We start from the raw sequence: 72,089 nt of genomic DNA on the forward strand, positions 1-72,089 counted from the left end.
CAAAAAATGAAAAGTCTTGTATAAACCTTAGAATGAAGACAACACATGCTGCATGTTTCTATATTAGTTATAACTGGGGGGAGACTTTTTTTTTCCATTATGCACTTCGAGAAAAAAGTCGAAATGTCGAGAAAAAAGTTGAAATGTCAAGAAAAAAGTCGAAATGTCAAGAAAAAAGTTGAAATGTCGAGAAAAAAAGTTGAATTGTCAAGAAAAAAGTCGAAATTTGGAAAAAAAAGTCAAAAATTCGAGATTAATGTTGAAGTACAATCTCGAGAAAAAAGTCAAAATGTCGAGAAAAACTTTGAAATGTCAAGAAAAAAGTCGAAATGTTGAGAAAAAAGTCGAAATGTCAAGAAAAAAGTCAAAATTTTGAGAAAAAAGTCGAAATGTCGAGATCAAAAAGGAAAGGAAAAAGGAAGAAAAAAAAGAAAAAAAGAAGAAAAAGGAAAAAAGAAGAAAAGAAGAAAAAAAAGAAGAAAAAAAGGAAAAAAAAAGGTCAAACATTTTTGAAAAAGCTCCAGGAGCCACTAGGGCGGCGCTAAAGAGCCGCATGCGGCTCTAGAACCGCGGGTTGCTGATCCCTGGTATATACAAACATCACAGCGCACGGCTCAAAATGACTGGTGCAGGAACAAAAGAGGATGAGAATTAGGAGAAATATAAGTATTGGCCCAGAGAAATTGGGAGATGAAAGACATGTGGTAGCAGACATAAACTTTGAAATTAGCTTTTAGTGTATACTTTCGCCTCCTGCATCTGTCTTCCCTTTGCTCTTGTACCCCCGTGTCCCGGCGTCCTGCTGGATGGAGTTACCTGCTATCAAAGGAGAGAAACACAACACTTTTCTAGTCTTGTTGAACACTAAAAGCACTTTACGAGCCACATTTACGCATTCTCACACACTCGTACTTTTTCTCTGACATGAACACACCTGAGGATCACTTCAGAGGCGGTTTTGGGTCTGGGGTCTTGCCCCCAAAGACAGTGTCTTAATCATGGACATGTGGACTGGAGCAGCCCTTCCAGCGGCAGACAGCTGCTGTACCTTCGTAGCCACGGCCGGTAACTAAGCTTCGGTCTCACGTGATTCTGGGTTCACATCCCAGCTGAAATTCCTCCCAGTCTTGAGGTACAGTACATCATCTTCGTGTCTGATATCAGCACCAAACATCACGGTGGTGTACCTGTAACAAGGACCAGTGGCGGTCCTTGTTACAGGTACACCAGCGTGTGTCGCATGTTCATCCCCACAAATGTACCAAGACGGGGAGCTTTTTTACATTTTTTTTTATGACAAATTCCCAAGATTGGTATTAAAGAAGAAAAAAGACGGATGGAAATGGGAATAAAATAAACCTCTTCAGGTTTTTTAATCAATCACATTTGATGTGTATTTCAAAAATAGGTCTATTTGAGAAAACAAATCAATTCTTTTCAGACCAGGTTCTGACATACAGTGGGCAGAACAAGTATTTGATACACTGCCCATTTTGCAGGTTTTCCCACTTGAAAAGCATGTAGAAGTCTGTAATTTTTATCATAGGTACTCTTCAACTGTGAGTGATGGAATCTAAAAAAAAAATCCAGAAAATCACATTGTATGATTTTTAAGTAATTAATTTGCATGACATAAGTATTTGATCACCTGTCAACCAGTAAGACTTCCGGCTCTCAGAGACCTGTTAGTTCTTCTTTAAGAGGCCCTCCTGTTCTCCACTCATTACCTGTATTAACTGCACCTGTTTGAACTCGTTACCTGTATAAAAGACACCTGTCCACACACTCAATCAAACAAACTCCAACCTCTCCACAATGGCCAAGACCAGAGAGCTGTGTAAGGACATCAGGGATAAAATTGTAGACCTGCACAAGGCTGGGATGGGCTACAGGACAATAGGCAAGCAGCTTGGTGAGAAGGCAACAACTGTTGGTGCAATTATTAGAAAATGGAAGAAGTTCAAGATGACGGTCAATCTCCCTCGGTCTGGGGCTCCATGCAAAATCTCACCTGGTGGGGCATCAATGATCATGAGGAAGGTGAGGGATCAGCCCAGAACTACACGGCAGGACCTGGTCAATGACCTGAAGAGAGCTGGGACCACAGTCTCAAAGAAAACCATTAGTAACACACTACGCCGTCATGGATTAAAATCCTGCCGCGCACGCAAGGTCCCCCTGCTCAAGCCAGTGCATGTCAAGGCCCGTCTGAAGTTTGCCAATGACCATCTGGATGATCCAGAGGAGGAATGGGAGAAGGTCATGTGGTCTGATGAGACTAAAATAGAGCTTTTTGGTCTAAACTCCATTCGCCGTGTTTGGAGGAAGAAGAAGGATGAGTACAACCCCAAGAACACCATCCCAACCGTGAAGCATGGAGGTGGAAACATCATTCTTTGGGGATGCTTTTCTGCAAAGGGGACAGGACGACTGCACCGTATTGAGGGGAGGATGGATGGGGCCATGTATCGCGAGATCTTGGCCAACAACCTCCTTCCCTCAGTAAGAGCATTGAAGATGGGTCGTGGCTGGGTCTTCCAGCATGACAACGACCCGAAACACACAGCCAGGGCAACTAAGGAGTGGCTCCGTAAGAAGCATTTCAAGGTCCTGGAGTGGCCTAGCCAGTCTCCAGACCTGAACCCAATAGAAAATCTTTGGAGGGAGCTGAAAGTCCGTATTGCCCAGCGACAGCCCCGAAACCTGAAGGATCTGGAGAAGATCTGTATGGAGGAGTGGGCCAAAATCCCTGCTGCAGTGTGTGCAAACCTGGTCAAGAACTACAGGAAACGTCTGATCTCTGTAATTGCAAACAAAGGTTTCTGTACCAAATATTAAGTTCTGTTTTTCTGATGTATCAAATACTTATGTCATGCAATAAAATGCAAATTCATTACTTAAAAATCATACAATGTGATTTTCTGGATTTTTTTTTTTTTAGATTCCATCACTCACAGTTGAAGAGTACCTATGATAAAAATTACAGACTTCTACATGCTTTTCAAGTGGGAAAACCTGCAAAATCGGCAGTGTATCAAATACTTGTTCTCCCCACTGTAAATTAAAGGTTCAACATGGCAACAGAAAGTGTAAAGTGTTAACATTTTTTACGTCTTATTGGAAATAGAAATGTGAACATGACTGAGGAGAGACATGCTGCATTTTTGACATAAACTGCTCATTCTAAAGTCATGAAACCAACAGTTCTTATTCATATTATTCTACACAAGTTAAATCACTCAGAAGACTACTGACATGGGTGTTATAAGAGCGAGTAGTATAATAGTAGCGGAAATCATGTGAATATAAAGGCATGCATGTTTCATACTGGGACTTTAAAGGATACTCAAGTGACCCAGAAAATACATAGTAATCCAGATGGACACAACAGGAAGCAAATGGATGAAAATGTTTATGGTTTGGAGGGGGAGGGGGGGGACTTCAGTCCTTGAGGGCCACTGTCCTGCATATTTTAGATGTTTCCCTGCTTTAACACATCTGATGGTGACCATTGGCATATCATCAAGGTCTGCACATTTCTGTTAATGACACAGTCGCTTGTATCAGAGTGTGATGAAACAGGATAACATCTACAACATGCAGGACGGCAGCCCTCGAGGCCCGGAGCTTCCCCACCCCTGGGGGATATCATTTCACTGTGACAGTAACATTTACAAACTAAAACGGGGTCTGCAGCGGATCAACATTGATGCTTTGTGAAGGTTGAATTTGCCATACTACTGTTGATGCTGGGCATGACCATAACAAATGTTTTCTGCCTGGAAATGAAAATATATCCATGTGGATGAATCCCGAGTGCACGCGCTTCGAACCAGGTATGACAAAAACACACCGTCTTCACGTTTCCACAACTGCAAGTGTGCTGAAGATTTGCATAACAATTATGTGGAGACATGGTCATGGCGCCTTTTGAACAGGCCAAATAAACGCCAAGCAAACGGGTTCACTGACGCGCCAAGATAAAGTCGTTACATGTTTGTTGGGCTGCATGCAATTGGCCTATACATTTGAAGAAAACTCTTTCATGCTTGCTCAACTACACGTTAAGAAGTTCTGAGGTAAATATTCATGGTATGATGGTGGTACTAAACACCAAAGCTATCAAGCGTCATCATTAGTTAAGGGAAAACCCCCCACAGGAAGGCATGGGTGTGACATAAACTAATTCAAACTGGACTTTACCAGATTGTGCTTCAGATCAACGAATAGACAAATTGATGGGTTTAAAATGAGACTATTTCCAAAAATAATATCATTGTTAATTAACAGCGTATTTTTAAACACTGGTGCATTAACAGATCTCTTTAACCTAATGTTTTCATGCATGGCTCCATAATAGCCCGGCAGCTTAACCAGAGCAGTAACAGCGAGCAGTCATCTGCTGTCCAGATCCCTCAGTGTGTGTCCGGTAGCCGGCTCTTCACTACACACTTACAACACAGAACAAGGCCCAAACAAAGCTGCACATCTGGGGCCCGAGCTGGCCACCAGCCACAAGGTCTCCCTTCTCCTTTTCCCCTTGTGTACATTACAGCTCTCTTTAAAGGCCCGTTTTGGTTCCAGCAGCCTGAAACACTCGTCCAGCAGACATTCCTCCTCTAGCACGTTAAACGACATCGTTACTCAGTGCAGCTTTGGATTCTTTTGAAAGAGAACAGCGCTAATATCCTGCACATATTGATTATCAGATCATTAACAGGGGCACATCCGTCACAGAGACTCAACCCATGCTGTCGGCAGGTTAATGATTACATAAGAGGAACTAGTAAATTTCACAAATGCAGCTCAGACTTTTAAAGCTCCAGAGCAAATGTCCACCCTCTCAGTGACTTGGTGTTGGCCTTTACAGCTGTGGGAAGAGTGCATATCAGGTCTTAAATCAGCATGATCATCTTTGTTGACTTCAACGTCACAGTCGTGATCGTAAACAGAAGAATGAAAGTGCTGTGGTATGTCACAAGACCTGAGGGCATTACAATTTTTTCTTTTTTTTTCCTGTGTAAGAACATTCTTTTGAAGATGTTTTCAAGATAATTCCTAACATTTATGGTGAAGGCTTTCTTTGTCACCCTTAACTCTAAAGTTTAATCAACACTGAACAGATTATGTAACACAATCCTCCTGTTATACTTCCACCAAGTAATCGCTTCCTAAATAAATTGGATGAATCAATTATCATCAATTATGAGTGTGATTTATGTAAATGTACAAAATTGTTTATAAACTCGTGGAAAATCACTTCTTTGTTGCTTCAGGGTCTGCACAAATCACGTGTAAACTGACGAAGACAAACACACTGATTCTCCTCACCACGTCTCCTGAGGGATTTCTGTGTTTTAGGGTGTGTGTCCCAGTTGGACGACCTGAAATACCTCCCCTGGTGGACATCTAGGGGCGTCCTCTTCAGAAATACCTCCCCCGGTGGACATCTAGGGGCGTCCTCTTCAGAAATACCTCCCCTGGTGGACATCTAGGGGCGTCCTCTTCAGAAATACCTCCCCCGGTGGACATCTAGGGGCGTCCTCTTCAGAAATACCTCCCCCGGTGGACATCTAGGGGCGTCCTCTTCAGAAATACCTCCCCTGGTGGACATCTAGGGGCGTCCTCTTCAGATCCCCGAGCCATCTTGAAGGCGAGGAGCAGCGACTCCACTCCGAGTCCCTGTCAGATGACCTTCTTCTCTCTAAGGCCCAGCCACCCTGCAGGAACTCATTTCAGTCACTCGTATCTGTGATCTCATTCATTTGGGTCACTACCTACAGTTTTTAACCACAGGTTAGGGTAAGAACATACCGGTAGATGAACCGCTACACCGAAGCGTTGTTGGAGTCAAGCAGATGGGAGGTACCAGGTACTGCAGATACCACACAGATCTGCCTGTCTGTTCCATTCTTCCCTCATTCATGAACAAGACCTGAGGATACTTCAACTCCTCCGCTTGAAGTAGAACCTTAATCCCCACCAGGCATTCCACCCTTTTTGTGACTGAGAAGGATGGTGTGAGATTTGGAGGTGCGGGGTCAACCCAACAGAACCACATCACCTGAGTCCTGCGACCATCAAACCTGGAGCCCTGCTCCCGGGGAGTGTTTGTTTTTGTAATAGAAGCATTTATTCAGGTGGTTAAAATTTACATTTTTGCAACACGGCAGAAGAAATTCAGACAGCCCTCTGAATGCCACGAAAATAATAAGGCCAGTCCACGTCCAGAGCCATTTGCACTAAACAGGATACTTCAGAACCCGAAGCCTCCTCTTGTTCACACTCAGCCGGTGGTCTGATCCCGTCACCTGTGTCTTACATTCCAGATTCTCTATCCAAACCACTGCTTCGGGGGTGACGATTATTGACTTCATTCATTTTTCTCGAAGCATCTATCACCAGGTCTCCCTGCATGCGTTAGATGGGTTGCCAGTCCACTGCATGGCTGCGTTAAAAAAAGAACCGATCAAACTGTTCATCACTTGAACAGGGATGCAATCGTTGATTTAGAAATGGTGGCAAAAAAGTTACGATGATGAAAGTATCCAAAAGAAAAGTAGGATATTTGCTCAAGTAAAGGCTCAAAATAAAATCTACGTACAGAAAAGAGCAAATTGTATAGCCATATTTTCTTTTCTTTGGTTATTGTCACAGCAGTCTTTCCTTTCTTGCACAGACAGGCACACAGACGCACTGTGTCCCTATTATACGTAATGACATTAAATATATGGGGAATCTGAAAAATGAATAGTGTTTTCATATCTACTGTATGTCTGCTCCTTAATATGCTGCAATTAAGTTATTCAGTTTCATACCCGCTGCCAGACACCTAAATAATCTCTTTTGTTCGCCGTAGAGGAGCCAATTCTGTCCCAACCCTTTCCCCCTCTCTTCATCTTCCCCTCCAACTGAACAAGGGTTGACAAGTTCTTGTCGTTCCTCGCCGGTCGGAGAGCGCCCCAACAAAAGAGCCCTTGTTTGAGACTTACCCCTGTCAGACTGCGCACTTTGATATTAAAAACTCTGCTGAGAGGGGCGGGTGGGGGTGTGGGGGGTGAGAGCAGGGAGGGAGCATGGGAGCCGAGAGGAAAAGATGAAAAGGATGAAAACAAACTCCTACTGTCTCCTAAGCCATGTTTGTAGGTGTAACCTCATAATGGACTTACAAATATTTACCCAATAAAAAGAAATAAAATAAAACAGCTCTTTGACTCTGCGTGTTGTACAGTAGGTCTGATCGGCCTCTGATATAACGGCCACCTGCCCATTCTCTCGTATTCCCACGCAGCGCACACACCGACACAGGGAGCCTCTCTTTATAGATGTGAGCAGGGCTCCGAGACCGGGCCGGAGCCGTCGCCAGAGGGAAGAAATCCCCTGATACTGTACCTCTCCGACTGAAGCCCTGCCAACGAAACACTAACAGATGCCTGCTTGTGCCCAAAAAGTGTGCGCATGCCAGCAAAAATAAACCGACACCGAGGACCAAATTTACCTTGCCCTCAGTTTAAACCTACACCCGAGCACCAGAGCTTTGGCACGTGGGCTCAGAACTGCAGCCTGGTTTCCTGGAGAACTCGGCTTTCACACACCGGCGGCGACGAAATGACACACAATGTTTCATAAAGAAAATATGCATTTCATCGCGTCCTCTTCTAGCACACAACACAGAACAAACCCCGGCCTTTGATTTAAAGCCCATCCAGGCAACAACAGCGGTGAGTTTGTGCACTTTGCAGGCAGAGGTGACAAGACGCGGCACGTCGGCCATTCAGGAAGAATGCCGAAGCAAGTGTAATGAGGATTTTCTCTTTCTCTGTGTTTGCACAGCGCCTGCTTTTATCACAACCTTGAGCAGCCCCGAAGCCAGTTATTAAAGCATTTATATTAATTCCTCTGGATTGCTTCATTTCGTTCGTACAGGACAAAGAAAAAAAAAACATTCAAGCAATTATAGGAATACCAATGTAGAGTGGAGACGGCAGAGACCGCAGTAATCAGTGTGGTGTTTTACTCTAAACTTATTTCTATCGAGCGTCCCTGGTCCGGGGTCAGAGGTCCCACCGCAGCGAAGCTGACCCTCCTATAGCTGGAGGCCCATTCCTATTAGTGATTACTCACCGTGTTAATGGCTGTATTAACATCAACAATCCCCGAGGCTTTGACAGGCCGCCACCACTCGTACCTGCCGCCACAGGCGAGGGGATGGGCGTTCACATAAATCTGCGGAGGAATCTGTGAGAGCCATACACTCATGCACAACACGAAGCTGCCAAAAGCAGCCCAGATGACAACGTAATTGGACCTGGCTTGCCAAAACTCTTCCCTGTTTCACTTTAAAAAGGTGCAAGGCAAAGAGATGATGCTGTTGAAGGAAGAGTTATTAGGAAACGAGCGCATGTCATACACTTCAGGTATTTCATCAGTGTGATGAATTGCAACAAGAGTTAAACAAGAATATGAACACGTTCTCAAGGAGGAAGGCCAGACAGGAGGACAAGTTGTTGCTTTCAAGTTGCTTTTAAGTAGCGCACGTACATCACCAGAGTAAATGTGAAGTACAAGTAGTTCAACTATGTGTGTTTGCTGCGTACCGGTACATTTACTTCATCTCATTGTAGATAGAAATGTGCCACTTTTGGAGATTTTTTAAGGTTCAAGGCAGGTAGGCAGGAACAGACCACAACCTGAGAACAAGTCACAGAGCGGAGCCTTCAAAGACAAGAACAATCACCATAAACTGTGACATTGTTTAGTTTATTTGGGAGCAACAGATGTGACTTCAGGTGCACCGAAGCAAGGAGAGTATAAACCACATTTGGATTAGTCTGAAGTGAACCCAACCAGGAATGTTCATTTGTGTGGAAGCTCTGGGCAGCAAATGTCACTAAAGTCTCTTTTGGTTATTAATAAAATATCATTGAACTGAACTGAATTAAAATGACTGAAAACGCATCTCCGTTGAAGGGGACGTGCAGCGTTGTCCATGACACGTCGGCAGTCATCTCGTCTGTTGTCCAGGTGAAGACTTGGGAATCTGTCCTCCTCCACCTCCACCTCTCCTCCCAGCATGGAAACGGCGCTGAGCTTACGCCTTATATGGGCCGCGCGCTGGTGTGGCGTTGGCCCTGGCGCCTCGCAGCAAGCAGGTTCCTGGTTTGAATCATGGCTCCTTTCTGTCTACAGTTTGCATTTTCTCCCTGTGGTTGTGGGTTTTCTCCAGGTACTCTGGCCGTCGCCCACAGAGCCGTTTGTGTTCAGTTCACAGGCGCTGTAGCAGAGCTCGGCCGGATCTAACATTTTTGTCCTCCAAGCTTAATGGCCCAATTTTTCTTTTAAATCTTTCTTCTAGTTTAAATGTTCTTGTTATCATTGTACGTTTGAAGACATTTTTATTCCTCTAACATATTTTCTTGTGAGCAAGTGAACATAAAAAAGTGAAAGTGGAAAAAAAGTGAAATACTAATTCCTCTACTTATTTTGTAATTTTGTGCAAATTAGCATGTTTAATTAGATAACGAGTCTTGTTTAAAGATTACGTTTAATAATAAAGCTTTAATTTAATATTAATTCTAGTTGCATGATAATACATGAAAAATATTAATTTTGATTAAAGCAATTCAATCAAGTTTTACCCTGTTCATATATGCATGTTTATCTCATCACTACTTGACTGTCAACACCAACTTAAACGATCAAAAACGCTGACATTTCCTCTGAAGACATGTTTACAGAACAGTTTCTGAAGCGATTAGATCACTAATGTCATTAAAACTACACAGATACAAAGGTTTGTTATAAAGTTGAAAGAACGTATATCAGCTGGATGAGGTGGATGATTGGGGGGAAAAAAAATCACGTCTATCTTCATAAATATAATGAATTCAGAAAATTTAGACTCTTGAATTTGACTTTAAAATGTTAGTTTTAACCGATCCTGTATAAAGGTGACTGTAATTTCACCATGACTCAAATATTTGGGATGAGCTCCATTTGTAATGATTAGTGTGATTTGATCATAAACAGTTTATCTCGTCTTATTGCTCTATCAAAGTGGTCTACACAACAAAAAAGTAACCTATCTGTGTTTTTACCTGAGTACTTTTCTGTTTCATACACGAGCCAATCAGAGTTAATCGTGGAGGACTTTAGCTAAGATCAAGAAAAAGGGAGTCATAGCAATTACAAGACCTGCTCTTTTTCTGGAGCCACAGCCGCCCCGAAACATTCGTCTCCAGACATCTTTACAGGCAGCTTGTGAGTTACCTAAACTGGTTAAAACAAGTGAAATATAACTTTGGTGTTACTCATCAGTTCATGAAATTAATTTCATCAGGACTGTGGTTTGAAGAACGGATGTTTTCACTTTCATAATGTGTCCACTTCAGCATAAATATCAAGTTAAGGTAGGCGAGAATGTGTGTGATTCGTATGTGAATACTTCTCCCAGCAAAGAGCGGAGGTGCTCAAGGCTCCACCCCGCTCCTCCGGGTGTTCAGCCCCCCCCCCGTCCGCTCCGACTCCCCCACCTTTTCCCGCTCACTTACAGCGAGGTGCTGACAGAAGTTAGCATTCACAATCTTCCTGTTGAGGCTCTCACAGAGGCCAGATGAAAGACAGCAGCAGATTAAGATGTTAAACAGCCTCATATGGGATGGCACGGGACGAGCGAGGCAGTCGGAGCAGGAGAGCGGTCCATATGCAGACGAACAAAAGCCCAGGAATGTCAGATGGAGATCATGTTGCACAGCCCTCAAGGATTAAGACAGGTTATTAACGCTGGCCTCTCTCATTTGGTTGAGAAGCCCCCAGGGGACACTTATGTTCTCAGGGGACCCCGTAAAGCACAAAGCCTGGGGACCCTTTTATCTTTTGATCATTTCTAAAAAAAAAAACTAAAAAAAAACCTTAATGATTATAAAAAATCTATTTTTTATGCTCATTAGCAAAGAACTTATCAATGACTGCGGGGAGGTTTTGTGTTTTTGATCCCTAATGCTGAGCAGATGAGGCAGCGATTCCTGTCCGGGGGCCACCTCTTCTGCTGCAGCTGTACCGGCACAGAGGTGCTTATTGAATGTGATGTTACGCTGTTCTCGAGCTGCCAAGTCTCTCATAAATTTTAGGCAGTATGGTCATCATGAAAACTATTTTGGAGATCCAAGACAACATCAAGGCCCATAAAACTTTCAGATAGGGTAGGGAGGTAAGCTTCAAGGCGTTTTAGTAGTTTTCACTGTTGGAAAAAAACAAAACTCCGTCGACCCGTCTAAAAAAAAATGTAAAGAGGATAAAACAAAACTTGCAGCTCTGAACTTTATGCTGATTTTGTCTCGCTTGCAACAAAGAAGGCATGAGTTAAATCTAATTAGTGATCGACTTCCCCCTCATGTTACTCATATAGTCCCAGTTCAAAGACAGTGAAATAAACACTATTGTTAAAATAATGAAAACCATTGTGTGCGGCTGGACTGGTATTCATATCCCTCCTCCCACGAAAATCACAACAAAATGACTGAACAATTACAAAGACGAGTCAGTTTTGTTTAGTGAAAGCTTTAACGTTGAGGTGAAATGCTGCTGCAGAGCAGGCCGGTGAGCACCGAGAGCAGCTAGGAGCTGGAGCGGTTTCCTCAGATTCAAGAGCACCATCTCGGCTTAAATGAGGCTGGAGGGAGCTCTGGAGTGAGCTCTGCTTTTTCTTTCCCTCTCTCTCTTTTGGACACCCAAGCTGACTGTGAACGCCGTGCGTGCATGAAACTCCTTTCTACATCTGTGCAAGTTTTCCCTCCTTTTGTCGCGTATGAGAGAGAACAGCTCGGCGCCCTCGCTGCTTTGATGAGTTTCTGTGTGCACGGTGGACGATATGCAGAGCATTTTGATTTTTGACAGATTAGCATGAATGGACACACATACGCTCAAGCAGTCACACACACATTCCTGGCCCCTTGCTGGCACTCACACACTCAGCAGGTATGTCAGTGTGGAGACAGGCGCTGGTGTGTGCCCCAGGAATGCGAAACCTGACCTCTGGGCTGGAATTTGAGCCTCCTCACTCATCTTCACTCCTCTTGGAGATATATGCTCTGGGATCTGGCCTCACGCTGCCTCGCAGACTCCAACAAGTCAAACAATAGAGGGGTTGGTTTAAGCTCTGGCACCAGATCTCACGCAGCTCTGAAAACAACTGAACGGCGAGATGAAGTGTGGTCTTCGTTACAGATTAGCTGCTGTACAAATTAGACAGTGAAAACATAACATTTTAATTAAGGTGCTTTAGAAGCACAGAGAGGCGCGCCAGCTATGTCTTTGTTTTCTCATGCTAAGCTAACCCCTACAAGTCTTTGGCAGTACATTTACATGATTCTCCCCGAGAGTGACATCAATTTACTTTGCCACAAGTTTTACAGTATTCCTTTGGGCAGCTCTTTGAGACAGTGCCACGAATGCTCAGTCTACATGGCATGTGGCTCCTCTGCATGCAGAGAAACATAAAGCAACAGAATCAGCGATGTGGACATCTCGGCTCCCGAGGAGAGGAGGAGGAAAGCCCACATGGCCGGGCCTAACCGCCTCGGCAGCTCCAGCCGCCCAATCAGCCCCCGGTCCACACAACCACCATCTCTGCAAGCCAAACCTCAGGCTGGAAGCTTGGAAGGTAAAGCAATGTGACTGCATTTCCTGAGTCCACCCCATTTAAACTCACAATATGGAACAAATTAGGAGGCCTGCAGAGAAAAAAAAGGGGCCCACGTTCCTAGATCTTCTCTTTTACAGCCACTTGGAAAAAAAGAGGAAAAAAAAAATCCTCAGTCAAACTTCTGAAAGGACAAACTGGGACTGTGGAAAGAAGTTGTTGAGCCCTGGGGGAGATCAATGAGCATGACATACTTTAATATATAGGATTACTTCTCTAGACATGTGAAACTCGGTGTTAAGTGAGTGTATTTTGCATTACTTAGCACAAAGTTTAAAGCGATTCATGATTGGCTCTTTAAAGAGTCACATTTCCAAAATCCCACAGGCAGGCACAACCACAACGATGTCGGCATAAAAGTATGTTTCTGAGTACTGCTGCTGCACACTGCATTCATGTCTTATTGCCTCACAGCTAAGGTGGAGGGGTCTGGAGGATTTGATTACAGCCCATAAAGCAACTCTATCAAGGCCTAAATGATAGATTTCTGAGATTATATCACACAGAACACAGCAATCACATTTTTTTCATCAGTGAGGCTCCTCGTGTGAAGACTTCACAAAGATAGATGAAACGTTAAAGAATGTGATTCAGGCCGTTTCTTGAGTGAAAGCTTTGTCCCGTGTTAGGGATATAAATGAAAGAGGAATTTCGATTTAAAGAGGAAAAGAAAAACAACTGAGTTTTGCACAGAGAAGCAGAATAATGTCATGCCTGCAGCATGCATTTCAGAGGGAAGTACGTGCATTTGGTCTTTATGGACGCAGAATGCAAACGAAAGATGACTGAAGTTAGAATCAGCGGCTGATGAGTTCAGATCATTTAGCGTTGAACTGGTTCAACGATGAGCACGGCGCTCCAGTGATTGGAGTTAGAGGTGCAGCAGCAGGCGGGTGATAAATGCTGTCAGAACTGGGCCTAGGGGTATGTGTTAAGAGCGTGCATGTGCTCACACTGTGGCATTCTTTTAACCTCTGTGGAAACTCACTAAAATAAATCCTTTTCGTACGTCAGAGAGGCCTCTGTGCACCCTGTAATTACTGAAGGGAGGGTGGGATCTGCAGAAAGGCACCAGGACCGGGCTGATTTTGGCTTCTGAAAAACCACCTTAATGTTTTCTCATTTGCCTCTTCCAGAGTTTGTCGTTCAGGAGGTACAAACAATGCAACAGTGATGCACATTGTAAGCAGTATCTAGTAACACGGGGTATGACTTCTTAAAAACTCACTTTCATGACTTCGGACGCCACACAGCACCGTGAACCTGCGCAGCACCAGAACTCAGACTCATCATTTGCACCGTTTCTCATCCACTGTTTTAAATTCAGCTTATTAAAAGTGGAAAAGTACCCAGAGTGAAAAATGCTTCCCTTTTCCCATCTTGCACCGTGCATCTTTAGCCCATAATCCCCTCTGAAAGCGTGGATCCCCTGTACGCCTGCATGCGCCAGCACGCCCAGTAAGTGGCGAGCACGCCAGCTGCGAGGAGCCGTAATTAACACCCTCAGCCGAGGTGAGAGGACTTCCGTGGGCCGCCGCTCATGAGAGACAGAGAGCAGGAAGGGTTTCGGGCACTCTGTGTAATCTCTCTTTATTTCGAGAGGCGCTATTACTTCGCTGTGCTTTTGGGAGCCAGATGTTGCAGGATGAGGTGTTCAGTAGTAGCTGGAAGCTGCACCGTCTCCACATCTGCCTGGCCCAGGTGACCTACTAACTCACTTCACATCAAAAACAACAAGACAAGGGTTCATATTTTGGACTTTTTTCTCACATTTAACCAGGTGATGTTTCCTCAGATTACTTATGGGTTGATTGTACTGATCACACCGCCCTTATTTCAGACTGTGACCATGGAGAACTGGAGCTGACAGAAAAGAGTCCACAGTCTAAAGAATGTACCAAGGCTTTGGCAGGACAGAAGCCGTAATAACAGGGTTTCAAAATTCAGTGCTTTAAAAAGCAGTTGTTTGCACACTCGGTGAGCAGCTTAACCCAAACGCACAGAGACCCGCTTGAGTGTTTGTTGAGAGAGCTGGCTCTCAGGGTGCCCCTTTCTCAACGTCGGTTTACAAGCCGAACCTACGGCTACGTGTATCGTTAGCAGTGCAATAAAATGGCGGCTTGTTTTTTGGGGCTCAACAGACTTCTCCAGAAAAAAAAAAAAAAAAAAAACTGCTAATCAATACCATTCCCAAGCTCACGCAGCAGACGAAGCTGCTTACGAAGCCTTTTCTCTTCACTCCACTTTGACCAGAGTTGCACTCGTCCCTGCCACAACTATTCCAGCTCAGGAGCACGAGCAGAGCACGACGCGGCCGTGGTGGACGGCTCATGGTCACTTGGCCATTTTCTTTCCAGCGCTGTTTATTTAGACCCGGCTCTCACGCGCTCGGTGGCGGCCTGTGTAATCTGCTCAGTCTTGAGTCGCAGCTCCTCACCACCCCACATAATTGTGTGTCAGTTCCTCTTGAGCGGTGATGCGGGCCGTTTTCCCATAACAGACACAAAGGAGCAGGATAATGGCCCCCAGTTGTAAGGAAGAGAGCGGAGGCAGAAACAGCCACTCCTCTCTGCTGTTTGAACTCTTCATAGTCTTGGCTCCAGACAGGCAGCGGGCTTGAAGGAGGCTGTCTGAGCCTTTGTGGCGGAGGTGAAGGACGGAGACGCTGCACTCAGCAGCACACGCAAAAAAAATCTGAGAGGCTGTCAAAAAAAAAAAGAGCCTCTTCCCCCCACGTCTCTGCTCACAAACTGTTATTTACTAATTCCATGCATCCATTATCAATGCCCACTTCTTCCTATTTAGAGTTACTTGGTATTTAGAAACATTAAAAATTAAAATCCTAACTTGATGTATGAAAGAACCCACTTAAAGCACACGCTAACGTAAACACGTACAGATAGTCACCCTTGCAATTACACACTTCCGAATCAGAGCGTCACTGAATGCCTCCATTGGTAAATGCTGGCAGAGATCTCGGCGCCCCTCCTCTCGCTAACATCACCGCCAACCTGACAACCCAACACTAGCAATTATGAAGGAAGCCAGCTAAACCACATCCAGTTTGGCTGCAGTTTTTAAGATTCCAGCAGGCTTGTAAAACTTCCTGGTTTCTCTGCACACATTCCAGTATCACTGTGGTAGTTTGAAGGTGCTGCATCTTTGCTCATTCATGACAAAGTCCATGTGAAATGAGCTGGTCGGCGATGACGTGCTGAAGTGAGACCCGAATTTGGTTGGCGTAACTACGGAAACTGAGTACTTTCATCATTTTCTCCAACGCTGTCATGTACTACCCCGTTTGCACACAATTGCCAAAACTGGGGCACCTTAGGACCTCAAGGACTTCTGGATCAGTGTCATTAGTTGTCCGTACATATCCCATCTGGTGCACGCATCCGACTGCTCTTTCCAATAATCATTTCCTACTCGGATGAGCACAAGGATGACACGACATCTTCAACTCAGCCCTTGAACAAGATGGCAAATGCTGTATAATCCCATGTGGTAACCAGTCATTGTACAGTAGCATGCTATGATTGTTAATGAGGGAGCACCGAGTATTCTGGGGTCCAGATTGTGGCAGTAGGTGAGGTAGGAAACACTGAAAACACAGATGTATAGTGAGTGTGATGTACAGAGCTAATGATGCAGACCAAACAGAATCGTTATGCATTATACGAATACTTTATTATCAATGTGTGAATGGTGTTAGCTTTTTGTCTGGATATTAATAGTATATGAAAACTATACACCAAATCCAGGCTCATCCTAATTTTGCTGTATAATTTCTCAAATTGGTATTGAAAGATTCTCACATATATATATATATATATATATATATATATATATATATATATATATATATATATATATATATATATATATACACATATATATATATGTATGTACATATACATATATATGTATATATATGTAGCCAAAGTGCATTTTCCGTTTTTTTTCCTCTTGTCAATATACACATTGCACCATACATAAATAGTTACATTGTAAAAATGACTCAGTATTTACAAGTATAATATATTTTTCATATAATATATAAAACTTTATATTAAATCTAGGTAGATGATATTTGGGATAGTTTGTTGGGTCCGTTTGTGTTATCTATGGTTGTTGAGAAGAATCTCCAGCCAGCAGGGGCAGGATGTGATGAACTGTCTTGAGTAGCAGGGGCCCCAGCCCTTTGCAAAGCTGATGCGCACACTGTTCGGGTCATAAGGTCCATCCAGGAAGTCGGCGTCTGTGGTGTGCCTGAGGAGGCAGGAGCGCTCATAGTCAAACACCTTGATGGAGTAGCCTGGCATCACTTTTCGCACAACCAGAGTTCTGCTGTTAGGCACATCCAGAGTGGGGGAGTTTACAAATATGGGGTGGTCACTGCGGTTATATGCCCAAACGCCGTCCGGCTCTTTGCTGAGGAGGATACCGTAGCCGATTTTACCTCGAGTGCGTTGAACGGTGCTGCTGCGGTGATCCAGGTTGAGCTGGCCCAGGCAGAAGCCTGTGCCCTGAGGTAGATCATAGAAGATGCTGACGGAGTGCTCGTACACCGTGTAGAGGCGGCCCACGCGAGTGCGGTGCTCCCAGTATGCCACGTTACACCAGTGGCTCTGCTTAGGGGCATCAGGTGACATGCTGGCATCTAGAAGGGATGGAGAAACAGTCATTAACAAAACATAAACAAAAATAAAAAGGGCTATTAAAAAGGAAGGGTTGAGTTTTAAAGGATTAACTATCTTTTTTATTGTTAAGAGCAGATGGCCACACTATAAATACTAAACTAGGCGCTGTATTGAAATGTAAGCCTTGTAAAAATATCACTGCGTGTCCAATACACTCACACACACACACACACACACACACACACACACACAAACACACACACACACACACACACACACACACACACACACACACACACACACACACACACACACACACACACACACACACACACACACCCTGAGGGGGTATTGAGGTCAGTCTAGTGGAAGACCTGCAGTTCCTCAGTCTGTCTTAAGAGGGCGCTGTAGTAATTAAACACTGACCACCCCACAGAGCTGCTGACTGCTGCTCACCCATGCACTTTCAAAACAGATCATGTTTACAAAAATTAAATGAGGATTACACTCTGTCCAGGTTTATCGTGTAGGGTCTGGGTAAAAAAAACTGGCTTACAATTATTTAAAAAAAAAATAAAAAAAAAGTCATCTTGCAGCCCATGGTCATTTTCAGAAACGATTTTCTTATTAAAGTGGAACAATGCTGGCATGTTGTTCCTAAACATCTTTGCCCAGTAAATCAGCTTCTTAATTCAATTTTCATGGCTGCAGTCTGTGAACTCTTTTCAGTGACAGCCCTCAGCACTCCAAAGTGAGTTACTGCTCCCTAGGTAGACTTCGATCTTCACCATACTGAAAAGACACACGTGCACGCACGCACACACAATCACCGCTGACTGCTCTCAGGAGCAGCTTCAGTCCGCACAGCTCATAACTGTCCCACTGCTCATAAAATCTGTGGTATGAGAAGACGGAGGCCTGTGGATGAGGAAGGTAAAGAATGAAGCGCACCTCTATGATCCTCTATCTGTCTCTTCATCATATACTCCTGGAGAGCGAGGGAGCCCCTTTCTCCTCTTTCCTCATCTTGAGGTCTCCCTCCCCCCTCCACCCAACTCGTCCCCCTGCTGTGGGCCCAGGGATGGCATTCAGCTCCCTGACAACTTAGCACAAGCCCATGACCCGCTGACCCCCCAGCCTTCATGCTATCAGCTCCCATTAACTCACACACAGAGTGATGCCATTATTTTGCTTCAGAGAGTCTATTGGCACAGAAGATTTAAAGCCTGGGCCTGTGGCCCCATTCTTTTCAGTCTCTCTGCTCTCAGGGCTTAATGACCGCCCGCCCCATTAACAAACGCCTTTAAGGTGGAGCGTCGTGGATCCACACAGCAACAAAATGCCTCGCTCACCTCCCACCCAACCAAACCTTTCTGCTGGATGACCCACACTAGTAAAGTTTATACAAAGATTAGCAAAAACGTTGACCAGACTTGCACATACAAAGCGCCTGCTGGTTTGAGGCACTCCGTCATGGAGGGGGGAGAAACAGAGTGACTGAGTGAGTGGAGGGTGGTGTGGCGGTGGGGGGAAGCTGCAGACAGGCTCTCTGTGTGTTTGCGCACACACTGATGGCTGAAATGACCCCCTCTCCTCAGGGGCCCCAACATGCATGTGCCATTAGTGAATTCCACACTCCAGCTCCTCCACTCTGAGCTTTTACTGCAGCACGGCTCGGCCGCACAAAGGACCCAGCCTCAGCTCGTTTATGGTCCTCTATTGTATCAAATCAAATGGACCCCACACATCAAGGTAGACTCGCTTTGAAACTGCACAGAAACTCAAAAGACCAAACAGCCGACATCTCCCTCTTTGTGAATGAAAAAAATGCGCACAACTCCGTTTTGTCAATTGCATCTCATTTTCAACGATATCCAGAAGATGAATAACCAAGAAAAGGGTTAGAAATGTATTTCACACATGTTTGCATGTGTAGAAAATCTTTTAACACTGTTAAAACAGGCCTTTTCCTGTTGCTCTGCTGTCTCTCGTGTCTACGTGTGCCTTTGACCACATGTGTCTGTCTGGACAAGGATTAAAAGAAGAAAAAAAAAATGTGTTGTTTGGTCCGGACTTGTGATGTGTTTGTGCTTTCGGTCAAACATGCATCGTCAGCTGGTGTTTTAGCTTATTTTATTCAATCGCTTGTCCTTCTGCCGCCATCAGGTTTGCTATCTGCAAATGTTTAAGTGTGTTTTCCAAACTGAATTGAAAAAGCTTTAATTGGTAGTATTGGACCTGAAAGTGATACAAGCCAGGGTAAATGTTAAAATTGAGATACGAAGCAGAGAAGTGAGGGTGTGTCTACTTCTCCTCTGACCACAGCACAGACGCCCAACTCTGGAAGACTCCATGTCGAGCTTACAGAGGGTCTGCTCTGGGCGGAGCAATGGAGGCTGGGAGCAATTACTGGTGCTCTGCATCCATTTAACCCTGCCACCTTTTAACAGCTCAGTTTACCCATTAGAAAAGAAGTGCATGTTATTATTGTTATTTTATTCTCAAAAGGCTCTCCTCTTAGTGTCAGTCTTCGAGGCAGTGGACTCTGCCACTGCATGGACGATGCACTTCCTGTTCCTGCAGCCAGAGGCGATGATCTGAACACGTGAAGTTGTTAATTAAGGCTCATGCCGCATGTCACCGCACTTCCAATGCCGTTGCCGAACAAATGTGGATGTATAAAACTGTGGCAAGTGTTTGGTACATAAATGTTTACATGGCCAACAAGAAAAAGCATTAAGCAACTGGTAGTTTGGCTTTCCTTCAATGAGCAATAATAAATGCAACAGATGAAAAACAAACAAACAAGCACATTCATTCATTTCTAATACAATCAAAACATAGTGGAAGCATGCACTTGCACTTCCCATAATTAAGGTAAGGCGGCAAACAAGCAATATTTAACAAAGAATACAACAACATCGAGTGTTGCCGTGCAAATTTTGATTCATATAACCGGATGCAAGCTGAAAATCCTCCACCACAGATAATATTGTGAACCTCATCATGATACATAGGCTATCTTCCATGTACATACTGCATATTTGTGAATGTGTGTGTGTCTGCTTTGAGTTACTAGTGCTTGAGGGCAAGTGAGAGTAAATACTGTTAAATACACAAAATGAGCACTTGAAAGCTTCAATTGCAGCCCTTGATGAGCATCCAGTGATGCTTTTAAAGACAGCATGAAAACCAAGAGTGTCGGGAGAGAAAAGGGCAGCGGGAGAAGAAGAAAAGAGCTGCCCCGGTGTAAACACGGTTCTGCAGCCTCGCAGTGGGATGAATGAGAGGCCGAGTGTCAGGGACAGCCAGACAAACAACAGCTTCCCCTCTGTGCTAACATCTCCCCACCAAGCTTTCGGGTCACCACCGAAACATTGCATCCCTTTCTGAGCACAGACTGGAGATGAACCCATACCTTTAAAAACGTTGCTAAAGTGCAAAAGGAAAAAGAAAAAGAAACAAAACAAAGCACTCTTGCTACACTATTGATGTGGCCCAGTGAAGAGGGCGGCGATCTCTCATCCTGTGCCAGCTATTAGACTCTCATCCAACTATTAGACTCTATCAACAAACTAATAGGCCCGGCTTGGGAAGCTGGTACTGAGGTTGAGAGTTCAAAAGCTGTACACCTGTGAGTGGGAGTGTGTGCGTTCTTGTTTTTGTTACGCCATTAGAACCATCTTCTGGCATAAACACCGCCCTTGATGGGACTAGTAGTCCCTGTGGGGACTAAAGTTCAGTCCTAATGAGACAGAGTGTCATTTCTGGGACCATAGTTGAAGTTAGAGCTGGAGGGTGAGATTAGGTTAAATGTTAGGGTTAAGATGGACACAATGAATGGAAGTCAATACAAAGTCCTAAGAACGATAGCGGTCTGAATTTGTGAGAGAAAGAGAGAGAGAGAAAGAGAGGGGGGTAAACCGCGCATGTGTACGTGAGATCAAATAACTTGTTTGTTTTTGCCCGCTCACTCCTAATCCTACTTCCATTTATGTTTCTTTTGCATTGGAACAACAAAGTAGAGTTGAAACAATCCCCCCCCTCCCCCCTTCATATTATGGTTTGGTTTTAATTCAGTAATTCAGCAGACAATGACTCCCACAGGCTGACTGTAACCCCTGAGCAGGCCACATTTAGGTTGGCGTCTGGACTATCACTGCCATCAAAGTCGGCTTTATCAGACAGACACGCTAACTGGAGCTGCTGTTACATGTCTATGGATTTTTCTCCCTGAGGCCTGGCCTTTCTCTGCTCGGAGACAGAGCAAGAGATACAGAGGCAGAGATATATGCCGGGAGAAAACACCGTGGGAGCCCAAGAAACTGAATCCAGTCACAAAGCCTTTCTGGCCACAATGGGAATGCTTTACATTGTCATCTACTTCCTCCTCACTTTCCCTCTGTTTCTGTTTCGGGATGACCCTTGAGGGAGGAAAAGTGCTGTGCCCTAGATAGCTGATAACCAACAGAATCCATAAATTAAATCAATAAACAACGGAGGGTGTAAAAAGCACAGGAAGCTAATATGGCGGAATTGTCTGGGCGTATTAGTGAAGCTCCTGGATTGAAGGGGACATTTTTTAGTTTTTTTTAGGGGTTAAAAGGAAAAAAGATGTTGTTCATTTCCTTTAAGTTTCCTTCAAAGCTCCAGAGTGTGTCAGATACGGCGCTTGTGATCCAAATGAGGCCTACAAAAGCCTTTCAGGGCAAGTAAAAGTTCTGCGAAAACTGTGGGGGATGTTTGTGAATATGTCATATATACAGACAGCCTCAAAGGCCAGCGAAGTCCGAGAGAACATTGGAAGCAAAACACTGAGCGAACATCCTGCTGGGTGGCTGTGCTCTTTCACCTCCTCGTACAACCTGTCTTTTTGTGTGTGTTGTGTGTAAGTGTGAATGTGTTTGTTTGCTAGAGTGTGAGAGCGGTTTGAGCCAAGTGGGCTGGAGCGTTTGAGTAGAGGAGACCCTGCACATTCCTAAACCCCTCCCCTTGCTGTGCCTCCTAACTTCCTACTCGGGTTAAGACTGAGGGGGGGCAGGGGTGCAGCGAGGACGCTGCTTTCTTTCTTGTCCTTTAAGATCTTTTATCTGACTGGTTTTCACCGATTCACATGACATGACAGAAAGTTTCGGATGTGAGGCTTTACACAATTTTTTGGTCATCATCTCGATAGTCTGTCAGGGACGTTTACTAGCCTTTACACTAAAATCACACTGAAAATTTGGTTTCAAATTAACAACAACAAGGAACTCTATTAGTGCGAGTTATATTAATTGGACTAATTTAAGGCGAAAGGTGGGTATTTGGTTTCAGCTGGGCGGGAAGGTAGAGCAGCTATGATGGACGGATTGGGAGCTCAAACAATGGTTTCCTATTGATTGACCCAGTGGATCAGAGTCTGTTCTGTGGGGATAATGTGGCACCAGAGTTTCTGTTTCACTCACAGCACTAGCTCGACTGTAACTTACACTGCTCCATCGCGAGCATTTAAAACACCAGCTCCCCCAAACAAAGACAACCCCCCCAACACACACACACACACACACACACACACACACACACACACACACACACACACACACACATCTGAAAAGTCAGCCCATTCACAACAAGCAAGACATTCATTAAAAAATACAGGAGTGAACATTTCCATTAATTCACAAAGTCCTTCCCTGTCTACATCTGTAAAAAATCTTGAAGCTATAGGGAATGGCAGGATTTCATTAAGTAAATTATGTGTTGGCAGTCACAGACAGGAGAAGAGGGGGAAGCTACAGCCAGACCTCTAATCTAAACCGTACCCTGAAATGCGACAGCCTGACTGCACGTACCGAGCCACACCAAGAAAACTGTAGAAAAGCATGCAGATAAAAGATAAGCAAAGCACACATGACACAAGTGGATAGAACTTCCTCGAGGGAACACAATCAGTGACTTTTAACATAAGCATATTTACAACTTGTAATAACTGCTACTTGCAAAATTTGATCTTGGAGCACAGTTTGCTGTTTCAAGTTGAAGGCTATTTGAATAAAAGGTTTTCTAGTCAGATTTAAAAGGCAGCCTCTTTCAGGAACCAGATCAAAGGCTTCAAATGATGTCTGTCATACTTGGCTCCATGTTAGGACAAGGGAGTGGAATCAAGATATAGTTCCAGTAGATGACATTCAAGATAAGGAAAGAAACTTAAAAAAAAAAAAAGAAATCAAGTCCCAGGATCTCAACTTACACATGTACAAAAATGTACAAGGCCTTGACTCGCTAGGAGGTGACTTTTCACCAGTCAACTTGAGGAGTTGAGCTTCCATCCTCTCCCTCCAGCTGTACAAGGCTTGTGTAGAGATGTCGGATGACACGTTCTTCTACAGCTAATCCACATACAGCATTCCCCAGGCTAAAAGAATGCACAGACTATTCTGAGTTTTAAAAATACTGACAGTCAAAAGGTTCAGGCACAACTGTCAATGTTCCTCAGGGGAGGGAAGGAAAAATGTTAAATCTATTTTCGCTAGCAATCGGGCCACAGACCTAAATCAAAGCTGGCCTTGATCATAGCTCGCCAAGGCCAGTGTCTGGATTTTTAATTGAGGGCAAAATGGTCAGAAAATAAAAAAAACTGCATCCACAACTGGACTCTCCTTCACGTCTGTGCCAGGCCTGCTCAAATGGAGTATTGTTCCCCGTCTCAGCTTTGAGAGGAGGCACACGAAAATGCTAAACTAACAGTTGGACATTCCATACATATTTAATGGCATTGCACACTCTTTATTTGTTGCTCTAACCCTGTGCCCTGGCCTGAATGAATGGCCCTATTGGTGGAGGCAAGTGCTGCTCGGCAGTGTGAGGGGAGCAAAGATGGCAACAACAACCCTCTCAGAGCACATGTCAAGATTAGCTAACGCACTTTGTTTGCCAAGCTAGAGTATAGAGAAACACTACTGCACACCTGAGCACACCTCCTGTTCGTTCTGCTTTCTCTCTGTATGGTAAGCCCTAAAATGAAAAACAGTCCACCTTTAGCTAATTGAGCACACTACTGTGCGAGTCAAATAACAAGCAAACCACTGTGGTCGTGTCTGGGGACGTAGCTTTATCTGTGAACCCCTCCGAAGTTAAACAGAAGCACTGGCACCGCATTCCCTCTCCGAGCAGAGGTAGATAACTACTAAGCTCTGCAGGATCGTTTCTGATGGCATGTAAGTGGGTTCCATACCTGTCCAAGGACTGTGCAAGTAGAGGTCAATTGCACTGGCATGTCTGACAGCAAGTCAACACTCGAAACAAATCAGTGTTAAAAGGAAGGAAAAATCAACACGGTTACAACTAAACGCCCCCCTCCCTGCTCCTGTGAAAGCTGAAAGTGCTTACGTCAATGTCATATTTCAAGAACAGGCTTAAATTGTAAGAGATCTCTCCTATAAATCTGTGGCTTGCTGTAAAATGATAATATTCTTTGCTTTGCTTACATCCAGCAAAAGTTCAAAGAGAGTAATACAATGGTCATAAAACAACAGCGCACACAGAAGGGAGATAAACACTACGGTGACGTCAGCTAGAAATATCCAACATACATACCTCCCTAAATAAATCACAACAAAAATATATTTTCATAAACCAGAAGGGAAAAATGACTCTAGTGGGAATCCTCTATGTCCCACTTCAAGCTGTAAAAACTTATAGATGATTACTGACACACCACAGTCTAACAATGCTGAGAAAGGAAAAATGAAAAACGGCCTTATCGCTGTTATCAATGGCTCTTTTTTTCTGTGTGTGTTACGTAAGGGGAAACGGAAGCCAGCCTCCCAGGACAGGAACAGATACTTGAGACAAGGGCTGTGGGTACAGGCCCAACGCCACCACAGAGAGAACAGAGAACAAACCCTTCAGGATGTATAGTTACAATCCGACGCCTCCAGTTTAAACGAGCCCTGCAAACTGGACATGACAAACGGGTGAGGAGAGACCCTCATCTCTCCTGAGATGCTGGCCTTCTCTTCAACATTCCTCAGTCTCCCCCCGCTGTCAAAGGGGCAATTCACCGCCCTGCACTGCTACAAAACCCAGCAGCTTTTTAAAACAGGATGTTTGTCTGAGGCCTCCTTCCCCTCAAATAAACAATCCGCAAAACCTGATTTCGGGAGGCAGAGTGGAAGCACTCGAGTCACATTATTTCCACATCCCGTATCCTGGAGCATTCGGGCTCCTGAGGGAATGTGGGCGGCCAGGCGCTAGGAAGACTCGGGGCTGCGGTAGAAACCTGAGGCCGTGTGCCAGGTTTCAGGGGGGGATGAGCCCAGGATATATCAATCTGGGGTCTGTAGGATGGAGGAAGGGGCTCAAACCTCGAGGACGGGAGGGGGACATGGTTAGCATACCCATGTAGATGCACAAGACCATGCCTCTGTCTGAGCAGCGCAGTTTGAGAGCACTCCTAGATGTGTGCAGTACACTGACTATATAAACAATGTCACCAAGGATTACAATTGAGCTCATGATAGAAAACATCAATGAAACACTGATGCTACTAGATTGAATAAAGGCACGATCTATGAAGAAAGTCATGTATACAGATGATATGCTATTCAATTAGATCGCCGTAGATGTCAAATCACATGCCTTCAAAGCCATATCAACAAGTTTGGGCCCACTCTAATCTACTTTAATCAAGAAAAGCATCACATGCTTTGATTAGACCATCTAATTATTCCATGCATTTCTACTGTCTCCGACACAGACAGAAGGAATGGTTTCATGCTTACTGATCGCCTCTTCCTGACACAGACAGGCAAGTGGGATTAGTATTGACTGCACAACCTAATTTGCTTAGGCTTGGCGTGTAAATGTATGCATCTCGAGTTATATATGACACTGAGGACGAAAAATAGTCCTTCAGACACAAACAAAAACATTAAAGATGCCTGTTTGCAGCCTCAAACCCTGTGCACTGTACACTGCAAATTTTCTGAGTAATCTGTGGTGTGACTCCTCTGAGGCCTTTCCCATCCATCTATCAACTGGCTTGTTCTGTCTAGCAGAATAGGTCAATACCTGAGTGGACCTGACAGAGTGACTGTCTGTAAATGAAACATCCAGAGAGGCAGCAAAGGTCTTCCCAGCAAACAGAGGAGGGCAATGCATGAATCAATGTGGGAACGCCATCCAACTGCTGATGCCCTATTTTCTCCAGCTCTCATTTTTATCTATGCGTGCAAACTTTAAATCTTTCCACTTCTCCTTTCCAGCTTCCCATCATTCATAGGAAGACAGGACAGGGAAAAAAAAGGACGGTGAGTCATATCACTCCATGTGTCCTCTGGTCACTTGACCCAACAAATCTCAGGGAGCTCATCCATTCACACCTGTGATCTCAGCTCACACCAGCGTGATCGTGTACACAAAGTGTTACGCTGACAAATTCCATTGGGTTGATTGAGGACACAACCTCTGGTGGCTGATAAATGTAGGCAGGCTGGAGCCAGTGTCTTACACTCTTCCAGCAGTGTCTTTAGTACTGCTGGAAGTTCTGTATCTTTGCACAGAAATGTAGGTAATCTGGTAGGCAGTACAGGGTCATTCACTCTTTAAAAACAAAACAAAAAAAAGAGTAGAAGAAGCTTGGCATGCATCCTTTTATTGATAGCAACAGGTGGCCGGCAACAGTGAAAACATAAAGACCCCCCAATGCCAGAGACAATGTGACCGACATAAAATCAATGTGTAGAAACACTCCCTCAGATAGTCATACAGGAAGCAATGAGAACAGCTTCAAAGGCCTTGGTTCTGATGTTCACACGTCGGGGCCCTAGCTGTGAAGAAAGGGGTGTGTAGGCACACTTGGAGGGCTGCATCAGCAAAAGTGCATTCCCTCACACACTCAAGTACACTATATCCAGGTCACAGAGCTGAGAGCCCTCATGACGTAAACTGACATCACAGAGAGGCTGGTGGGGCTAACATTGTGACACAGCCGTGTTAAAACAAATCGCTGGGAATGGTCCAAATGTTTGTGACCCCACAGGATGCGGGGGTATTAATATTACACAAGACGTTAAGGCGGGTACAGTGCACATGGGGAAGCCTTTCAAGAAAATATGAACAAGAGCCTTTTAAGTTGTTGGAAAACAACATATCTGCACTTACAACAGATGCCATTAACTTCCCAAAACAGTGTGCCCCTGATTTATTGGCATATCACACATTAACAAAGGCCACAATAGGAAGAACTCTTATTCAAATTCCAATGAATATACTCCGAGAAGTGGCAGAGCAAGCTTATCTAGCTCACCAACCAGTTCCGATGTGTTTCTCTGCCATTGTCTGACGAAGAAGAATGCTCAGTGGGTATTTCTGTAGCCCTGGGCTCCAAACTGTAGTTGATTATTTGGCTGCACCCCACCCAGCCGATGCCCCCAGACTTGCTTTTAAGAGATTTACTTGTCCTTGATGGGTGGAGTCTGGATCCCAGACAACTCTGGTTACAGAGACGCTCTCTCCACACAGGACGAGGACTCATGGATTCAGCCATCTTTAGGTGAGCAGTGAAAATGTGTTAAAGACCTATCCATTGAATGTGAGTAGAAGCACTCCAGGATCTGATGATGGAATATGTAAGGGATGATGCCCGACGAGGTGTATAGTACATTATAAGAAATATATGGACGATGCGGGGTGTGAACCGTCCTCCGCTTCGCGTCGGACGGTTTGCCTCCGCGAAGTCCATGTATTTATGTTAATGGACCTCGAAGGGCATTATCCCGCTTATACCACGCTCACTTACAAAAAAACATAAATATTAAAGTTATTCATGCTTTAATGTGTTTTCAGTTGAAATCATTAGTTTTATAACAAGCCACAGCTGAGCGGACTATTTTCTCTCGTCTGCAGCCGTGGTAAGTTACAAAGTTTTTTAACAAGCCATAACCCAGTTTCCTTGGTAACGGGAGATATTCTAGTCCGCTCAGCTCCGCTCGGATATTATCTTTTCTCCCCTCTTCTGCATCCCAGTCATCAAAATTGTTAAATTCACCAAATAAATTAAAAGAATCACTCATGTCGTCGTCCTGCGGTAGCCGGCTCTTCTTCTCGGAATCTCCGTTGCCGTGGTTACCACCTGGCAGTTGATCCAGCGCAATTATATTAAAGTTATCATGCAATTTGACTGAATTTGTTTTCTAGGTGTAGGTTATCACTTATATATACACCTAGGTGTAGGTTATAAGTGATAACCTACACCAATCAGAATCAAGTATTCACACAGACCGTGGTATAAGCTTTGATAACCCAAGGATACATGTCCGATGTTTCATAATTAATATTATGTTTACTCAGTGTGGACACTCTTCGCTATCAAACCAAATGACATCAAACAGCGACACCACAGACGTCACCGTTTGGACACACCCCACGAAGCACCGGTTTCTCTCGTTCTCAAATGTATTTCGCGGAGTGTGTCACAGCCCATGCAGTGATCTGGCCCAGGCTGTAAAAACAGCAATACAGTTGGAAGAAACCAAAGCCCTGCATGTCTAGATCCTCCCTCACCAACATCTCTAAGGAATTGTGGTGCGCGCTCTGACAAGCCCCTCATTTGTTGACTCAGGGAGTGTCGCCGGGCTTTGCTGAGGTGGTGACAGCATGTGTGTTCTGGGGAGGAGAGGGCCTTCGCTGACTTAATACTTCTCTGCCAGGTTGGCATGTCAGCTTCTCAGTGTCCACACCCTGAGCCAAGGCAGACCCTTTTACAGGAAATGCTGGTCCCTCCATTCCCCAAAATAAGGGCTCTTGCTGCAGTCCACATGACACTGTGCACGCTGGCTGTGACCCCCAACGTGAAGGGGGAGGGGTGCTTAATATGTGCCATGAGAAAGGAGTGTTTCATTTCAAATCAGAGGACAGGAGTGTTTCTGCTCGCCTCTTTTGGTGTGGCCCCATTCACCGGAGAACCCACCCCTCTCCGCAGCCCATTCTCAGCCAGGCCAGATAAAGTTGTGCATGCGAGTGTCTGTGCACATGCATGCGGACGTGAGCGTGTCCGTTTCTAAGCAGGCTTGGATCTTATTACAGTTTGATCCCACTCAAATATTTCTGAAAGAAAAACAGAAGAGGGGAGGCCAGGTCTGAAGCCAGTGCACACGCCTCATTGAGCCTCTGCAGTGCTCACAATGAAACCTTTATCTTTAAAGCTTGGACCGCCCCAAATGATCCCTAATGAGAAAGAATAAAGTACAGTTAAAAAAAAAGAAAAAAATTAACTATTGTGTCATGCAATGAACTTCTATGTGGCATACAAAACTGAAATGCTGTACCCGCCCATAGTATTATTAACTTTATGCTTTTTTTTTTCCTGCTATTCTTTATTTAACCGTGTCTAGCAAAAAAAAAGAAAACACAATCTCATCAGCATAGATGACGTTAAACCCTTATTTACAAATGACAGGTCAAGACGGCACAAATTATCTGTTTTAATGATGATTCGGGGAAAAGGAGAAGCACGTAATCCCTTGCTCAATTATCTTCACCACATGTACTGCTCCAACATTAAGACTGTCTTATAATCAGACAGAGCAAAGATACTAATACCAGATGACGCACTATTTCACCAGCACCACTTCAAACAGCAGATCTTACTTCAAGTCAAGAAGCAAATATGAGTTTAGTATCTGATACATGTCATTGAACAGTTAAAACCACTTAATTTACTGTGCAGCCAACGACGTTGACAATATTTGACCATTTGAAACCATCCAGTACTTGGAAAATAAATCCCACCGTCTCTTACAACATCTAAAGTTCTCTAACAAACTAATGTTCTCGTTTAACAAATTACTTCAGTATTCACAGATGGGCTCGTTGGGGTTGATAATCCTCCAGTAATCATTCATTTATAGCACCAGTTCAAAACATTTTAGTAATCCTTATTTGGAGCCCAACAACAGTTGTTAAAAAAAAAAAACCCACCTGAAAATTCCCCCGGTGTGATGTTTGGTGAGCTCGCTGCCTCGGTTTCAGTGTACGATAGTGTGGAGTCAGACAGATCTGTGGGGGGCAAAACGACAATTAACCCTTTTACTTTTATTTCATACAAAATTCAAATCAATAAATCACATCTGACTTCATCCCGTCGCCAGCAACCTGGAAACCTCAACAGCAGACGTTAAGTGATGAGTTATCTGTGAGCCACAGTGTCAGCAACCTCTCAGAGCAAATCAAAACTGTTCAAACTGCTCAACTCCACGTACACTAGTGATGCCGGTGAAAGCACTAGTGATGAAAGCACGTAGGAGGAAAGTTTTGGCAAACAGACAAATGCTATTCATTACTGTTTACTTAAGTGGCTTTGAGACGTGATGTTGACTTCAACACTTCTAAAGATTTTTTTCTTCAAAAGGAGAAAAAAATAAAAATAACTAAAGATGCGTTTCCAGAAATCTAGTATTAAATTACAATATTTATGTGACCTTTAATAGACGTTTGCTGTAGTCACACAAGGTCCAGAGAATTTTTATCCCATAAGAGCTTCAAGACACTGATATTTTATATATATCCTGCTTTCTTTATAGCTCCTTTAGAGCTTCTCATTGAGAGTTAAACTAAGACAGACATGGCCACGCAAAGTAGTGGCAAGACCGAGCTCAGCTTCGACATATGCTTAAGATAATTACGTTCCTGGAAAATACAGTGATTAGCAGGCTTCGATTTATACCTCGACTCTTCTTCATGATGACCGTGTATTATAAAGAAAGTCCTGACTACCAGTCCCTGCAGCAACAAAAATTGCGACCCCACAACGAGAAGGACCCACCTCCACGCCTGACTGGCTGTGGCTGATGGTGTTATTTGTGTGGCGTAAGTGGTGTCCTTTTTGCTCCAGACAATCTTCTGATTTATGGGTCAAAACAGTTCCAGTATAGTGTCAACACTTGGAAATTCACTGTCACAACTCCTCAAGGTTTTCCAATACTTCCTTCTCTGAACATTCACGTCAACATTCCTGCGCTTTTTAGTCAAGATCAGGACGTGGCGAGGTTCCTGGGACTAAGTCTTCGCCTTGTAATCTTCTGAACAAGACGTACTGATACTTCTGCTCCTGCTATCACCTTTTTGGATGTAATACTCAGCAGTTGTTTCCCCTGGGAAAACTTAACTTTGTTATTCCACATTCAGGAAGATTTGCTTCACTATCAGGGTTTTTACACACGATGCTGTCAATTAAGTTGCTTCTTTGAAACCGCGGCCTGTATTTTGTTCTTCTTCTCGCTTTTGAGAGGTCTACCTTTATTTGCTTCTTCGCTTTAAAGCATTCTGTTGGTAAGATTGTCCATTTGTGTCACAACTAAAGTAGGTTAAATGCCATTATTGATTTGTCAAATGATTAAAAACATGACAAGATTTTCTTGTTGTTACATTCTAACAAGGTAATAATCAAATACATAAAAATCCAAAAGCTATACTGTATTAGCTAGGGGTTGGATAACAATGCGGATGCTCTACAGACTTCATTGTCATTACTAGCTTTACTTCACTAACCAACTCATGTATAAAAACTCTAGATCCGACCAGTTTTATTTGCAAACACTTACTATGAAGAGCAGAATAATTTCCACTGTATCGGTCCCACCCACATCATACTATCTGCTGAAATCATGCAACATTATCTACTATCTTTCATCTCAAAGCTACCAGAAAAACCCGATTACAGTCTTTAAAACTGAGTTCCCAAGCACACAGACTCGACTGTTAAAACGCAGCAAACAAAAACAAAAAACACTGACGACACCATTTACAGGCTCTACGCGGCTTTCAACTCGATTAAAAACATTTCACTTTAATATCAACGTTTAGGAGCAAATATAACAGAAAGTAACTCACCCAGTGGCTTGTGTTCTTCATTAGGGGAAAGCCTCGAATATGGAGGTGGAGGTGACTCTGAAATGCAAAACAATGATGCCAATAACGTCATAAAAGGAATGGAAAAGGTTAAGGCAAGTATCTGCTGTAGTAATACTGAAGTTCCCGGTGAAGTGCAAATGCAGGTTAAAAGAATGACTTCAAGTTTATAGAGATCAAGTTGACAAAAGTTCAACAGACTAATTCAACGTAAGAAGGAAGAGTTGCATCAGGTAGCTGAAAGATTCTAGCATTATGTTTGGTATCTGGTAAATGTACTGTGTCTTGTACTTTATGGAAACTTTTGCACGCATACCACAATGTACTGCAAATAAAGCCTTCATTAAGATGAAAAGAAAAACGTCCACATTTATGCAGCTGAAAAGAAACTTTGACAAATAAAAAGCATCAGGCTACATCCTCCCACTTAAACGTTTTGTGTCTGAACTTTAAAGTCAAATCGTTTTATTCACAAGCTAGTTATAAGAACTGCACATCCAATGAAAAACATTTTCTTTGATTTGTTGCCGTTATTTAAGTATAAATTGTTGAACTGAAGTGGTCTTTCATTTTAACCACATTCCACCATAACTTCTAGTCAGCAGATAAATAAATATGAGTAAATCTCTGCTTTTTAACTTCCCCACATCCAAAGACCTTGATTTCTATCTAACAATTAAAACAAAAGTGAATATAATGGCTTGCACAAGAGGTAAGGCACAAAGAAAAGACAACTTTGTGAGCACACTGTGACCTCGCCTGCAGGGAAAAAGGGAAGGAGGAACGCATAATAGCAGCGGGTCCTTTAAGAGTGGCGGCAGTAATTGCCAGGATCTGAACTCAGTCACTCAGATACACAGCTAGTCAGTCTGGCGCCAGTAGTATGCAAACTGTATATTATCACCACTCCTTCACCTAAATAGCATGAGGGGACCTCCTCAGGACAAAGGGGCTTTTAAAGCGCAACTTGAAACTGATCTCATTTGAAAAGTATAATGCCTGGCGAAATAAAAAGGAAAAGTTTCTGTCCACTTTGGTTTGAGCTCTCTCTCCCTTACACTCCGACATACAACCCAGAGCGGCGCCTCATGAAATGCAGTCAAAACTGTTTTGAGGCGTGTTTTGAATGGTGCCTCAGAAAGGATTAAACTGTTTTTACATCAAAATCTAGTTCATGAACGCTTCATTAAGTGTCATCCTTACAGGCATCCGTGTTTCTTACATTCCCATTTACAAACACTGTCAAAGCCAGTGGTTAAGGTCTTTATTCAAAGCCCCCCTTCTTCAATAGCGTGAAAGAAATACCAGCTCTATCAAGCCACGCATGAGCGCATGTGAGCTATGTCTACTACGAGCCTTAGTCCCAATATGGGGTATGTGCCCCGCTCCCTCTCCTCACAACTCATCTTGGTGGTTTTAGTGGAAAGGAAACACAGTGTTTCCTGACATCAACATTAGCAGATGGAACAAATCTCATGTCCTTTCTATCAAACATATTCTCCCAATACATTACATAGTTTATCAGAAAACTCTGAGTTATATACAATTATGTCAGTTTTCATCAAATTAGACAGTATACATTAGAATAAGTGGAGCAAAAGCACATGAGTTTCCCCACATTTGCTCAGTATGATTTCTGATATTGTTGAACTTATGACTTAAAATTTCTTTTCGCAGCCAGCTGTCTCTAGTAAACATGGATGTTATGGAAAATCCACCTCCTATGCCAGTGAGGGGACCGAAATACTGACGCTTGCATCTGTACACATGATACCAGGCGTTGTCATGGGGTCAGCGAGGTTGAGTGACCCGGCAACTTGATGTTTTCCAAATCACAAGCTCAGTCCCTGCCAAAATGTAATGTTTAATATAGGTCAGGGAGGCTGTGCCTCTTGGAGCTCACACCACGCACACCGACTAAAATGACACATGGCAGCAAGTTCAAATCTCTAAGTGAGTCTAAACAATCACACAGATGCCATACACTGCTGGCAATAACTCCAAACGGAGGTAAGAACTGAAAACAGCTGTACTGACGACCACACTGAAGACACCAGCATTCTCAGACACATTAGAGCTTTAAGGTGCTGTGTATTACTAGTCCTTCAAAGGCAGGAATACATCCATATAATAAAAGATCAAGATGGTGCAAAACAGCATGAGAGATCCCTCTGATATGTCACAGATATCATATATTACTAGCTAGGCTTTTGAAAGTTTTAAAAGTCTAAAACATCACGCAAATGTGCTATTTTGTTACAATAATAATTTAAAAAAATATATTTTCTCAAGCTATCATGGCAGCAACGCCTCATAAGTTTTTTTACACTCCTATTCCTCACTGAAGGACAAATCAGTGTTGCTTATGTTGCAATAATTTTGATTATAATTAACTCTTTAATCAAAAAACTGTCTTTGCTCTGTCTCTACAATTAAAAGACAAGCTCTACAATGGCACCAACAAAATATATGTAATGGAACTGACCTCTAGTACTGTGCGATTATAAATGTGACTTTATGACATTGTTGTGACATTTGAAATACCTACTGTTGAACTGTGTGTGCAGGATATTAAGCGCATGTTTACTGAGCAGAGGGAAGAATGAAAGCTGAAAAAGACCATCAGCAGCGTAACGGCTGATTTATGGTTCCACGTTACACCAAACGCAGAGCCTACGCCTTAGGTTTACGCGGCTACGCCGTAACCCTACGGCGTGGGCTCTGCGTCGATTTAACGCGGAACCATAAATCAGGCTTTAAAGCAGCACAATGTAACTTTCAGCTTTTGTTGAGTTTGGCGGCTCCTTTGGACAAAAGCGGTAGTGCTTTACCAGTAGCGTGGAAGGGTTCCTACCATGCACCTCAAAGTTACATAGTGCCAGTGAAGGCGATACAGACCCCATCAGACCATGACAGAGGTGTCATTAAACCTGTTGTAAGTTGATGTACCATCACAATGACTCTGGAAATAGGATATTAAGGTGGAAAAGTGACATAGTGCTGCTTTAAGACGAGCATGTTTTGCCTTTACCTGGCCCACAGAGCCGGCTGTAGTGATAGGGGTTGCAGCACACCGCTGGACTGTCCGGGGCCCCGAAGCTCTTACACTCACAGAGCGGTTTGAGCTGAGCCGAGTGCTGCAGGTCGGACCACCGGTACACTCTGCACACCAGCAGCTGCGGGGACGCCACATGTCCGCCCAGCCTCAGCTCCGTCCTGGAAATCATAACGCAGTCGCTCGGCATCCCTCCCCTGGACTCCACCGCCTCCAGTAAGGTATCCAGCGCCTTTTCCTTGAGTCTTTTGAGAAGAGAGTATGTGGCCGACTTCAGTTCCTGCTCCAGCAGCGTGCGCGGCATCGCTGCGTCCTGCGCCTCGGCGGAGCCGCAGTCCCCCGGTCCCCCCGGTCCGAGGCTGCTGCTCAGCATGAGACTGTGGCAGGACCCTGGATCCCCGGGGCCCCGGGCCGTGTCTGGGCCCCTGAGCTCGGAGTGGTCCCGGTCTTTAAACAAGCAGCACGTTACTGTCCTGCACTCGCTGTCCTGCACGGAGCGGGGGCTGCCCTGCTCCGGGGCGCACGGCGCGCCCGCATCTTGGTCCGTGGTGGCCCCCGTGGTGGCCCCCGTGGTGGCCCCCGCCACGCAGCCTCTGTCCCCCACCAGAGACCCGCTCGGGGTCATCGGTCTGAACTCCGTTTTGGGAATTTTCTCCGGGTTGTAGCCGCACAGATCGTCCCGACAGCCCTCACTACTTTTGCCATTTCCATGTTCCCCTTCTTTATCTGGGATCAAACGGCTTCTCCAGAGTCGCCGCACAAGACCTGAGCGTTTCGTCCTGAACATACGACACCTTGAATATCTAGAAGGTTTTTTTTCTTCCTTTCTCTTTAATCTTGTGCGGATATAATACTACTACTGATACTTCTCCGGTCGTTGCAAAACATCAATGATACTGAAATGCCGTGCAATGCATGCACAGCCGACTGACGAGCATTGGTGGCAAAAGCCGCAGCATCAGACTCAAGGCGATTTTGTTGCATCTACAACAAAACCACGACACAAATGCACTGCAGCATTCCCGATTAAAAGGCATGCATTTTAGCTGGTTTGTGCTGTAAATAACTGCGGCTTCTTATCCAGGATCGCTGCGGAATGGACTGCTTATGCTTTTGTCACGAACGAATGAAGCAGACAGAGTGCATAATAACATAACATAATATGCTGAGGAACATTATCCAAGCGTAGTCGCCTTGAAGCGCGGACGCGGCTCGAACAGTTCCCGACTTTAAACGCGCTCACGTCTACTTTTAAGAGCCGGCGCGGGGAGCATGAGGTAGCCTACTTCGGTGCGATTTAATCCCAAGAAAATGCACAAGAAGTGAGGATCCTTTTGCCGTCTTCTAGAGATGTCAGTGCACTTTTTTTCTCTTTCTCTCTCGTTAAATCCCAACAAAACATCCATGCGACACGAAACTAGGCGAGGAGGATCAATCCGGGGCTGGATAGAGCTGCCGTGTCTCTGCTCAGATCTACACCAAACTGCAACCCAAATCCCTCTCTTTCTCCGTTTCTCGCTCTTTTTCTTTTCTCCCCCCTGTCTTCCTCTCACACACACACACTCACACACACACACACACACTCACACACACACACACACACACAAACGCAAGCTCGCTCACTCACTCACCCACACGCACGCACACACAAACACAGGCGCACACACACACACGGGGCCCCCGAGGAGAGCGCTGGAGCCATTGGCTGACTACCATCATGTGCTAGTCTAGACACTTTGGCGGCTGTGAGCTGCACTGATTGTTGCGCAAACAAGGTTTCAAGTTTCTTAACTCTTAAAGGCGAAACACTCACCTCTCGTTTTTAAGTCAAACTTTCTGAAACTTATTTACATCCGCGGTTTATTAACGACGTGTCTGCCGCGTGTGGGAAAAAGGGAGAAAAAGTGAGCAACTTTCATGCATTAACCCCTGACGGGTCTTTTTCTTATTTTTTTTTTGTATTATCATTTCTCTGCACTTTATTTATTTATTTATTTATATATATTTGGAGAATATGAATCCTTGTCAAATGTAATATGTATTAAACTGACTTTGAAGAGTGAAGACAAAGCAAAAAAAAAAAAAAAACAAAGACATAGGCTACAGTGTCATGCTGGCCATCATGCTCCTGTATTTAGTCTTACATCAGCACACAAACACATATAAACAAAAATAAAAGTTCATGGAAAAGCTGCAGTGGTGATAACTACATAAGATGAATAAGAGGAAGCGTGAGACATAAGTGACCTATTTAAGGATGAAGAACATAGGGTTTTCAGGAAATATGCTGTAGACAAGGTGGCATATGAGTACGGTAATGTTTCCACATATGGTGTTATCTATGTGTGTCATTTTCAAGTGATGAATATAAAATAAGTATTGAGGTATTGAGGCTTTTTCTGCAGGTCTCTCTCTCTCTCTTTCTCTCTCTCTCGTGCACACACATTTAATAGAGATTGAACCAGCAGGTCAGAAAGTTGTGAGATGTAATTTAAGGTAGCCACATTATAAATGGCGTAAAGATTTACTGGACTCCTTTTCTTGGCCCAAACCAGATCCTATATCGTGACATCCGTATGGTTGGAAACAACTGAGGAGGCGCGTGGCGTACAACTCAAGTGCCCCCATGTAATGGCAAATCCACAGATGGTATATGAACTTGGGTCACTTGGATGACAGTCACATGTGAAAGTCCACTGCCGCACGCTGTGGCCTCCAAATGTGGGGTTTTCTTGTCACCGGCTGAAACTGGTAAACACTGCTGCGCTGATGATGTCACTGAAATCATGTGTGTTGACCTTAGTGGGACAGAGCTGCATTTTGAAGTTGATACTGACACAACAAAAAAAAAGTGTAAATAATTGTTTAGGGAAAAAAAAAATCATTAAAACATATATCTGTAATTAATCACAACTCATTGTCTAAAGGATATGCTGAAGTGAGACTGAGGGAAAAATAACGCTGCATTGACGGTACACTTCAAGTTTGCAAAGACTGCTGGGATGTGGAGAGAATTTACTGTGAAGATATCAAAGAGGCAAAAATATTTGTAGCCTCCGAAAGATTAAAGTGGGGGTTAGACAGCGGTAGGAAATAGGTTTGAGAATGATCAAATCATTATATAGAGTGTGACAGAATAATATATCATCCCTGGATGGCCTGAGGAGCAGAAACAGGATGAGAAGGACGTCAGTTTGTCTTTGGAAACAGAAGTGAGGACTCTGATCTTTCACAGCTTTCAGAGTAAGCAGTCTGCAGCAGAGCGGTTTTTATTTCCTAATCTAAAACAACTAATACCTAAAAGGAAAAAGCATTAATAGTGAATTGAGTGAGTGTGGTACTGTCTGCATACACAACAGGTGAATTCTTGCTCATCAACATCCCCACAAGTCTGTCTCCACCTTATCTCGAGTTTCTTGTCTTGTCGAGGCAGATAATAAATAACATGGAACTGCTGTTTCAGTTGTGGTATTATCCAGCTGCAGACCACTGCAGGGTTAAAAAGATAAGATTCTGGCAGAAACAGGCCGTCACATATTCACAGCGTTGAAGGAAAGTTTTCAGACCCCGTTAAAGTTTGTTTCAGTTTTAATTCAAAATAGATGTTTCCTCATAAGTCTACAACATTCTACAGCTCCAATAAAATCAATACTGACTCGAGTGAGTATTGTACCGTGCATTTTTACTGACTTTGTCACCATGTTTTCTCAACCACATTGATGTGTTGCAACATGGACATTCTTTGATCAAAGCATCAATAAAAGTTTTACTGCTGAACAGAATTGTTTTGAGGCACCAATCTGGAGCAGGACACTGGGACACTTCTGGCCCTCTGACCTCCACCGTTCCACAGTGGAAGAAGTCTGGAACCAACAACACACTTCCTAGATCCCTGCCAAACTGAGGAAAGCAGGACAAATGTCCTAAGTCAGAGGGGCAACCAACAAGCCAACGCTCACTATGAATAAATCCATCGTTACTATGTAAACACAGGAGAATCTTTCAAAACATATTACAGCAGGACTGCAGCGACCAGGTCTTACAGTAAACCATTACTAACGCAGAAGATTTGGGGAAACTCTGAGAAAGTCTTCCAGCATTTAGACCTGGACTCAGTGTAGCATATCTGGAGAGATCTGAAACCTGGCACTCTTTCAGGAGAGAGGTGTGCGAGCCTGTAGGATCCTTGCGAAGAAGACTGGAGGCTGCCATTGCTGTCAGAGATGCAACAATGGCAGCCTGAAGCAATAGGAAGCAATAAAATAAATTTAACTGCTCAAGCGTTTATTGCTAATGTGCCAAAAATGTTTTCCTGTCTAAATAAAGTTTTCACCAATATCCCTCTCATGACTCATTGATTTTATAGTGGTTACTGCAGTTATATTTGAAATACACCCACATATACGTACAGTATGAGGCTGCTGTGGTTCAGTTGACAGAAGGGTCGTCCTCCAGTGAGAAAACTGGTGGTTTGATACCATGTCATGTTTGTGAAGTGTCCTTTGGAAAGATGTTTAACCCCACACTGTCACCAGTGTACTCATCAGTGTGTAACTATAGTAACAAGGTGCTGCATGCTGTATAAACAGTACATATTTCTAGATAATAAGCGCTGTATGACTGTGTAAATGAGAAACATACCGCACAGCTTTTTGGGGCCTAAAAATAAAGACGTTTAAAAGGTGTTATACACTGTGAGTGTGGGTCATTTACACGCACTGCTACAAATTTGCAATAAACGCAAAGCATGGAGGACATCTCTGGAGCGCTCGGGGTTGTGCCTGTAAAGACGACTGCAACTGCAGCGTGTGCCAGCGTCTGAACTGGAATCAGGTTTCCCTGGCAGGCTTAGGGCTTTTGGGGCAGAGGGAGGTTACTGAGGGTGAACACGGAGGCCCTCGTGCCTGCACTGTGTTAGAGGCACCTGTTGCAAATACATTTGCCTTTGTAACTCAATCACATGTCAGACAAGGAAAAGAAAACTGTTATTGCAGAGAACTGCTTCATTTAAATCATGCAATTTTCAATTAAGTTGCAGGAAAACCCCGGTTGGCTCAGGCTGTCTGCTCTGATGTCCTCGCTGCTGGAACTGATTCACATTAAACAAATATCAAAAAGCATTAGGAGCACAAAGACATGTGGTACAGCATGAATTACATCCGGATGTTCCAGTGACCCTGTCAGGCGATCTCGTCTCGGTCGCTTCTCAACCTGCACAAAAGTTAAACAGAATCAACCCTTAACCCACGAGAAGCTGGATTCCCTGCAGTACCTCTGTAGTGGTCGTGTTTCTCCTACTACAGTATACATACTAACACCATGCTGCCCTGAAATAGTCTAATTTACTTGGAGGGGACGGTACTTTAGGTACAGGTGAGTATTAATATTTCAATTCAATTCAATTCAATTCAATTCATACTTTTTTAAAGACACATCTCGAGAAGAGGTCCATAGTACCATAAAAAAATGATACATATAACATACACAATATAAAAGACAACAACCTATGATATAAAAGACAACAACAACCACAATACAGAAGACTTAAAAACAACAGTGACACAAAAAAATACTTGGTGATGACGTTATAATTTAAATGTACTGTTATGACATTTAAATCACCATTCATTTATTTTACTCTTGGTGAGCTCATGGCTCTTTCCCGCTCTGATTGGTTGGTTGGTTGGCTCCCACATGATCAAATGAGCTGCCTTTAAATTACAGCCCACCCCCTAATAATGATAATTACAGCAACAGACCAGTAAGAGAGGAGCGGAGAGAGATAGGAAGTAATTAAGTTTGCTCAAAAGGTTGATATATTTTTCACAAGGTGATTTTGGGGGTTAGTATAACGCAACGGACGTTCGCCCCCTGTGTGGTCGTGTGTTGATTTGTCGCATACATTACGGGGTGTATCTGTGTATCAGAGAGCAATGACAGAACGGAAGCACTGCACACAGTCGCTCATATAAAAATCCATTGACCAGATTACCAAAAAGAAAAAGAAAGAAATAAGTATTAATAATGTGTGGGAATCTCTGATTTGTGTTGCGGTATTAATAACTGACTACTAAGTTAGTTTGAACCAGTGACAACGCAAACCTCACCGGATGGCTGTTACTTGCTGAGAGACCACATGGGTTGTAAGAATAACCTTTGTGGGAAAGTGTTGCTGTTGTCAGTGTTTGGAAATGACTTGACAAGAATCTGGATTTGGCTGTCACAAACTGTAGACGACACCAAACCCTCAAGACTTGCACTGCCTTAAAAAATGGGTACTTCCCTGAAATATTGCTGTTTCAACCCTGATGCACGCACGCTTGTACTAAACGAAAGTTAAATGCTCCAGTTTACGGTGCAGTAAAAACAAGTGTCCCTCATAGACTGGATAACAGTTTTTTCTCCTTCTTTTATGGCTTCACGCTGAACGCATAGTAGCCATTTAGATTTATAATTGTCTCCTAAGTAGAAGATCCATAGTTTTAAAAGATGAAATTTAAAAGCCACCCAAAACATCTGGGTCTTATTTTTAAATTGAGACATCAAAGTTTAGGCATTTGAACCTTTCATTGTGCAGTCATGTCTCCAAGCCTTGCTCCGCTAATGCATGCTGCATGTGTGAAAGTGTGTAAGGAAAGACTTCTTCAAAGAGCCAAAGGTAACCGAGTATGGCGATCAAAACAGGGCACAGCTGTTCACACAGGCCTGTCCCCTGGCCTGCCCCTCTCCCTGTGAAGGTCCAGGCCTCTGCACCCCTGGAGACCCCTGGGTAATCACAGCGTGGTCACACCAGCCAAGCTCCCGACTACTGATGTTTCAAACCAAGCTGGTGAGCTGCTCAAATAAAATGTGTAAGAGACACAAAGAGGGAACACACAGAGATGAATTAATCAAACGCCCAGGAGAAGACAAATATATTATAAACAACACAAACTCAGGCTGTTATATTTTGTATTAATAATAAACTTGGCCTATTTTAGTATATTGATTTCATGTCTGTCACTAACAACATTACACCAGGCGTTTAATGTGAAATGATGAACGTTAATTTGAATACAGCATGCAGGGAACTGAGGTCATTAACAGCACAGGTATACCGAGCAGGATCAAGTGTCTGCTCATCTTCGCTGGAGGAACCAGTTCTGGAAGAGTACGTACTCGTTATAGTTTAAGCTGATCTTACTGGTTACTTAATTGGCCTGTGGCATTCATGTGCTTTTCACCTTATAGATTGTGGATATGGAGCTGGAGACTACCCCTCCCCGAACGAGAGACGAGATATACTGTAGGTTGCCGATTCATTATACACAGTTCGTCATGTTGTTTTTCACGTGACAAACACGTCTAATTTCCCAGGACATTGACTGTTGCTTTGTTCATTGAGGGATTTAACACCATAATGTTCATCACAGGCAAAATGTGTTATCCCTATATTGCTTTATGAGTGATTTAAAGTGACTCAGTTAGAAACCAGGGACTTAATCAAACAAAGCTGATCAAATAATGACAATTATTGAGTTATAGAGGAATTAAATAAACGTGAACCCTCACATCAACAGCTCCTGAGAGTCAACGCACCGTAGAAGCCGTGGCGCCGTACACATTTCCATCCACAGATGAGCAGCAAAGATATGAGCTGTAAGTGTTCAAGCGAGGTGATTAAAATTAGCCTCCCTGATACTTTATGCGTGTTGAAATGTCATCTTTTGGGGTCAAAACTAAGCAACTGAATACATGCAAACTTATAATCAGTATAAACATATTATACATGACAATCAAATTTCACTTAAGACATTAAAAAAAAATTAAATATTCCCAGTTTTTTTGTGTTTTGTTTTTTTTTGCAACAGCAATCCATTAAAAAGTGCTACTTCATTAATGTGGAAGGAGAGAAAATAGAACAGCCAAAGGGGAAAAAGTATAGTTAAATCTTTAAATGGAAGCAATTTGATTCATTTAGCTGGAGTGGAGACAAGAAGTCCTGGGAGACAGAGCCTGAAGCACTGTTTTTGTCATCTTCTTTTTGTATCACTCAGAGTAATTCCTGTCCTCAGGGGCTGGCTGTCAGTAGCCAGGCTCCACGAACACATTCCTTCTGATCTAGGCCATTATCGGCCCATTCAGCAGCACTGGGGCCTGCTTACACGAGGCTCTCTCTGCGCTGACCTCCTGGGCACTCACCTAGTTCTGACTCAACATTCCCACTAATCTATACTCCAAAAACTACAAACACAAGCGCAGAACAACTTGTGGGGTTCCAGTCGCAAACGGCCACACATGCACGACACGATCAGTGCACGACCCTGTCCGTGGGGTATTTCCACACAAACAGACAAACGCACACACAACAAAAGCACTAAAATGAAACCTAAAGAAAAAAAAAAAATGGAGCTAATAATTCTGTTATTTTCAAATCTACCCAACCTCATCTATAGTTTCTCAAACATACACATGAAAAATACCTTATGAAATTACATTTTCTAAGGTGTCTGAAACACAAGTCAAGCATTCGTATGTATGATATGATTCTTTAACATTATGGAGGAATAGTTAGCTCAGGTACTGCAGCATGCGCTACAGTTCTGGCAGTGATGTTTAGCTTTTCTTCTTCACCAATGAAAGTTAATACTTAAGCCCATTATGGCCTGAGGCTTTGTTTAAAAAGGCCTTCCAAATCGTGAGGGTTTCCTGGAAACCTAACGCCATCCAGTAAATCCTTTTATTTCACAGCCTCTGAAGAAACTAGAAACATGTAATAAAAACCGTTTAAGAGGTCAAACCTCCTGCTTTTGTTGAGATTTACTGACTAAGCTTCAATGTTTGTAAACATTTTTATAAAAATGATAACCGTCTGTTTGCCTTGAGAATGTTGATGCGTCCGGTAAACCTTTGCTTAAATCATATCTGGTGGTAGTGGGTTAAGCCAAGGTTTCCTCAGCCCCTTACCTCTGTGTCTGCGTACTATTTAGATAGACACGGACAGCATTTCCTTTTTCTTTTAACATTGTAGAATCCAAAATTCATCAATCCTGTCTCTTGATATTACTGTTCAGTCCATTTTATCCATTGGAAAAAAAAGGGAGATGTTTCAAATTTAATTGCATATGCCACTGAAAAATGCAAGTGACTACAGCATTTCCTTTTGTTTTCTTTTTCCCTGAGAAACAACTACATTTTTCATCCCCCAGTGTGATTTCATCCATTGTGGGACTAATAATGGCAAACCAATCTAATCTCTGTGCTGATATTTGTATTTAAAACATGCCTAAGAGCAATGGTAGCAAAGTTTTGTGGGTAGGGAACTACCTTACTTAGGTTAAATGACCCTCTTCCCTTTTATTATTGTCTTGGAACATCTCCACTGGTTTGACGTTTTTATGTGAGAACGACATATCCAAGTGGCTCTCCAGGTTCTCGCTCCAGCCGGACTTTCCTGTCACAAACTGCATTCATAAAGCATATTTTTTAACGGTATACTCATTAAAATGTATTTGACTGTAACAGATGTCATGTAATTTTAATATGTTTCTGTAATTTGCCTGCAGTTTATAAACTGAGTGCAATTATAAAGCCGACTACCACAGGAGTATGACTGGCCGCATATTTGCGCTCAGTCCATTTGAACTGTCTAAAAGTACCCGACGCATTCATAAATTTTGCCTCGGACTGCTGTTGGCCCTACGCACGAGTAGTGTAAAAATGAAAACACTGTTCCAGAGGACGGCTCAAGCCAAAACCAGCTGGCGGTGAGTACATTTTCACACTTCAGGAGGATATCATACCCCACGCTGGCACAGCCTTCACATGCAGAGTTTGTATTCGCCATCCACATTGGTCATATTTTATTATTTTCAAGCTTGAGAAAAGGAGGGAGTCTTGGGAATAAAAAAAGAAAGGGGTTTTTATCCCGTCAAGTTCTCCTGTATCTGTTATTAATGCTCTTCATTTACAGCCTTAGTTTTTTGCTTGTAGCCTTGAGGGAAGAAACGCCACTAAGAGGGCAGGCACTTAGTGTAAACCACTCGGTTTCTTTATTTATTTATTTTAAAATTTTTTTAATGCTAGTAAATCTAACCCCCGTAGAATCCTCAATAAAGCATGGTGCCAAGTATGACATCACCCATGCACAGACACATTTTATGATTTTTACGGAGACCAGGGCTGGGCAGGCTACAGAGTCACCCAACTGAATGGCCATGACCGGTTTGGCGAGTTGAGTCACTTACCACTTACCGGGTCTCAAAGATGGGAACAATGAACTGTTGCTCTTCGGTAATTTCTTGACTACTTTCATTAAGACAGCCGACCAAACTCAGTCCAAAATTCACTACTCTGAAGGTGTATTTTTTTAGGCTTCTACGTTAAATAGTGAACTGTGAATCCTGGACTGCAGGCCTCCCTCCGTCACTTCTGAAGCTCCAACGCCATTGAAGAAATGACTGACAGTTTATCTTAGATGGTGTACTTTGAGGAGTGCTTCCTGTTCTGTCGGGACCGTGGATAATAGTGTTATTATTGTTCCGTGTGACTCCCCTCTCCATTTCCCTTTTCAAGGATGCTCATTAGAAGACCAACCAGCTAATCTGGTGGTGGGGTCTTGATAACTGTCTCGCTTGGCGTCACTCTAGTAAATTGCCGTGACTCCCTGTTAAAAGCCAGTAGTTGATATCAGTATCAGGAGACAGGCTGCTTTGGGGAGACAGAGTGTCCGGCTCCAAATGACCTCCCAAAATAGACAAGCCTCAAGACCACGGGCCACGGGCAACTCAAGCCACAATGGAGCGGAGACAACGCCAGTTCAGGAAGAACATGTCATCAGAGCCATTGCTGCTAATGGCGTGCAGATAGAGGCAGCAGGCACTGAGTGACCCCAGCCCTTCAGCATTTGGTTCTCCCACCGAGCAGAACTTCGTCACACCGCAGACAGGTCAGACATGTAGCCGCCTCTACAGAGTGGGAGCCACTCACTACCAGAGAGCTGATAATGGTTCTGGTCAATTCACTATCGCTATCAAGGGTGGAAGGCCTACTCTGTTTTTCTGACTGTGCTCAGAGGTAACACCCTGTAGCACGCAGACTTCATTCCTATCCTTAGCCTCATATCTTCAGACGGTTCCACGTACAGCAGATTATCCACATGCAGCTCAAACATTTTGTTGAAGAAAAGTGTGAGGAGTTGAACTAGCAGCTATGTTCAAAGCAGCGTTGTATTTTTTTCTAATGCAGTGTTAACCACAGTCCTCCACCAATGATTTCACAACATGGGCACACTTTTTGTTTGCACTGGCACCCCGTTTCCTTCTGAAGGTGGACAGTCATTAGGGGTCTTGACTCATGAACCCGAAACAAAGCAGCAGCACAATGTCTCAGTCGGACCTATGCAAGTGTCAGATACTCTTTTTTTTTTTTCTCAACCAATTTGAGCATTTGGTGGAGCTCAGAACCTCCACTTTAAACCAGTTTGCTTTTCCACCTCAGTGAGCCCCCAAAGATCCATGTCATTGCATCCGTTCAAATCCTGCATTTTGTCTAAATGCATGTCTGTGAATCCCTAAATGTCTTCATGAATCACTGTGTTGGCCTCTAAGCCCATGCAAATCAATGTCTTTATACTTTTATGCGTCATAACTACAATTGGTGTCTGATGGGGCTGCTGATGCCAATGGGTTTCTCTCAACACTGACTAGCTTTTAAGTGCGAAATTTTATTTTAAAGGCTATTTGAGGCAGGATTAATAAATGGAAACAGGTGTTATTAAAGATCCTCTCCTGTTGAAAGTTAGTCGTAAAGGTTCATTACAAACACACTTGCTGATTGAGAGTGCTCCTCTATGCACTCGTTATGTGGGGATCACAAAAGAATAGAAAATGTTGCTAAGCAGTAGTGGAATAAAACACTACCTGAGCATGATCCTCAGGTCTTAGAGGGTTTACTGGCACAAATCTATATAAAGATGACTATAATCTGCAAAACATCAGGTAATACACGTGTCGTGAGCTTCTGATTTTCTCCTTTTTTTAACCAAGGTATTTAGGATATATGTGGGTTAAGCTCAGACATGTGAATAAGACTGTGTCTAAGAGATTTTTACCGTCCCAGCAGCAGTGAATCTGTCTTGATCAGATAGCTGTCATTACAATGTTGTCATTACAGGTGCTTACAGAGATGAATCTCTATACGTCGATTCCAACAGGCTCCCTAGGTACTGCCGGTGAATTAAAATCAATTGCTTTGTCTCTTGCCTTTATCACCCACAGCAGCCCCTGAAAAATGGATCCTCTTAAGAGGTAACACAGTATCCATGTGGGGCAAAAGTGACTAATGGACCTCCAGTCTATATGCTAATGCTACATAACACAACACTGTTACAGGCTGCATTAACTTAGTCATGATACCAGGATATCATGTTCCCTGAAAGAAGAGCCAGTTGATGAAAAATGGATGATAGCACAAAATACCATCTTCATAATGCCTCAGACGCAGTTATGCGCCGGGGGGAAAGAGCAGTGATCATTATGACTTTTAAAGAATAATTACTCATAAGTCCAATTTACTTGATCTCCTATCTTGGAGGAAACCATGTATCGCCTGCCAGTCTGGCGCTCAAAGGCTCCTTGTATGACCTCAGCCACTGAACTTGCTCAGTGCTCACAATAGGTAGCCCACTGTGGCCCACGTCCCCGGTGCTTCACGTGGGCTTGGATGTGGGAAGGAAATCCTGGTAGAGATCATGACCGGAAAAGCGTGTGGTATTTTCAGTTTGCAGGTCTATCCTTAGAGGTCAAAAAGAGCTTTCTCCCCTGGGAGAACCCCCCCAATATTGTCTCTGTTGTCTCTGTCTCGTCCTCAAAGACATTCTTTTCTCAAAACTCACAGTTTAAAAGTTGGGGAAGTGCCAGGTTTTACTGAGGTACAGATCTGGATATGTTAAATAGTCTGGATTAAAATAGTCAGTGTCAGGATGGAGCTGTGCCGTTAACCACAAAAGGTGCACACGGACAAATGGTTGTGTGTTTATCAAGCTGCATTGGGAAAACACGTTCTGGAGAGCAAAATCTACAACTGTGCAAATGTGTTTTTGATTGATGTGTCATATCTGTGAAAAAACATTCCTCCTGTGCAATCACCAAAGAAGTGGTGAAGTGGTGCAGGGTCTTGAGTCAAACGTCAACCAGTACAAGTTTATCTCTAAAGTTTGTGCTTAAACAGAGAATATGTCAAAAGGGGAGCCAAAGCTAGACCTCTTTACCACTTTCATGAACATCTGAATAAGTTTAGAGAGTAAAATAAGCCCCATTTGGCAACGATTTCTTGTACTTCTTGCCTCAAGGACATGTAGCACCTCGGATGTAATGATGACTGGGTGATGGTGCTTTTACAGATATAAGAAAATAAGATTCACATTTCTTTTTAAATCAGTATTTCTCTTATTCATTTATGTCCAGTGTGTTTTCTGCCAAATGTGAGACAAACAGGAACAACTGTTATGAAACTTTCACAGCTGACTCCCTCATGAATGATTTTCCTTAATTTTCTTAGAGAAAGATGATTAAATAAATAAATAAAAGTACTTTGGTGAAAGCCAAACAAAAGGACGGAAGATCATGTAACTTGAGCAGAGCCTCAAAACAGACCTGAAGAGGGCGAGGATAAAATATGGGCACAGCGATCGATCAGTACAATTCTCAGATACTCAGAAACAAAAAGTCTTTTTTTTTTTTTTTATAAATAAGGAGATGCAACAAACTTCTCATCGCAATTATGTCCTTGAAGACAGCCCTGGAGGCACTGACCAAGGATTTTCCCAATGTGTCACCCACTAGAGGGGTAGTAATGTTTGTGTTAGCGTCTCTCTGTCCTATAAACAATGTGTCTCTTGTGACAGTGAATCAGACACGGCCTGTCGGCTAGCCTCTCCGGCATCAGGCCTGCCTGCCAGAGACTGGTTAGGGGACGGCTCCACAGCCATGCCATTTGTCATGCTGTATATTTACAGGCTGTGTCAGCACAGGGCGGGTGGAGCGAGACGTCTCTGCTCTGTGCCTGACTCCATGGACGCCAGGCTCAGAACCTCCCCTCATTCATCTGTTTACTTTCTAAATAGGCCTCTGTTTGGACTTACATCAGTGGAGAGAGAATATCTAAGAAAACGAGGAAGGAAATCTGTGGAAAACAAAGGAAAGGGAAAGAAACTCTCTGTGATAGAGACTGCCCCTCACTGTTCCTGATTACGGCAGAGTTTCAGAGTGCTTGGCGCCATCAAAATCAGCCGGGTAGGCCAGACAGCAGGGAGGAAGACTGGTCGTGACGCTTGCAAATGCCGAGAAAGGGACTGTTAGGGCGCACTTTCAGTGTTTATGTATCTTAGATGGTTGTTTTTGATTTTGAGAGTTGGGCGAAGAAAGACAGACACTTCCCACAGTTATTTTCTACACAATTATGCAATATGATCCCTTTTGATGTATTGAACATCTTTCGTGCTATAACGTTATTTCACTATGATTAATATAACAAAATTATTATATTTCTAAATCTATTTTCATGGCACACGTCAACCTGATTTGTACCTAATAGGCAGGTGGATTGTTTCCATTTCAGTTTTGGTGCAAAACATTTCAAAATGTCAATAAAACTGGCCAGTGAAATGATTGTGTTCCCATTACATCATGTTATGTGACAAAGTTCTGTTTTCTCCTCTCAAGAATGATGGTGAAGGATGTCCGAGACTTCTTTAATTCTGGCTGGTTCATTTCTATTCCTGCAACCACACAGGCCGTCATTTACTCCAGAAAGATGCAACTGGATGTCACAAGGCAAGGCCCTTAAATGTGGAGCCAGCAAATCTAAGGGATTTCAGGGAGGTCATTGTCCACAATTTCACGGAGGAACAGTGGAGTCAAAACTTCAGACTCACGCAACTCTTAATGAGTCATGCGAGGCAGTTACTCCTCTTTTTGCCGCTGCTACGTCACGCCAAAGGGAGTCAGCTCCTGCAATAAATTAATTTTACTGGGGTAGATCATGTGACCTGCATGTATGAAAATGGTGTTTCCTCCTCAAATTTTGTAAGAATATTCAAATGACTTACGTGAGCTTGAACATTTTTCTTCACAACGTATTTGAGTTTGTGTGAAATCAGCATGGTTTTATTAGTCATCATTTCTATTTGCAGATAAGCGGAAGTTATTGGATGGATAGATGGATGGATGTTAGCTAGGAATGGGCGATATTTTACCGTTCACGATAAACCGTCAAATAAATTCCCCACGGTAAGAATTTGTCATCTCGCGGTAAAAACGATAAATTCCCATTGATGACGTTTTTGTGTAAAGATGATTTATGGTTCTGTGTTAAATCCATGCACAACGTACGTGAAGGAAGGAAGGAAGGAAGGAAGGAAGGAAGGAAGGAAGGAAGGAAGGAAGGAAGGAAGGAAGGAAGGAAGGAAGGAAGGAAGGAAGGAAGGAAGGAAGGAAGGAAATGAGCCGGAAAGAAAGAAAGAAAGAAAGAAAGAAAGAAGCCTGAAAGAAAGAAAGAAGCCTGAAAGAAAGAAAGAAAGAAAGAAAGAAAGAAAGAAAGAAAGAAAGAAAGAAAGAAAGAAAGAAAGAAAGAAAGAAAGAAAGAAAGAAAGAAAGAAAGAAAGAAAGAAAGAAAGAAAGAAAGAAAGAAAGAAAGAAAGAAAGAAAGAAAGAAAGAAAGATAGATAGATAGATAGATAGATAAATAAAACATTTTTGTATTGATATTTTTTTTATCGTTATCGGGATAAATGCCAGAAATTATCGTGATACATTTTTTAGTCCATACTGCCCATCCTTAATGTTAGCATGAATTAAGTTTATGCATGCAGCTCAAGCAACATATTGCTCTCAGTGCATCCCTCTACATCATTCACTTCAATTATAGCCATAAAGTTAGCTGATCTTCTTAAAGTAACATAACAATGCCCATTTGTCCCTCGCCAACTGATGCATAATGGCCAAACTAACTGCTGCTCTAATACCACCTGCATCCACCTGTAGACTTTGAGTGGGGGGTTAAGGGGTTAAGGCGTTGCTCATCCCTCCCCAACATCTCAATGGAGGCATAACCCTCAATGGTGAAGTTCAGAGCATGACACCAGACTCTCAGTATGTATCATAAAGATGATAATGAAACCTTTCTGTTCGTTATTGCATGAGTTGATCAAACTGTTACATAGAAAAATGATCTGAAATAGTGCATGACCAACCACACATTACATTTACAGCCACTAAGGCATGTTTGTGCGTGTGTCTGAGTGTATATGTGTTCAGGGAAATTTCCACTCGTTACTTAAATACTCCTAAATGACTCATTTTCTGGGGACGACTCAACGTGTACTATTGCACATTGATACCTTTAACATTTTAAAGATTTTTACATAAGAAGTAGAGTAAGAGGCACTTGTTTCTTAGGTACTTTCACTGCTACCCACATATCTGCTATTGCATTAACATATTCATACTTTTTACTGAAATACTGACAAACATACATTACATCTGCATGGAAAGGTATAGCAAGGCACACAGTGTTGTTGGCCATATTTAGCACCTTTAAGACTTGTTTTCTTCAGAAAGTTTTTTGCTAATTTTATTTGAAATAATGAGCGTGAGGCAAAAAAAAATGTGGTCACTTTTTCAACAAACGGCAACTTTCTGTTCGTGACAGGCACTCATCCTGCTTCATGCGGCGAAAGCGAGACGACGAGTCAGCACGGTACCGTAATGATCACGATAACAGGCGCTCTCAGAGTAAATGTGGCGGCTCACTAACTGGCTCCAGTCTGTTTAACGAGCGGCAGACGGGACAAGGAGACCAAGACCGAGCAAGACCGCTGACAATGTGAATAAATAACCTATTACTGAGTTGATTTAAAAGGTAAAATTAAGTTGGGCCTAATGTAGTGCAAATGATCGTACCTGTAGAAACAAGTCATTAAGTAGTAAAACCAAATCCCTAAAATATTTCATATCATTTCATCTTAAAGGGATTTATAAACTTCTCATGGCACATTAAGAAAAAAACGCTGAAAATTACTCCTCACTTGTTTTCTGTCAACATTTTTTCCCGTGTTTAAATAAATCAAAGGACAAATAGAGTGATAAATAAAACTCTAAGTTGTTTGTGACATGTTATCATGTAGCGCAAATTGTGAAAAAGCACAAGTAGGAAATTCATTAAACCCCTTAAGCAGGCTGATACCTCGGACTTATCGCTCTTCTGTGTATTCAAAAGCCCCGCTGCCTCAGTCTCTCGTGTCGCCACAGTGACTCTATCTAATCTCAACTGAAAAGAACAAGAACACCAAAAAACAACAGGACTGGCTGGGACCGAGGCAAGCGTGAAGCAAAAAAATCAGCAGTTAAGATTTGAAACAGGAAGAGTGTGGCGTCAGTACAGGCGGGAGATAAGAGCGCTGCGTTCCATACACAAACACAGGGTCTCTGTGGCTGAGTGACTCCCAGCTCTCTGGGCGCCCTCACAGTAGCTGTCCTCCGCCTGCCCCCCCTCCCCTCCCTCCGGCTGGCTCCGGACCCGAGCCCGTCACCCAGCTCTGCATGCAGCAGATCTAGGGCCCTGATACACCCTCAGTGACTCCAGGGGTTTTAGAGGGATTTGTGAGAGTCCAGAGGAATGACTGGCCCCTTCAAACAGGCATCTCTGGAAAAAAGCGAGGGGAATTCTATCCCGTGCTGGAGTTCAACCAACCCCCTTTATTTAATATCATTACATCTCAACGCCTTGGTTACTAAATAACAACAAAGCTTTCCAATTTATTTTATTAAATACCTCTCTTGTGTCTCGCCAAGAGAGGTATTTACAATTGAAATCAAACAGAAATACTTGCAAAACTGAAACTGACCAGTGCCCCTTCAAAAGACGGCCAACTCAAACAAGTTGGGTTTAATGTGGTTCATTGTTACAGTCATAAAAAAACAACAACAAAAAAAAAAAAATCTTCTTGGTAGGAACAAGAATACAGATTTACTCTGCTATCGCAGACAGCTGATGTATTTACATACAGAGGCAAGATCACATACTCTTTTCTGTCACCACAAAACCACTATCTGATGCAGCATGCTTCAAATCCTATTATCGGAAAATCCTGAGTCAGATATCCTCCGCTGTGAATCTCACGGGGCCATCATTCAGCAGGCTCGTGCGTGTTATGACAGAAAGGTAGAGAGAGAAAAGGCAACCAGTAGAGCAGCTGAAGGAGCGTCTGCGTGATAGAAAGTGCTGAAAGTGTAGCAGAACTAAACGGTATCTTGTGCAATAGTATCATTCCCAATTAACTTTGCTTGTGAAGAGAGCCTGGCTAATTTTCTCACAGTTGGGACTCAGAAGAGAGTCTCCGACATAACAAGAGCTGCAGCTAAACAGCTACAGATTCCACGCTCGACATGACAAAGTTTGTGTCCAACAGACATTTTAAGTACGGTTAAAAGTGGAGGAAGACTCTGGGAGCAGGGTTAAAGAGTTGGAATCCAAGCTGGGTTAGTTAAAGTAGCCCACGGAGCACTGTTTTTCCAGGCGCTCTCTGTGATGTCTGAATGTGAACTCAAACAAGCCTTCATTATGTGGCCGAGGCCCCGGAGCCCCTGGTGCTGGGAGAGAGACCCTGCCACTGACCGCCATGGCAGACGCTGCAGACGCTTTCACCTCCGCGGTGTCTCCTTCTCCACAATCACCCACCTCCCTCCCATCTCTTTCTTCACACTGCTCTTAGTTTCTTAACCTTTCGCCCCCCTCCTTTTCTCCTCTCAAATCATCCTTTTTTTTCTAAATATGCAATGACAACTGCCAGATAGACAGTCATGTAAAAAAAAAAAGAAAAGAAAGAAAATTAAACCCCTTATACAACGTAAAGGACTGGAAAGGGATGGGCGGTATGGACTAAAAAATGTATCACGATAATTTCTGGCATTTATCCCGATAACGATAAAAAAATACCAAGTCAACTCCATCTTTTTAACTATAAATCTATCTCGCTCTCAAATCCGACATGTTTGTTACACAAAAACGTCATCAACGGGAATTTATCCTTCCTTCCTTCCTTCCTTCCTTCCTTCCTTCCTTCCTTCCTTCCTTCCTTCCTTCCTTCCTTCCTTCCTTCCTTCCTTCCTTCCTTCCTTCCTTCCTTCCTTCCTTCCTTCCTTCCTTCCTTCCTTCCTTCCTTCCTTCCTTCCTTCCTTCCTTCCTTCCTTCCTTCCTTCCTTCCTTCCTTCCTTCCTTCCTTCCTTCCTTCCTTCCTTCCTTCCTTCCTTCCTTCCTTCCTTCCTTCCTTCCTTCCTTCCTTCCTTCCTTCCTTCCTTCCTTCCTTCCTTCCTTCCTTCCTTCCTTCCTTCCTTCCTTCCTTCCTTCCTTCCTTCCTTCCTTCCTTCCTTCCTTCCTTCCTTCCTTATCGTGAACGGTAAAATATCGCCCATTCCTACTAGAGACAACTTCGGTTGTAATAGACGCTATATAAATAAAATTGAATTGAATTGACTTGAATTATCTGGTAAAAACTATCCGTAAAAAGATCTTAAAATTAACTTCAAGACAATCTCATATGAACAAAAACATAGTCTTTTTTTTTATTAAGCAAAAACTAACCAAAATCAAGAAACAGTGAGTGAAAAAAGTTCAGCTCACAGTTCAATATTCTGTAAAACCAACTTCAGCAGCAGAAACTTGATGTGGCCGTTCAAAAAACATGCACGTCAGCTGATCCCTAAACTGTCTGTAGACGTCTGTAGCATTGCTGTCTGTCTCGTTTGTCTCTGTGTTGACTCTATGACCTGTCCAGCATGAACCATGAACCAGCCTCTCCACAGCTGACAGCCTCATGCTGAGGCCTGAGCTTTCGTTGGACCATTACGCCACCGTACTTCTTTTCTTTCTCTGCTATTTTGCTGCAAATTCGCTGGTTTACAGGTGACCTGGCATTTGACTCTAGTATACTGTACAGTACAGGTCAGGGATTGAGCTCAGCTCCTCTGGCTGTAAATCAGGCCCAAGTCATTACTCCTCCACCACTGTGTTTGACAGCAGGTAGGAGGTGTTTGTGCGGATATGCACTTCGTTTTTCATCAAATGCAGTTCTGTGCATTATGGCCAAACATCTTCACTTTGGTATCATCTGTTCATAAACATGCTGTTCGAGATGTCTCTAGGTTTCTTCAGGCTCTTCAAATACGCAAACACGCAATTAATATGCCTTTTATTCTCATAACAGTTTACCTAACCCTGCACGCGGGGACTTGCAGCATTAATAAATGCCTACTTTAGCTGCATATACCAGCTGATAGAAGCAGTGGACAAATAGACTCAAAAACACCTATTATCCCTGGGCCATTAGACTGTAAAATAATACACAACATAGCATAACATAACACAACAATACATAACAATACGTAACATAACAATACATAACATAACATAACAGAACAAGTGTATTTTCTGAATGATGTGGGAGTGATGTATGGGTCACAGTTTGTTGCACTTTATCCATTCATTGTTTTTATTGCTTTTATGTTTTTATACTGTGCTTTTTATACTTATTTATTCCTCTTATTTTGATAACTTCCTTTGCACTTTGGTGGGAACATCCTAACCGATCTCGTTGTAACCTGAGCACAATGACAATAAAGTCTATTCTATATTAAAGACAAGAAAGCCAGAAGCGCATGCTGTTCTGCTTCCATGCTGTTGTTTTATACTGTCATTTAGGCCCGTCTGTCTTTGGACATTTTATTCATCTTCCAGTAATGATCAGATGATAAAAGCTTGGGAAATCCAGGAAGGATATGTCATGCCTTTGCATGTTTTTTTTTTCTTTCTATCTAAGGTTGCATTGTAAAGTCTGTTAAGGACGAGATGATTATTTTAAGGTTGCCTCAATACTTAAAACGCTAAAGTTGAACAAGGGTGTACTTTCTTGTTCATATTATTTGTGGATGAATGCCTGTGGAGGGACGTAATTGTGTTTGTTGATCCACACAATCCTGACCCCTAAATGAAATAACTGCAACTGATTTGTTAAAACATACACGTATCCATCAAAGTTAAGAACCGTACATTGCATCTCAAATTGACACTTAAGAAAACAGCTATTATCGCTTAAACACAACATTATCATTGGCCTGGTGTGCCGCTGCAGATGCTATTTCATGAGTAGCTCAGAGCCAACTCTTGCACAGTAACCAAAATCCTCTTTGCGTCTTTCTGTTCATCAGTTTTCCCAAGCTAAAGCATTCCACAATGTTCTCTGAAACGGGTCTTTTCTCCTTCTTTAAGCTTGAAATAAGCCTCGCAAAAACTGAGAGTGGAACCAGTAAGCTTAAGAGTGATGAAAGTACAACAATCAAATTTGTTGAATATGAGCAGGCGAAGGAGAGAGACGGAGAGCAAGAGGAAGGGAGAGAGCTTTAATTAGAACCATCTTTTCTCCCAGTGATTGCAGCCTAGTGTTTCCCAAACCAGCGGTAAAAATAAGCCCTCTTTCTCTCTTTAGTTTGATCCAAAGACACCCGCTGTGTCACTCAGGCCACATCCAGACAGAAATGATTAAGTGCACTGGCAACTTTAAACTTCTGGGAAGTCAGAAAGACCCGAAATATGAAGGGGCAAGATTTCCAGAACACATCACAGCATGATGCTGAAGAAATATCACAAGACTAACGGTGTGGAATCCAGTTCAGAAGTATACAACATGTGTACTTTTACTGGGTCGTTTGTCATTTTATTCTATTTCATCATATTTTGTCTTGTTACATAAAAAAAAAAAATATCTGAACCAAGTCTTCCCCAGATTTCCCTGCATGTTTTACTTTGCATCTTTGGCCATGTGACAACAAGAAAATTATTGAATACTTGGAGCTTTACCCTACATTATATTAACACTGCTTACAGTATTGAAAACAGATGACAGCCTTTCACCAGGAAGTCATACAATTTATCTCCACCATTGGAAAGTATGCATTCTTTTAAAAGGCTACATACGTTGTAAACCGAGGAGAGGTTAGAGAGCCACTGGGTGATGACGGTGTAAGAACACTAAAGTATTATTCTGATGAAACGTTAATACTTTAGCACTGACTACAAGTTGATAAATTATTGTCTCATCTAAAAATGGCGCCACAAGGGTGCCGACCTTTATCTGTTTTTAATGATTGTATGTTTTCGGGTGACCAGTGTGTACGCAATTTCGATGTAGATTGTGGTTTTGGTGGAAGTTGTGGTCTTTATGAAGGTAACTAAGTAGTATTTATTGTATTTTACTAGTGATGCACCGATTGTTCGGTAACCGAAATTGTTCGGCCGAAAATGGCAAAAAAACAATTTCGGTATTCGCTGGAATAAGTGGGAAAAAAACCGAACAAATAATAACAGCGTTGTAATATAAGGAAATAGACTGGCCGCTCACGTACCAGTTGCGCACAACAAACCAAACCATAAATCGTTGGCCAACCAAAAAGTAACCACATAAGAATTTTACCTAACATTCACCAGGAGGTGGAACCAAAACAACATAATGCTGGGAAATTAAAAATGTTTCCGTTTTTTCTGTTCAATAAATATTTTCTACCTTGTAATTGTGTAAAAGATTTTTTTCTTTGAAAAGCATGCCTAAATAAAATGTATTTGATTTATGCAATGTTGAAAAAATTGGCAAAATAAATGAAAAACTGCGAAGAACCATGTTCGGTATTGTTTGGTATTCGGCCAAGTGTTTATTATTATTTTCGGTTTCGGTTTCGGCCACAAATTTTCATTTCGGTGCATCACTATATTTTACCACACAATTAAGCTACAGCAGAGGATGTAAAAATCGTAGTTAAGGTGGAACTATGAGATTTTCAGCAATGAAAAGGCTGATTGACATAGAAACACTAAAGAACCTCTTGGTATTCCAGATACATGTTTCATCAAGTGGTCTTGATAAGTCAGCACATTGTGCCACAGAGAATCAGGGGAGTATCGATGTCGAGGAACCCCGACTGTGTTGGGCCTTGGGTTTGGTTATGTGGAAGGATCCAGTTGAAGTCTCCCATGGTGTTCATTTGAGTACGTCAGCTGAAACGATGGGTGAGAGCCATTCCAGAGTCTGGGCGATTTTAAGTCAAAGCCACTGAACAGTTTGCCCTGCCGAGAGGTTGGCTGTCCTAACTCTGCTAAGACCTCTGACCCCTGGCATCTTATATCCAGCACCGCTCCGGCCTGTCTAGGCTCGCTGTCTTATTATGAAAGAACATCATGCCCAGTTCGTCAAGTAAAAATTTTATACATTAACATGGCACACAAATAACACAAAAATTAATAACATATATGGAAATAGTCTTAAAACCAGACATGGTTTTATGGGTTTTCAGGATGGGTTTTTGCCACATGTTGGAAATTGCATTCATATTTGTCAGAGCCAGAATGTCTGAAAAAGATTACATTTCTTCACAATAAATGGGTGACGTCCTTTTTTTATTCAAACAAATTGCTCAGTGAGATGGTTCTGTCTGCCGAGGATGGACTAAGGGTCCTTGGTGCACAGATAAAAGAGGGATGCTTCTGTGCATGAATGCTTGTGTGTATCAAAAACATTTGAGGCAAGGCAGGTTCATTTGTGTAGCACGATTCAACAAGGAGGTAATTCAAAGTGCTTCACAGAGAAATTATGACATCACAGTAGTTAAAATATGATCAAGTTTTGAAACTCAATCTTAAAAGTACCAATGCAGATTTGGAGCTTTATAGAAATGCAGCTGAGAACTGGTGAGTCTCCTGGACTAAACTGTGTTTCAGCTGATCTGAGGCTTTCTGGGAGTTTGCTTCCGACATGTGGAGCATAGAAGCTGGATGCAGCTTCTCCATGTCTGGTTCCGACTCTGGGAACAGATAAAAAAACTGGACTCAGATGACCTGAGGGGTCTGGAAGGTTCCTACCGGGTCAGGAGGTCCCTGATGTGTTCTGGTGGTGTAAAGACCTCAGAGCTGGACTGATGTGGTCCATTTTCTGGTCTTTGTGAGGACTGGAGCAGCAGAGTTCTGAATGAGCTGCAGTTGCCTTATTGATTTCTTTTAGGTTGACCTGTTAAGATGCTGTTGCAATAATAAAGCCTAGTAAAGACGAATGCCCAAGTGGAAATGACACCAATGCATGTAATCACCTCTAGTGTCATATAACTTTACTGTTCTGACCAAATCTGTGGACAGAACTTGCTGCAACTTGCTGGGTGGTTGTTAGAATTGGTGGTTAGAAGATCAAATCTTGGCAGGGGTCTGTTCTGTTCGGGGTTTCATATTCTCCTTGTGCCTGCGTGGGCTTTTCCTGGGCAATCTAGTTTCCTCCCGCAGTCCAAAAACATGTAATCTTTGTTTAATTGTTGGTTCTATATTGACTATAGGTGTGAGCGTGCATGGTTGCAGGTCGTATTTCTCTCTGTTGGACTGGTGACCTGTCTGCAGTGTCTCCTGCCTCTCACTACAGTTGATGGTAACTTATATGGTAACTGTTAGTACAATTAAAAAAAGCCAAAACGTCTAAGAGCAAGACCAAAATATCTTAATCTGGTGACAGGAGGCAAGAGCCAAAGCTAGACTCTCTGCTGCTGATAGGAGACCACCAGGTCAAAGCTGCTGGCAGAAACAATTTATCTGGTTTAAATACTAACAACAGTGTGTCTAGCAGTGTGTGTAGTATTTGTTTACACCAGAAGTATTTGTTGGGTAAGTGTATTTCAGGAATAAATTGTTGAGTTTAACTTCTTTTTTCTTTCACGTCATGGGTACTGTTTCCATGGAAATCCTTCAGCATCACACTAGAACATGTACACGTAGGCCTTCAGTCTAATTTAAGTTCGTTGTTTGGTTATGCATCGGAAAAGTACGTCAAAATTTCAAACTCGGAAGGATTTGCATAGAACATGAAGTAGAAAAGTGAATGTTTCGGGCTACCGCGGAGAGCTGGATTTGTTGGTTTTGTAGCGTCGGACAGAATGGGGCACTGTCGCCCATTGATCTGGACCCCTGTCTCCTTTATGCAGACTGTTGTTGAGAGAAGGCCTGCCGACCTTTTCTTTGCAGAGCCGGGCAGATTTGAGTGGTGCCGCAGCCCAGCGGCTGGGATGTGCAATGAATACAGTCTGCACAGATAAACAGGGCCTTGTTTAGCTGTTGCTTTGCCGCTGCTGAGCCAGCTGATAACAGTGGTGGGAGGGCAGACGGCCCTTGGCGGCACTGGACAGGGCCTGGGGAGGCAGACACTCTGGCAACAGCGAGCTCCTTTCCCACTCTGCCCAAGCCTGGTTAATCTCACTTCTTTTCTTTTTTTGTCCCTTTTGTCTTTTGTCAAAACTAAGCCAGTTGATTTCCAAGAGAGTGAATAATATGTCAGTGTGGTGAGAAAAAAAATGACATGGTCATCCAAGACACTCCACACTGTAATACAAACTGACTGATGTGAACAAAATACATTTATAGTGCTTATCTATACTTTTCAATTAAAAAAAAAATTGTATTCACTATAGTAAAACATAAATAATAAACTCTTACTGTTGGATTATTTCAAGCCAACAGATGTGGATACAAGATGTACGTATATTTAATACTGCACACTCCAATTTAGAAGTCTGAAAACAAAGTTGGTGTGTAGGTAGGTATGCAACAGGCCCACATTACGGAGAAGAGACGGGAGAGTTGAACTGCTCCCCTCTTCAACACCACAAGCTGTCATCTCATTGTCTTGGCCCACCACCAGGCGCTGGAGAAATTGCACCAGTGTGGCATTGGTGGGAATACTTTGCATTCCTACTTTCACAAGAAATCTTTTCCTCCCTCAGAGTGTAACCTGCCAAAGATAAAACATGTCTCAAACGAGGTTGTTTCCATTGTGGCGCAGAGCCAGTCCAGCCATGCCTGTCTATTTATCAGGAGCAGAGGAGTAACTGCGAATCCTCCAGCAATAATGAACTCCACCGTGGAGTCTGTCGGAAGGTGGAATAGAAACATTTTGGTGGGATTATCGTAGGTCACCAGAGATTTGCAGAAAAATCCACAAAGATGGTTTGGTGGTGTGTTGAAAACTGTTAAACAAGTTTATATGGGTTAAATGAAATCCTTTGTCCACCTAATTTTACGTTCCATTTTAGTTTGACATGTTATCCCTTAGAACCCTGCTGATTGCCCAAACATACCAAAGGATCGGCAATCAATAATGTGGGAATGTTTTGCACATGCACCCCACCCATACTTTAAGACCGCCCCAGCCCCCATATTCCTGACTTAAGAGGCCACATCTGTTTTTGATTTCCTTGCCTCCGTGCTGCAGCATTACACAATTAAGATCAAGTGTGCTTTCTGAAAGACTGAAACACTCACAAATACAGACAAGGACCTGTGCCAATACCAACAAAAACATACAGTGCACTCTTTTATGGGACACCAAAGGAATGAAGAACAAGATGCTGCTGTGATCAGCGGGTTTGTTGAATATGTTTAATGTCATATTACTGCGATGCATGACGATGCCCGAAGGATACTGTGAATTTAATACTCGCGTGAGAGAAAAGGTTTTACGTCAGACATGCACTCTTAAACGTTAAAAAAAATAATAACCCACTTTTCTTTTTACCCTGGAAACCAAGGATTTAATTTATCTGCCCGTGTTGCAATCTTTGCTTTCTAAAAATTTACCCGGAAATTAATGTGGAAATTGTGGTGTTCTATACACTTGCTGTATATTGAGTCAGGCAGTGGTGGATATCTGTATGTTAAATGTGCGTTTATGCCATGTTTTTAATGTAAGAGACAGATGAAGACAGATTTTATTGGCTGTAACTCTATAATAGAAACATACATTTGGGTAGTTGCTTATGGAAGCATATGAGGAACTATATTCAAATGCAAATGTAATTCCACAATAGCATTATAATGTTCCACATATGCATGAGTTATTTGGGACAAAAATGAAATTAAAATGCAATAATTCAATTTGAATTTTCATGTTCACATACTTGTATGGGCATTCTATGACAATATTAAAATGAAAATGGAAAAGCTGTTTCACATTTCATTTTGAAATATTTAACCTGATTTACAGAGGACAATATTTAAATGCAATAAGAAAAACAGCGCCCCCAGGCTAATGCATTTACATTTAAATGTCACCAAGCTCTTTTCTGGACAAAATTTAAATTAAAATGCAATTTTCTAACAACTTGCAAATTAAAATGAAAACGGCATTTCACATTTCATTTTCAAAGACTGAAACTGCTGCACAAAGTACAATATTCAAATGCAATAAGAGAAACAGCGCCCCCAGGCTATTGCATTTACATTTACATATTACAACGCACTTTTAGGGACAATATTCAATTTGAAAATGCAAACTGTCAGTTCTCCCATCAAGGCGGGCCCTCGGTGAGGACGTCACTTCCTCCATGCTTTCTATGGGGGTATTATTGTTCCAATATTATATGTGTGTGCGTATCTCAATCTGTGTGTGCGTAAAAAGATTTGTGTGTCTGTATTCAGATTTGTACACGTGGATTTTGACGCACTTCTGCCGTGGCAAATCTGTAAAAACGATCCGTGTGTAAGACGATTCGTGCAACCGTAACTTTTCCTTTGCCCTGAGCTCGGACTCACAGGCTCACGCCAGGCTATAGTAGCAATACAGCCGTCACCCACTAGTCGGCGCGTAGCTCTCAGTCAGTACGTTTACATGCAGCAGTTCGTAATGATAAACATTTGTATGTAAATAAAAAAGTTGTACCCCAAATTCTGCTGTCACACACATGAGCCTGATAAATTATTAGGGTTAGGATTGTTTTTATGTGAGTAAGAAAATAGGTAAGAAATTCACCTTTTACGTCTCATTTATTCATTCACACACGCACTAATATACTTGGGAAACAGTTAGGCACCAAATATAATATATTTAATTTTCTCAGATGGCAAAAATAAGAACTTTATTGATCCCACATAGGAGTAATTCATGTCATATTAGAGAACAAGGTAGTGCCGAAAAACAATATATAGCCTATCCCCCCTCACAAAATATATTTTCTCACCAACAAAGCATATTTTACATAAACATATTTTAAAATTTTCAAGTAACAAAATAACATATTTGAACAATTCTTCAGATTTTTTCAGTTCTTTTATTGTTTGAAAAATGGTTCAAATTTTGGTCATTTTGTTATTTGAAAAAATGTAAATTTGTTTTGTTGATGAGAAAATATGTTTCTCTATTCTTATTTTTGTGAGGGGGGATAGACTATTGTTTTTTTTTTCAGCACTACCTTGTTCTCTATAGCTGATATAACATGAATTACTCCTATGTGGGATCAATAAAGTTCTTATTTTTGCCATCTGAGAAAATTAAATATATTATATTTGGTGCCTAACTGTTTCCCAAGTATATTAGTGCGTGTGTGAATGAATAAATGAGACGTAAAAGGTGAATTTCTTACCTAATTTCTTACTCACATAAAAACAATCCTAACCCTAATAATTTATCAGGCTCATGTGTGTGACAGCAGAATTTGGGGTACAACTTTTTTATTTACATACAAATGTTTATCATTACGAACTGCTGCATGTAAACGTACTGACTGAGAGCTACGCGCCGACTAGTGGGTGACGGCTGTATTGCTACTATAGCCTGGCGTGAGCCTGTGAGTCCGAGCTCAGGGCAAAGGAAAAGTTACGGTTGCACGAATCGTCTTACACACGGATCGTTTTTACAGATTTGCCACGGCAGAAGTGCGTCAAAATCCACGTGTACAAATCTGAATACAGACACACAAATCTTTTTACGCACACACAGATTGAGATACGCACACACAAATAATATTGGAACAATAATACCCCCATAGAAAGCATGGAGGAAGTGACGTCCTCACCGAGGGCCCGCCTTGATGGGAGAACTGACAGTTTGCATTTTCAAATTGAATATTGTCCCTAAAAGTGCGTTGTAATATGTAAATGTAAATGCAATAGCCTGGGGGCGCTGTTTCTCTTATTGCATTTGAATATTGTACTTTGTGCAGCAGTTTCAGTCTTTGAAAATGAAATGTGAAATGCCGTTTTCATTTTAATTTGCAAGTTGTTAGAAAATTGCATTTTAATTTAAATTTTGTCCAGAAAAGAGCTTGGTGACATTTAAATGTAAATGCATTAGCCTGGGGGCGCTGTTTTTCTTATTGCATTTAAATATTGTCCTCTGTAAATCAGGTTAAATATTTCAAAATGAAATGTGAAACAGCTTTTCCATTTTCATTTTAATATTGTCATAGAATGCCCATGCAAGTATGTGAACATGAAAATTCAAATTGAATTATTGCATTTTAATTTCATTTTTGTCCCAAATAACTCATGCATATGTGGAACATTATAATGCTATTGTGGAATTACATTTGCATTTGAATATAGTTCCTCATATGCTTCCATAGTTGCTCTGCAGACTGCCTCTACAATACATTTAAAGTACGTTGTCCATGAATGAGACTGATTGGAGATGAGCATGGAAGCACGAGTATTTACTCACGAAAGCCCGCTGTTTACCTGCTGCTCACTGTAATGGCAAGCTTTACTAACAGCTACCAAGAGGGATCACGTTTCCTTTTCACTTTGAATAATGTACAACAGCTATAACCTTTTTCTAGATGTTACCCAGGGAGGTGGTATGTATAAATAGATAGAATAAGAAGATGCTCCTGCACTGCATGAACCAGAATAGACCTTGAACACAAGCACGATGGAGGCCAGTGTGCACCACACCAGACAATACACCTGCTGCAGGGTGTACAAAGATGCCCCTGTGACAATCCAGAACGTAACAGCAAGGTGTAAGATGCATGCAGGTACAGCATGCATGACTGTCATAACCATGTATCTGGTTTAGTGTACAGGAACATCTGTGTTAAGTATGGGTTGGGTGTCCCAAAGTCTAAATAGAGGACACATCACGGTAGAGATTGAAAGAACAAATCCTGTGGGATTTCCAAATCCACACCATTGAAGTGGCGATGTATAACCAACTAGACACTGTGGTAGTCAACCAACTTCAAATGAACACCAGTAGTACTAGTAACAAATGTAACAATCACAAGACAGTAACAACCAGCAAAAAGAACATAAGAAGCTGGAAAAATACCAAGGGTTGAAGAGAAAATGGAAAAGATGTGCAATGTGAAGGCAGCAGTTATGCTAGATGTAACTAAAGCACTTGGGGCAATGACCCCAAACTGGGAGAGTGGCTCCAAGCGAATTGGGGAACAAGATCCAAGAAATTTGGTCAGAGGAGCGCATCTGTGTACAATGACCTCAATGTCATTTAAAAAGAAAAACAAGATATTTTCAGTTGGATACACTAGGGTGATAAAGGTATGAAAGAACAATATCCAGGTTTGTTGTGGCATTTCAGCTATGCTCAGTTGGTGGTAAAGGGCCTGAAGTATGCCAAGAAAATACCCCCCTCAACATTTCACCACCATCACCACCAGGCTGAACACTTGTAAAAAGACAGTTGGGATCCATGTTTTCATGTAAGCCTGTGACCCCACATTCTGAAACTATTCTCCTTTTCAGCAGAGGATGAGACTCCTCAGACAGGCTTTGCTCATCTTCAGTTGTTCATATTGTGAGCTCCTGAAACAGAATAATTGTGTTGTCTTCGATTGCTGTAGCCCATCTGCTGCTAAGTTTTAAGGTTTGAAATCGTTATAGATTGGTTGTAAACAAATGGTCATTTGAGATACAGTTGCCTTTTCAACATCATGACTCTTAGCATCAACTTTGCCAGAAGAACTGACATGATACCGTATATTCTCTTATTAAGCCTATTTCAACTAAACCTTAGAAATGGTCATGCATGGAAATCCTAGTAGATCAGCAGTTACTGAAATACTTAGACCAGCTCATCGGGCACCAATAAACATGCTGCATTCAAAGTCGCATAACTGCTGTTTCCTCTCTATTTTATATTAGCAATGTGTAAGAATGCAAGTTAAAATATCCCAAAATAACCTAGAAGCAGCAAGATAATGAGAAAAATAAGTGCAGTCATGTCACAAAAATGATGACTATGTATTTGGCTGCTGAGATATTTACCAAGTTAGCATGCTAAATAAAATGCTTCATGTTTCATAATACCAGTTTCTGATGCTGCATGGTTTGTGTGTGTGCAGTTGAACTTGATTTTAGCCACATAGGTACTGCCCAAGCCTCTAATTTCCAGACTGAGGCTCATGCAGGACTAAGATCCGTTGCAGTTCCTCAACTGACCGATAGAGGCTGGCTTCAAAAACGAGTCAATCTCCAATCTGCTGTCGAGTCAACATGTTAAACTTTATATATCGCGCTTTAAATGTCTGACGGCAGCTCTGCAGATATTTTTGCCGGGTGGGCTTGGAGCAAAGCTAACTTTGGTTGAAATGGTCGCGGTGGTCGTCTTGCAGAGCCACATGGCGGCACCCCATACAAAGAAAATTGTGCCTCAAAACCAGTTTTCGGAAACCAGGGAATGTTTCATCCATTGTTTTACACAGACTACGTTTACATGCACTCAATAACCCTTTTAAAACCCGAATATTGGCAATAACCCGAATTTGTACGGCCATGTAAACACTTTAAATAACCCGAATTTGCTCATATTCCGGTTTTTAAAAACCCGAATATTACCCCTGGGTTACTCCTTTTAAAACCCGAATATTCAGTCATATAAACGCCAAATGGAATATCCCGACCAAACGGAACAGGAATTTGTTTTCTGCGCATGCTCTGTTCGCAAGGAATCCTGGTCTTTTGAGTCCAGGAAGTTCTTCTAACCAGCATTTCTCGACCGGGGTGTCGCGGCACCCTGGTGTGTCGTCAAAAAATGACCTATTCTAACATTTCATATATAAATACCGTATTTTCACGACCATTCGGCATGCTGTGTGGAAAGGCATACCCTCATTTTTGTGTCATTTGTGTATTTAAAACACACACACGGCGCGCCGTCTACACACGCGCCGCGGAACACACACACAAGCACGCAAGTGTGCGTTTTTAAAAATAGAGCCGGAGCAAAACTTATTTTGATTTACTTTATTTCAGTTTTTACATTAATCAACCCCATCGAAGTCTCATCCTCTGTGTCTGCATTAAAGAGCTGCGCTAAATCAGCTCTGCCAGTCCGGATTCCTCGCTGTCAGAGTCTCTTTCCGTGCCGTGCGGCGCCTCGAAATGCTTTTGCAAAAGCTCGCAAAATAGTCCCAGCAGACACCTTAGCCCACGGATCAACAATCTATCTGCAAACTGTGGCATAACTTGCCTGGCGCTGCTTTCCACTCCTGGAGAAACTGTTCCCCCTCAGTCATCCATCTCTCCCACGCCGGTGCAGCCTTAAGGCTGATTTATGGTCCCGCGTTAAACCGACGCAGAGCCTACGCCGTAGGTTACGTAACCTCCGGCGTAGGCTCTGCGTCGATTTAACGCGGAACCATAAAGGCTTCACTTTGAACGGCCGACTCACACCAACGTCCAGCGGTTGGAGTTACTTTGTCAGACCTCCCGGAATAACAGCAAGCATAGCGTTCATATTTTTCACTTCTTTTTTTTACACTGTCTGTGTGAGATGGGTGCGCATAGAGTCACAGATCAGCAGCGATGGTGATGTGTGGAAAATACCCCGCAAACATACACCTGCGTCAGCCACTCATCATCATCCCTTCATCCATCCAGCCCTTTTTGAAAATTTCTGCATTTGTAGACGGTAGAAAGTACCGGGATAGTGAGATTTACATGAAGTTGAGAGAAAAGTTGCGCGAAGCAGCATTTGTTTTGAATTTGGATACAGGAAGAAGAAGCAGAAATGACGGGAACTGCGTCATCACGTTCTCCGCGCGTCGCTGGTTTGATCGGGATATCCCGAATAATTAATTACCATGTAAACAGGGATAACCCTGTTTACTCACGCATGTAAACTGAATATTCCGAATGTTTCAGTAACCGGAATATTAGCAATAACCCGAATTTTGACTGCATGTAAACGTAGTCACAGTCTACATTACTAAGTTACCATTTTAGGGTAACAGCAAGGGTGGCTGAAGCTATCAGTAAGGGAACTTTTACACACCCACAACCACCCGGTATGGGGACAAAGCCTAAAAAAAAAAAAAAGCCTTGTTCGGAAGGTTCAGAAGTGACAAGAGAGCAGATAGAAACAGAACTAAAAGCGGAGTCAATTTCAGCAGTGCTTTCCTCTGCTGGAGGTTTGATGCTGAACTTGCATTGTGTCTTTGAGATTGGTAAACCGTTGCTGATTTTTGTTTGGTTAATAATTTTTGACGGTAGATTAAGTCAAGTTAGTACCCCGTTAATTCAACCCTAGATGTATTGATCTCGATCTAGGTGCTGATTGGACTTGTTAGGGCCCGAGCACTGACAGTGCGAAGGCCCTATTGTATCTGTAGGAGTTCTCGTTTATATTTTTATTTTTCTTCCCATGAAATGAGGGCCTTTTTGCCCCTCTAAACGTGCCCCAAAAGTCTAGCGAAAAATTTGATATTTAATGGTTTTCATTAATGGGGCTTAACAGCGCCCCCTAGAAAACTTTGTGCCTTAAGCCCCACAATACGGTTTGACGTACATGCACGAAAATCGGAACACACCTGTATCATGTCGCAACTTAAAGAAAAGTCTCTTGGCGCCATGGCCGAAACCGAACAGGAAGTCGTCCAGGTCGCGAGGGCCCGTTCATCGCTGCTTGCAGCTTTAATTTTAGAATTGCAACTGCAAAAAGAAAAAGCTCAACTGAGAAAGAGAAACAGAGATGGATTTAGAAGTGATGGCGACAAAAGAAAAGTGTACTGTAACTGACAAAAATGATTGCACGCGCAGAGATTTTGGTGTCTTGGTTATAGATTCTGTGTTGTGAATCTCAGATTTTAGGTTTTCACAATATATCTGCCTTTGAATTGATGATGAGGGACTGCTTTTTCTCAATTCTTTTGCTTCTTTTTAATAAGAGTGTAGAGTGTGAATTTATTTTGGCTTCACATTAGACATTGCATCTTTAAAGCTTTAAACTGCCCTGGCATTTGAAGGAGATGGAGCAATGCAGAACAAATCATATCAGATGTCACAGCTTTCCCCTCTGAACACCAACGATCAATTTTAATTATACTTTCATATTAATGTGGTTAACTGCATTGTTTTGCTTTTATTGTCAAACTGGCACACCATTTGTTTAGTTGTTTATTTTCATACATATGCTTAACATCTTGAACAACATCTAGCTCTGCAATACATCTCAGACATATAACGTTAGTACAACAAGGACACTTCAAGTGTTTATTTACAGTAAACCATGTGCTCACATACATGTATATCATATCGCACAGTATTAATATAAATCACATTATCACATTTCAAAATGTGTGATAAGAATGAATCTCTTACTGGGAATTCCCTGACATGTTAGAAAACTTGGAAAGATGCCATTGTGTGGTTGGTTCGAGCTCTAAGCTCCTCAGCAGAGTATGACAGCTGTTAATACTGAAGATTAACTTGCACTTCCAAACTGGCTCCAGGATTCCTGTTGTTACACTCAGACGTCAAGTTATGATCTCCAGGGAATTTTTCAAGGACTATAATGCATAACTCAAGAGGAATGTTGTAGATGTATATACTGACCTGTGTAAAATAAGAGATGGAGGTGGTTATTTTTTTTCTGCAGGTCAATACAACTTGCATGCAGTATTATAAATATAAAGCGGCATCCTTGAATTTAAAAGTGAAGATTAACAGCTGTTTGAATTTAAAAGTGTCATTTTTTTTACTTGCTTAAGATACAACCAAAAAAATCAAGAAAATGATCCGCCAGGCCTCCCAATCCAAGGGGCGGCCCCAACGCAGATGGTTAGCAATATGACCGATCAGAGAGGTGAACAAGGTGACCGGAGTCAACGCGAGTGTGTGTTTTGCAGAATAAATTTTAAACTTTGACGTAGTCTGTCGACAAAACAACACATACATCTGCCTTGAATAGGAACGATTTGAGTCCCATCTTCTGTTTGATTTTACAAGAAGTCTGAACCGCTTCCTGTTGATGCCAAAGCCCATTCAACCCGCTGTTAATCCTCAACTGCAGCCATCTACGCAGTGTACATCCAGATCAGGTCGCTGCTCTGTCGTGTTAAGCCCCGCCAAGAGACGGCCAAGGACAGACTGATGTGATTGGCTCCCTCAGACTTTTGGCCGTATTTAATGAGCTCCAACGGATGATAGCTAGACGTACATGCACAGGAAATTTAAATTTGCTAGCGGCACATCTAGATTTCTAGGCTAATGCCATTTTTGCTACCTTGCTTGACAAAGTGCTGTGCTGACAACATTTAGGTGAGCTTTCCTTTCCATCCCATGTTGAGATTCCTTTGGTTCTTCTCACAACTGTACCAGTTCAGACTGGCTCAGTTTTCGCATGAAACACAACAGCTGCTGTGTGTACTGCCTTTGTGATGATATCCAAGCAAGCAATCATATTAATCATTGCAATTAGCTGATTCACAGAATTTTAACGGTCTCCACGAACAGTCGGACACCTTTACAGTCACAGTCACAGTTTGAAGCCTTCTGATTCTTTTCTGTAGTCGGTGGGTGCCACTTAAAACTACATTATTTAATGCCAAACGTACATGAATGATATCCTCATTTATTTATTAAATACTGCAGAAGATTATATCAGCATGACTAATCCAATAACTAGTCCTTCTGAGGCTTGGCACAAGCAGAAGATTAATAAAATAAATGATGTGTAGACTTGTTTCTGGGAGAGAGAAAAAAAAGATAAAAACAACACCTCATAAACATTGTTGTCACGACTACATATCTATGCTTGTGGTCTAAATCTGCCTTGGGCTTAATACTCCACCTAAACCTGCTTGTTTACTACCAACAAGCGGGTGTAGAGGCTCATGATTTATTCCCAGACAAAGGAAACAATGACATGACCCTGATGATGGAGTTTGCATGCTATCAGAATCTGAGTGATAACATTTCTGACCCATAGCTCTGGCCAGCTTTGTGCCTTGCTGGCGCTCTGCTGGTGCCATTATGTCTTCTCCACACCAGCTGATTGAATGTTTCTTGTCTATTTCTTGAACCAGATTGGAAACTGTCTAGCCATCTTTGAATACCCCCACCTCCGCACCCTCAACTCCACCCATATAGTTACGCTTGACTGCACATTGCGAAGCCATGAACGCCTCCAGTGCTATCTGTTTCATCACACCCTGATGATAGTGTGGAGACTGGCGTCAGAGCCGGCAGATTCCTGTCAGACGCTCTCTGCTCAGAAAAGAAGATCTGCAAGAATGGAAAAAAAAAGTACCGTCTTTAACACTGTTGTTACACCTTCACATGCATTTGCATCATGGACGTGTTCTGCAAGGCATGCAGAAAGAAAAAAAACATTAGCCTGCTAGACTTTATCTGGCTGTTGTGAGGACTTCCCCAAAAAATCTAATATGCAGGAGGACGTGCTTCACCACATGTCTCCCTTTTCCTGACTTTTCTTTTCAGCTGAGGTGAGGCGATTGCAGTTAGGTAGTTGAGTTCTGGCTTGCTGTGTATCTGTGCTGCTGCTTCCTGTTGACTGTAAGTCCTTGACCCATCAGACCCCCCCCCCCCCCCCCTCCTGACCACTCCGACGGCAGCGACCAAAGAGAGACTCTCACTCTGTTCCTACTGTAATTGTTGCTTGAGTATCAAAGGTTTGACACATCTATCCCTCATTTCAATGCATCCATCAGTG

At 42.7% G+C, this 72,089-nt stretch overlaps 1 protein-coding gene across 1 annotated transcript; it reads right to left on the reverse strand.

Annotated features, from left to right (window-relative positions):
• Nucleotides 1–16,368: 16,368 nt before the first annotated feature.
• On the reverse strand, nt 16,369–36,877 carry smad6b (SMAD family member 6b). The gene is made up of 4 exons (XM_061721771.1): nt 35,267–36,877; nt 32,218–32,274; nt 30,307–30,384; nt 16,369–17,363 (listed from the first exon to the last, which is right to left on the reverse strand). The coding sequence occupies exons 1-4, from the start codon at nt 36,075–36,077 to the stop codon at nt 16,822–16,824; spliced, it is 1,488 nt and encodes a 495-aa protein (XP_061577755.1). The 5' UTR covers nt 36,078–36,877; the 3' UTR covers nt 16,369–16,821.
• Between the last annotated feature and the right edge of the window lie 35,212 nt (nt 36,878–72,089).

Source organism: Cololabis saira, chromosome 5, assembly GCF_033807715.1.
Source record: "Cololabis saira isolate AMF1-May2022 chromosome 5, fColSai1.1, whole genome shotgun sequence".
Taxonomy (NCBI): Eukaryota; Metazoa; Chordata; class Actinopteri; order Beloniformes; family Belonidae; genus Cololabis; species Cololabis saira.

What these genes read in the sequence shown, in the direction of transcription:
- smad6b (XM_061721771.1), bottom strand. Translation starts at nt 36,077, where the DNA reads ATGTTCAGGACGAAACGCTCAGGTCTTGTGCGGCGACTCTGGAGAAGC. An exon ending in TGAAGAACACAAGCCACTGG is followed by an intron (nt 30,385 to 32,217) that starts GTGAGTTACTTT and finishes TGCCCCCCACAG; the next exon opens with ATCTGTCTGACTCCACACTA. An exon ending in CACACCGGGGGAATTTTCAG is followed by an intron (nt 17,364 to 30,306) that starts GTGGGTTTTTTT and finishes CATCCCTTCTAG; the next exon opens with ATGCCAGCATGTCACCTGAT.